This window comes from Phyllobates terribilis, unplaced genomic scaffold, assembly GCF_046119375.1.
Source record: "Phyllobates terribilis strain yellow unplaced genomic scaffold, ASM4611937v1 Scaffold_57__1_contigs__length_8443340, whole genome shotgun sequence".
NCBI classification, from domain to species: Eukaryota; Metazoa; Chordata; class Amphibia; order Anura; family Dendrobatidae; genus Phyllobates; species Phyllobates terribilis.
The window spans coordinates 6,113,903-6,185,991 of NW_027362817.1; positions in this window are offsets into that span (position 1 = coordinate 6,113,903).

Sequence of the window (72,089 nt, forward strand, 5' to 3'; positions counted from 1 at the left end):
TCCTGCAGACGGGCCCTGTGTCTCTGTGGAGAGAGCTAAAGGGGGCTGTGGCCGTGCAGAAAGTGCATTTGGCCCTGTGGAGGGGAGCTATGGCTCTGTAAAGAGAGCTTGTTGTCCTGTGGAGAAGAGTTGGAGGGGATTGTGGCCCTGTGGAAATGCTTGTGGCCCGGCAGAAGGAGCCAGTGGTCCTGTGGAGAGAGCTGAAGGGGTTGAGGCCCTGTGGAAAGGCCTGTGACCCTGTATAGGGGTCTGTGGCCCCGCAGAGGGGCATGTGGCGATATAAAGAGAGCTGGAGGGAGTTGTGGCCTGCGGAAAAGGCCATGTGGAGTGGGCTGGAGGGGCCTGTGGAAGGGTCTGAAGTAAGATTTGGGCCTATGAAGTCCTTTTTTCGGTAAACAACATGCAACATGATTGCCTGTGGAGAGAGCTAGAGGGACTTGTAGCACTGTGTAAAAGCCTGTGGCCGGGTAGGAGCCTGTGGTCCTGTGGAGAGAGCTGAAGGTGTTGTGGCCCTGTGGAAAGGCCTGTGACCCTGTATAGCGGTTCGTTGCCCTGTGGAGAGAGCTGGAGGGGCTCGTACCCTATGGAAATGACTATGGCCATGCAGAAAGGCCTTTTGGCTTTGAAGAGGGGGCTTGTGCCCTGCAGACGGGCCCTGTGACTCTGTGGAGAGGGCTGTTGGGAGTTGTGGCCGTGTGGAAAGTGCATTTGGCCCTGTGGAGGTGAGCTATGGCCCTGTAAAGAGAGCTTCTTGTCCTGTGGAGAGAGCTGGAGGGTGTTGTGGCCATGTGGAAAGGTCTGTGGCCCTATGGATAGGCCCTTTGGCCTTGTGGAAGGGGCTGTGGCCCTGTGGTGAGAGGTGGAAGGAGTTGTGGGCTGTGGAAAAGCCTGTGGTCCTGTGGAGACAGCTGAAGGGGTTGAGGCCCTGTGGAAAGGCCTGTGACCCCGTATAGGGGTCTGTGGCCCCGCAGAGGGGCATGTGGCGATGTAAAGAGAGCTGGAGGGAGTTGTGGCCTGAGGAAAAGGCCATGTGGAGCGGGCTGGAAAGGCCTGTGGAAGGCTGTGGAGTAAGATTTGGGCCTATGAAGTCCTTTGCAGTAAACAACATGCAACATGATTGCCTGTGGAGAGAGCTGGAGGGGCTTGTGGCACTGTGGAAAGGCCTGTGGCCCAGTAGGGGCCTGTGGTCCTGTGGAGAGAGCTGAAGGTGTTGTGGCCCTGTGGAAAAGCCTGTGACCCTGTATAGGGGTCCGTTGCCCTGTGGAGAGAGCTGGAGGGGCTTGTGCCCTATGGAAATGACTATGGCCATGTAGAAAGGCCTTTTGGCCTTGAAGAGGGGGCTTGTGCCCTGCAGACGTGCCTTGTGTCTCTGTGGAGAGAGCTAAAGGGGGCTGTGGCCATGCAGAAAGTGCATTTGGCCCTGTGGAGGGGAGCTATGGCCCGGTAAAGAGAGCTTGTTGTCGTGTGGAGAAGTGTTGGAGGGGATTGTGGCCCTGTGGAAAGGCCTGTGACCCTGTTTAGGGGTCCGTTGCCCTGTGGAGAGAGCTGGAGCGGCTCGTGCCCTATGGAAATGACTATGGCCATGTAGAAAGGCCTTTTGGCCTTGAAGAGGGGGCTTGAGCCCTGCAGACGGGCCTTGTGTCTCTGTGGAGAGAGCTAAAGGGGGCTGTGTCCATGCAGAAAGTGCATTTGGACCTGTGGAGGGGAGCTATGGCCTGGTAAAGAGAGCTTTTTGTCCTGCGGAGAAGAGTTGGAGGGGTTTGTGGCCCTGTGGAAAGGCTTGTAGCCCGGCAGAAGGAGGCAGTGGTCCTGTGGAGAGAGCTGAAGGGGTTGAGGCCCTGTGGAAAGGCATGTGACGCTGTATAGGGGTCTGTGGCCCCGCAGAGGGGCATGTGGCGATGTAAAGAGAGCTGGAGGGAGTTGTGGCCTGAGGAAAAGGCCATGTGGAGTGGGCTGGAGGGGCCTGTGGAAGGCTCTGGAGTAAGATTTGGGCCTATGAAGTCCTCTGCAGTAAACAACATGCAACATGATTGCCTGTGGAGAGAGCCTAAGGTTTTGTGGCCCTGTGGAAAGGCCTGTGACCCTGTATAGGGGTCCGTTGCCCTGTGGAGAGAGCTGGAGGGGCTCGTGCCCTATGGAAATGACTATGGCCATGTAGAAAGGCCTTTTGGCCTTGAAGAGGGGGCTTGTGCTCTGCAGACGGGCCTTGTGTCTCTGTGGAGAGAGCTAAATGGGGCTGTGTCCATGCAGAAAGTGCATTTGGCCCTGTGGAGGGGAGCTATGGCCCTGTAATGAGAGCTTGTTGTCCTGTGGAGAAGAGTTGGAGGGTATTGTGGCCCTGTGGAAATGCTTGTGGCCCGGCAGAAGGAGCCTATGGTACTGTGGAGAGAGTTGAAGGGGTTGTTTGCCCACAGAGGGGCATGTAGTGATGTAAAGAGAGCTGGAGGGAGTTTTGCTCTGCTAAAAAAGGCCATGTGGAGTGGGCTGGAGGGGCCTGTGGAAGGCTCTGGAGTAAGATTGGGGCCTATGAAGTCTTTTGCAGTAAACAACATGCAACATGATTGCCTGTGGAAAGAGCTGGAGGGGCTTGTGGCACTGTGTAAAGGCCTGTGGCCCGGTAGGAGCCTGTGGTCCTGTGGAGAGAGCTGAAGGGGCTTGTGGCCCTGTGGAAAGGCCTGTGACCCTGTATAGTGGTCTGTTGCCCTGTGGAGAGAGCTGGAGGGGCTTGTGGCCCTGAGGAAAGGGCCTATGGCCCTGTGGAGAGAGCTGAAGGTGGGTGCGGCCCTGTGGAAAGGCCTGTGACCCTGAAGAGGGATCTGTGGCCCTTCAAATGGGCCTGTTGCCCTGTGGAGAGAGCTGGAGTGGGTTATGGCCCTGTGGAAATGCCTATGGCACTGCGGAAAGGGACCTCTGGCCCTTTGCAAAGGGTCATTGGCCTTGTGGAGTGGGCTATTGCCCTGCTGACGGGCCTGTGGCCCTGTGTGATTGTTGATAGCCTGACAAATCATCCCATAAAAACTTGCATATTTTTCAAGGATCCTGTAGCTTAAAGATGTTTCCTGACAATTCACTTTAATGTTCAGGAAGCATCCTACAGCAACAAGATTCTTAAAAAATACACAAGTGTTGAACACTGTGTAGCTTTGTGGTTACTTACCAATTAATCTTCTCTGCTGCAACTTGAGTAGTGCTTCTTACCTTTGACCTACAGGAAGAGGTGTGCATGAGAGAGAGTCATTGAGAGGCACATAGAGGCAAAGAAGGGAGCAAAGGGGCAAAGGTAGGCACATAGAGGGATGCAAAAGGTAAATAGAAGCACAGGGAGGGACAGAGAGGCACAGAGAACGATAGAGAGCCACAGATGGGCAAAGACAGAGATTGAGAGGCTCGTGAAGGCACAGAGACAAAAAAAGGCACTTTGGATGGAAAGAGAGCACCAGAGAGAGAGCATGCGAGAGAGTGGTGCAATGGGGAGAGATCAAAAGCGAGTGCCAGTGATGCACTGGAGACTGAGAGAGCACAAAAGAGAGCAGTGAACTATAAAGACAGAGGAGTGCCAGAGAGCGGTGCAGTAGGGAGAAAGAGAACACATCAGAGAGTGGTGCACTGGAAAGAGAGTGAAAGAGCACCAGAGAGCATTGCACTGCGGAGAGAGAAAGAGAGAAAGAGACAGAAAGCAGTGTGCCAGTGTAAAAGGGCACCAGAGAGTGATGCACTGACTGGACAAATGGTCATTTTTATAGGCAGTTCTACATGTCGGGTTGCTGGACAGCTGGGGGTCATGCTTACCGTTGTTAGGGATGGTAATATATTCTGCTTCCCTAGGCCTGATTTCCAGGGACTGCACTGCTCTGACTGGCAGGAGCACTTTTATGGCTACCTGACCTTTAAATTATTATGGATTCTAGTAATACTGACAAAGCATTAGACTAAACGGCTCAGAAACCTGACGGTAGTAAATGATTGTGCCATTTGAACAGTTGTCAGAATTGTTTCATCATAGCCATAGGACTTCTACTTTATATTTATCTTTAAAATAGTTATTAAAAGGACTCTGTCACCAGGTTTTTGACATCCCATCGGACAGCAGCATAATGTAGAGATAGAAATCCTGATCCAGCAATGTTTCACTTACTGAGCTCCTTGCTGTCATTTTGATAAAATTACTGTTTTCTCTGTTGCAGATTTGGCAGCTCCCAAGTATGACTTGACTACTGGAGTAGTGCTCTAATGATAATCTCCAGATGATTTAACAGTGTTTTAATGCAAACTACACTGAGCAGCCTAGTAAGTGATACATCACTGGAATAAAGATGTCTGTGTCCACATTATGGTGCGCTCAGATGAGATGGCTAAAACCTGGTGACATAATCCCTTTAACACTAATACAAACAGTACAAATGTTTATAATAAAGAAAATCTTCTCCCATTGCTTCGAGGGCCCCGTTCACCTGGAATTGTAGAACAACCTAGAATAGAAAAGAAACAAATAAAACATGAATTCAGAAACTTTAACAAGACCGGAACTTTAGTCTCCGAAACGCCTCATTCTTTCTTGGGAGCTGATCACTGCCGTCTTCTTAATCTCTTTAAAGGAAAGAAGGGGAATACATATGTTAAAACCGAAATGTTTATTGTTCAAGGACAATGTGAATGAGTATATTGACCAATTACCCTGGGTGTTTCCTTTTCCTCAACTGCATCCCTGTCTTCATGGACCTTGTTGTGACCCTAGGTTCGATTGGTGCTCTCTGCCTGATATAAATAATAACATTACATTTTCTGGGCACTTAGAGTGGTATAAGGATATCTTCTATCAATCCTAAAAGTTTAGGCATCGAGGTTTGTTCTGCGATGGAGATATCATCAATAAACGCCTGTAATATACCCTTCCGCATACTGTCTACAAGTGGCCGCTACTGAGAGCACTTTGCCTGGGTATAGGTGCTGAGGATGCTCGGAAGAACAAGTCATTGTCCATAACATCACAAGCTATGTACAGTTTGCCAACTCCTACTAGCTTGCTTGATTTAATAATATACCCACCTTTGAGTCTTAGTATTTAAATTTGACACACCGAGGTCCTCTGTTTCACCCTGGGCACTGTAGTCTTCAGCTTGCTGGACCATTTGCTCCTCTTCTCCATTGCTCCCTTCTGCTTCTCTTTAGGGGAGATAGAAAACAGAATATTACATTTTATCAACAATTTGGTGAAATAGATCATAACTGCTTTGCAATAAATTACCTTGAGCTGCTGGGTTGAGGTTGATTTTCCGATGATTTCCCTGCTGCCAAGACCAGTCTGTATGCTTGGCAGAGTTCTCCTAACGTTTTTTCTCTGTAATTCCTCTCTGCTGTCATGTTGGAATGACTGAGATATTTGGAGAAAAGATACCTCTGTGTCTCTGTTAAATGTGACACGGTCCATGTTTCACAAGTTTTTCTTGCCACCTGACTAGAGATGGATTTAAGTTTGTACCTAGATAGCAATAGAGTAGATCATAAATACATGGCACAACATCTAATATGTAGGATTTTTAACTTTTAAGACTTGCTTCTTCTGGTAGCGATGAAGGTCGGTGGATACATTATATATCTGTCTTCCTGTAGTCGATAAGAAGAATTTATCTGAACTGTCTTTTTTGGCCAGCACCCGTCTCACTTTTTTAAAGTAGATGTTAAACCACTGTAAATAAACAAAACAAAAAACAGTAAACCACTTAATAAAAATTGAGTTGGGCCCTTCAATATTAAGATAAGAAAATTTGAAATAGACTAAATTAATTACTGGAGTCAATGACGGCACCAACGTGAGGGAGGGATGTGCCTGACCAGGAGAGCGAAACCTACAGACTAAAAGGGCGGTATCTCTCCTCCGCCTCAGTTGGATTTCAGAGCATGATAGGTAGTGTTGAGCCACCCCCGTAGTGTTCGAGTTCGGTTCGGTTCGTCGAACACCCGTGTGTTCGCCGAACTGTTCGTCGAACTGTTCGTCGAACACCTTCGAACACCGTTAAAACCAATGGCAGGCAAACAAAACACATAGAAACACATAGAAAACACCTTCAAAGGTGTCCAAAAGCTGACAAACTGCTCAGAAGACATAACTAACACATGGAAAAGTGACAAGTACATATAGTCATGCGAAAATAAAAGAGGTGGAGGAGTAAAAGGAGGGGGAGACACAGATATAGGCATGTCATGCCCTTCTAAAATCCAAAAAGTGAGAAGCCGACACGGCCAGTCCGCTCCTGCCCGTGCCACCTCCGTGTCGCCGGGTTTGTGCCAGAGCCGCGGTGAACCCTGACGGCCAGCCCCCCTCTCCCAATACTGGTGCCTGTCCGCTGGTGGGTCGAGCGAGCCCCCCTGTGGTGGAGGCAGCTCTAAGCTTTTTAATTTAAATTGTCTCTCTAATTTGAATGAATACACTTTAAATCCATTTACAAGGATCTATTGGAGGGCAAGTCTCATGCCAGCAGCCGCGGTAATTCCAGCTCCAGTAGCGTCCACTAAAGCTGCTGCAGTTAAAAAGCTTTTATAAGGATCGAGCTCGGCTGTCCACCGCAAGGCATCCTACTGCCAGTCCCAGCCCCTATGCCTTGGGGTGCCTCCTGATGCTCTTCACTAAGTATCCCATGGTCCCGAAGCATTTCCTTTGAAAAAATTAAGTGTCTAAACTACAGGTGGTGTAGCTTGCTTAACAGCCGGGATAATCCGCTGACTAGCAGACACTGCTACTAGGCACAAAGTATTTCCTGGGCTAGATGCAGTTAAAAATTTGTAATTAGATACTCTCGTTGGATGCTGAGAAAGCATTCCATAGAGTCTCCTGGCACGCCATATATGATTCTCTTAAAAAGCTTGGGGTAGGGGTCTAGGGGACCCTTTTATAGCCAAAATCACGGCCCTGTATCGCAATACGTCACCTAGGCTGAAGATAAATGGAACTGTAGCACCCTGAGGGCTCGGTTGCTACAGACGTATTGCACCTCACCCAGAGGTGTGATATCTCACTCTCAGGTAAGGATGGAGTGTGGATCAGGACCCGACACCTGCATGCATTACACCACATTGCCGTGGGGCAGGGCGACCAATATGCCCCTGAGATGGGGACGACAGTCCCTGTCCCTGGCTGGAGTGGGGGGAGGGAACACTGAGGAAGGGGAACCCTGTAGTGCAGGAGCAGGGAGGAAGCAGTTCCTGGGTGCATTGAGAAGGGAGTATAAAAGGTGGGCACCATCTTAGTTCAGTGCAGAGAAGTCTGAGCAGAAGTGGCAGGGAGCAGGGGCTCTGCATGAGCTCTGCTCCGGAGGCGGGCCTAGTAACAGAGGCCCAGGCCTGGAAGAGGGAGAAGGAAGGAAGAGGAGCGGAGAAGGCTCCAGGAACGAGGAATGAAGGGGTCCCAGGGGTGCGGACGGGCGAGTCGCCACCGCACGCCCGAATCCACCTGCGTGGAGGGGTCAGGCAAAGGGGGAGACCGGTCCCCGAACTAGTGGAGGCAGGAAACGACCCTCAGCTAGAAACCGGAGGCTCTGACATTTTATGTGGCGCAGCCCCTCGCTACACCCGCTAGGAAGGCACCACATAGGGTCAGGGAAACTGGCGCCAAGTTTACCAAGAGGAGGCCCGAGGCAGCCGGACAGAAGTGTTGGTAAGAAAGGCCAGACAAAGGACACACAAAGGGGGTCCTGTGAAGTGCTCCAAAGTTATCTGGGAGTTGTCTGAGCCCCTCACCTGGTGAGCACAGTACGACGTGGGCAGCCGTTACCTGCAGACATGGTCTGGATAATAAGAACTGTGAGTAAAGGCCCTGGACTGCATCACTGACTCCGTGTCATTACTGCTGCTGCCCTGCACCATCACCCCCATCCTCTGCATACACTGCCCTGAGGCTATACTCCTCCCGTGGGGAGTTATGCTACGCTCTGCTGCACCCACAACACCAGCCTCAGCGGTCTGCCCTGTAGCGGCGGTTCACTCTGACCGCAATCCACGGGTGGCGTAGTCGGACATTTAAACATCAAAACCACATAAATAGTTCCGCCACTGGTTTGACCGCCCTGAGCCACGGAACCGGGTCGCCGCCACGAAGACTACAACCACCAGCATCCACCAAAAAGGGTCCGGCACCGGGTGTCCCAAGGCCCAGGGGGTGCGTCAGAACATTTTCATCACCTTTCACAATCACCAATGGGACAAGGCAGGGATGTCCTCTGTCCCCTCTCTTATACATCCTAGTGATGGAGCACCTGCTCTCATCAATTCGCCATAACCCCAATATTAGGTGGATTGAGGTGGGAGGCACCGAGTACAAGTGCTCTCTATTTGCTGATGATGTCCTAGTATATATCACTCAATCACATATATCCATCCCTGCTGTTATGGCTGAAATAGATCACTTTGTTACATGGTAAAATTTTAAAATCAATGCAGCGAAGTCTGAGGCCCTCGATGTCTCCCTCCCCAAATCCATATAGGATTCCATCCAGTCCAACTTTCCCTTTGCCTGGCCCTCACAGGGTATCAAATACTTAGGAATTCCTATTCATAGAGACCTCTCCCATCTATGTTATCTTAATTTTGGGCCCTTTATTGAACAATTCCATACAGACCACGGTTGGCAAGTTAGAACTGTAAGATTCACTACGTGAACCACTGGTGTTTTGTGGAAAAGCACATGTACACTGCGTTCCAAATTATTATGCAAAAAGTGTTTAGGAGTGATAAGGGAAGAATTTGTTTGTTTGTCAGTTAAACTCATTGATGGTGATGTGTGTCAGGGCTCTTTATATCACTGTAAGCAATTGCAGACACCTGTGCTAATTAGTTTGGCAGGTGTGTCCAATGAAAGGCAAGACTACTTAAGAAGGCTCTCTCACATTATTAAGCAGCCTACATTTTCTGCCAAAATGGGAAAGAAAAAGGATGTGTCGGCTGCTGAGAAGCAACAAATTGTGGAGTGTTTAGGTGAAGGCATGACTACAATCAACATTGTGCGATGATCAGGATGAAGTGTCTTGGCAATCAAGAAGTATGTAGCTGATTCACAGTACACACGTGTGCTGTGAATGATAAGGGCAAATTGAGGACTCTTTCCTACAGGCAATTACGTCAGGTTAAAAGAGCAGCGGCAAGAAAGCCTTGTCATAGCAGCAGACAAGTTTTTGAAGCTGCTGGTGCCTCCAACGTCCCCCGAACAACAAGATGCAGGGTCCTTCAGAGGTTTGCAGCTGTGCATACGCCATCCTGTCGACATCCTCTATCCACTTCACACAAGCAGAAACGGCTCCAGTGGGCCAAACATTACATGAAGACTGATTTCAAAACTGTTTTGTTCACGGATGAGTGCCGTGCAGCGCTCGATGGTCCAGATGGATGGAGTGGAGGATGGCTGGTTGATGGACACCCCACGCAAACACGGCTACAGCGCCAACAAGGAGGAGGTGGAGTAATGTTTTGGGCTGGAATCATGGGGAGAGAGATTGTCGGCCCCTTTAGGATCCCTAAAGGCGCTAAAGATGAACTCCATAATGTATGTGGATTTTCTCAAACAGCACTTCCTGCCATGGTTCAAGAAGAAGAACCGTGTATTTCACAGCAAGATCATTTTTCTGCATGATAATGCACCATCTCATGCTGCACATAAAACATCTGCATCTCTGGCTGATATGGGCATAAAAGGGTACAAACTTATGGTGTGACCCCCATGCTCCCCTGACCTCTACCCCATTCAGAACCTTTGGAGCATCATTAAAAGGAGTGTCTATGATGGCGGGAGGCAGTTCACATCTAAGCAACAGCTCTGGGAAGGTATTCTGTCCTCATGCAAAACAATTGAAGCAGAAACCATCCAAAACCTGACAAATTCAATGGACGAGAGAGTTCAGAAGCTCCTTTCGAACAAGGGGTCCTATGTGAAAATGTAACATCACCTAGAATAAAGTTTTGAGTTGAAAACTGTTTGATTTCAGTTTCTAATAACCTGCTAATGCTTATAATTTCAAAAATGACCATTTTTTTGGTCTTTATTAAAATGAAAAGGTTGATCGAAAAGTTTGGGGGATCTAAGAGTGTGGCAACCCAGTAGTCATGATATGAGGGTCATGCTGCAGGTAGTGCAGCAAGAAGGCACTTATGTGTCTTGCGCATCTCGGAGCCCCAAAATTATTTTCCGGGCTAGATGCAGCTAAAAATTATTTTTAATTTTAAATCTGGTGGAGCTTATTATAGATGGCCTAATAGGATCAGTGCTGCACACTGCTACAAAGCCCAAATTATTTTCCAGTCAAGATACAGATAAACATGATTAGTAATTTGAAAGCTTAAAACGGTTGGTAGGGTGATTTTAACCAATCATCAAGCTTTTACTCTCCCCAGGATGACACAGGGGTAGAAAAGTCATTTCGGATCCATGATTTGTTCATCTTTATGAACGTGAGTCTGTCTACATTATCAGTGGAGAGCCACGTGCGCTTATCTGTCAGCACACCACCAGCAGCGCTGAACACACGTTCAGACAGAACGCTGACTGCGGGGCATGACAAGATCTCCAAGGCGTAAGTGGCTAGCTCCGGCCATTTATCCAGATTGGAAGCCCAAAAAGAGCAAGGGTCCAGTGACACAGTCGTGGTTTCAATGTTTACTTGGAGATACTCTTGTACCATCGTCTCTAGGCGTTGACTATGTGTCAGACTTCTTGTCTCATGTGGCCTTGCAAAGGATGGGCTAAAAAAGTGGTGAAATGATTCCGCAAAATTGATGTTACCAGCAGATACTGTGGTTCTGTTACGGTTTGAGTGCTGAACACTTGACGGTCCCATGGTTGGCAAGTTGGAACTGTGAGATTCACTACGTGCACCACTGGTATTTTGTGGAAAAGCACATGTAAGATTCTGCAACAGTCTCTGCTGATACTCCTGCATGTGTGCATCCCTTTCTATGGCAGGAATAATTTCTGCAAATTTACTTTTGTACCGGGGATCTAACAGTGTGGCAACCCAGTAGTCAGGATTATTTCTAATTCTCACAATTCGAGGGTCATGTTGCAGGTAGTGCAGCAAGAAGGCACTCGTGTGTGTTGCGCATCCAGGAGCACCAAGTCCCTGTTGTGTTGGTGGCGAGGTAACAATCATACTTCCTTCCTCTGTCCTCTCCCCCCAACCTCGCACAACAGAAATGTGATCAAGGTCTCCCTCATCTGATGAGTCTTCCATCAGTTCGTCCTCCACTTCTTCCTGGGCTCCTGCACCTTCCTCACTAGTTTGGCTGCTACCATGCGCCCTGGTAAAACCATCTCCCCCACCCTCACATGCCTGCCGCCTTGGTGCTGCCGACCGTCTGGACCTTGCAGATGTTAGCCCTTCCGCATACAACTCCTCCTCCTCTACTTCCTCCACCTCCTCTTGTGCCACCACCTGACTCCGAATTCTGTTTAACATGTGCTCCAGCATGTAAATCACCGGAATAGTCATGCTGATAATGGCATCGTCAGCACTAAACATCTTCGTCGCCATTTCAAAACTGTGCAGAAGGGTGCATAGGTCCCTGATCTGAGACCACTCCTCCAGCGTGATTTGCCCCACCTCTGAATCTCGTTGGCCCAGGCTATATGTCAGAACGTATTGCACCAGGGCTTGTCGGTGCTGCCACAGTCGCTGCAACATGTGCAGAGTTGAATTCCACCGGGTAGGCACATCGCATTTTAGCCGGTGAAGTGGCAGGCCCAACGACTTCTGTAGAGATGTAAGTCGCTGAGCTGCGGGATGCGAACGGCGGAAGTGAGCACACAGCGACCGTGCCCTCTGCAGAAGGCCATCTAGTCTGGGATAGTGGGCTAAAAATTGCTGGACAACCAGGTTCAACACGTGAGCCATACAAGGCACGTGTGTGACATTGCCCCGGCGAAGGGCCGCACCCAGGTTTGCAGCATTGTCGCACACGGCCTTCCCTGGTTTCAGGTCCAGTGGAGACAACGATTCATGAAATTGGTTCTCCAGAGCTGACCACAACTCCTCAGCTGTGTGACTCACATTTCCCAGACATTTCAATGTAAAAACCGCCTGATGACGTTGAGCCCTACTGCCAGCATAGTAAGGAGGTGTGCAGGATCCCTTCTGCGCAGTTAGAAAGCTTGTGGCATGACCAGACAGGCTTTGGGTGCAGGTGGAAGACCGAGAGGAGGTTGAGGAGGCAGAAGCAGTGGAGGAACTTTGACATAAAGAGGATTGACGCACAACTCGTGGGGACGGCAAGACTTGGACAGCAGCCCCTTTTCCTGCTGTCACCATAGTTACCCAGTGCCCAGTCAGCGACATGTAACGCCCCTGTCCATGCCTACTCGTCCAAGTGTCTGTGGTGAAATGCACCCTGTCACACACAGAGTTTCTCAAAGAAGCGGTGATGTTGTGTGCGACATGCTGGTGGAGCGCAGGCACACCTTTCTTTGAGAAGTAGTGCCGACTGGGCATCTGGTACTGGGGCACTGCGACGGACATAAGGTCTCGAAAATCCTCTGTGTCCACCAGGCAGAAAGGCAGCATTTCTGTAGCCAAGAGCTTGCAGATGGTGAAATTCAACCTCTTAGCTTTCTCATGGCTAGGAGGAAATGGTCTTTTACTTGTCCACATCTGAGGGACCGAGGGCTGGCTATTGTGCTTAGACGGGGTTGATAAGGGTGTCCCCGGCAAACTGCCGGTCTGTGAGGAAGATGCAGGCGGACATGTTAGGTTGCCTTGATCCAAAGGTGGTGCTATCGATGTCGGACAGCGCTCAACACCAGCTGGTGTTACCACCTCCAAAGAAAATGATGACCTGCCAATCACGCTGGCTGTTGCGGGTAAAGAGGTGGCAGGTCTGCGCCCCAAAACAGGTGTGACTGCTGTCCCCCCAGTCACAGAGGATGAAGAGGCCACGGATGCACAAGATATGGCAGACGGTGGTTGGCCCGGCCGGCTAGGCTGCATTGTAGCACACTGAGCTTCCCACTGCAACTTATGCTTCATGTCCATGTGCCGGTTCATGCATGAAGTACTCAAACTATGTATTTTTTGGCCTCTACTTAGCTTTTGCTGACAAATGTTACAGATAACACGAGTTGGGTCATCTTTATCGATCTGAAAAAATGCCCAGGCTATGCAAGGCTTAGCACCCATGCAACCTGAAGAGCCACCACGACTTGTGGTGAGAGGCAGAGTTGTGTTTGAGGATGCAGTTGTTGACGTGCTTCCAGTACTACGTCTCTGTCCAGGAAGGCGCAACCTGACCTCGTCGTCACTAGCATCTTCCTCCACCTCCTCTGCTGACCTCATCTCTTGGCTGACTGTGGGTTGACAGTAAGTGGGATCTCCAACCTCATCATCATCACCCTGTGTGTTATCACACCCGTCGTCCTCAGAGCCAACCTGTTCCTGCCCTGACAAAAAACTAAAGTTGTTGCTCCAATCAGGTATTTGAGTCTTATCATCGTCTTCCTCATTGTCTCCACCAACAGGAGTTACAGTTTGGGAATGAGGGTTTACATTATGGTCAGAACCTTCTGCGTCTGGTCCTGGATCCGACTCAAAGATTCTGGGCATCAGTGCAGATCATTTCCTTGTCTGGATTCACAGAAGCGCTGGAGTCGACCTCTGATTCCCAGGCTATAGTATGAGTAAACAACGCTGCAGACTCAACCATCTGTGTTACCCCATACTCAGACGGGCAGCTGGAGATTTGGGAGCTGTGAGGAAGCAAGTGCGATTTGGGTGACACCTTTGAGGACTGGAGTATTTGTGATGTTGAAGTTGATGTGGAGGAGAGCCCACTTAAAGGAGCACTTGATATCCGTTGAAGCACCTGCTGTTTTTGTGCCTCATCTGGAATTTGTAGTGATTGGCGTGGCCGTAAGAAAGGGATCTTATCACATTGTCCGCTAAAAGAAGTAGACATTTTAGTTTGGCTGGAAGATGGTCTTTCTTCTGCAGATGTTACTGTTGCTTTAACACCTACCCCACGGACACAACCTTTTTTCCCCTTCCCAACACGCCTATTCCCCTTTCCACCAGCAGCAGGCCTTTTTCCACTCATTTTGGTGGTTAACTAATTCACAACTCTGGAGTTGTTTGCACAAAAAAACAATGGATGGTAACCGAGCAGAGCTGAGTGGCCAAACTGTGGTATTAGGCCAAAACTATTGGCTGGGTTAGATGCAGAAAAAAATTATATTCAATTTGCAACCTGATGGAGGTCAGTATAGATGGACTAATACAACAAGTCCCACACACAGCTAGAAGCCCAATATTTTTTCAGAGGTAGATGCAGAAAAAAATATATTCAGTTTGCAACCTGATGGAGGTCAGTATAGATGGACTAATACAACAAGTCCCGCACACAGCTAGAAGCCCAAATATTTTTTCAGAGGTACTGTAGATGCAGATAAAAATTATTTTTAATTTGCAACCTGATGGAGGTCAGTATAGATGGACTAATAGAGAAAGTCCGACACACTGCTAGAAGGCCAAATATTTTTTCAGAGCTAGATGCAGAAAAAAATTAGATTCAGTTTGCAACCTGATGGAGGTCTGTATAGATGGATTAATAGAACAAGACCCACACACAGCTAGAAGCCCAATATTTTTTCAGAGGTAGATGCAGAAAAAAATATATTCAGTTTGCAACCTGATGGAGGTCAGTATAGATGGACTAATACAACAAGTCCCACACACAGCTAGAAGCCCAATATTTTTTCAGAGGTAGATGCAGAAAAAAATATATTCAGTTTGCAACTTGATGGAGGTCAGTATAGATGGACTAATACAACAAGTCCCACACACAGCTAGAAGGCCAAATATTTTTTCAGAGCTAGATGCATACAAAAAATTATTTTGAATTTGCAACCTGATGGAGGTCAGTATAGGTGGACTAATAGAGAAAGTCCGACACACTGCTAGAAGGCCAAATATTTTTTCAGAGCTAGATGCAGAAAAAAATTAGATTCAGTTTGCAACCTGATGGATATATAGATGTATAGATGGACTAATAGAATGATGCTATGCCCAAAAGATTTTACTTCACTAGGTGCAGTAAAAAAATTGGTATTCTATACACAGGTGGTATATCTTGCAACACAGATAGGCTACTCCACTGACTAACACACTCTGCAATAGGCCAAAAAGGATTAGCTTTGCTAGATTCAGCCAAATGCTGTGAAAAAAACTTGCACAGCACTGGCACAGACCTGCCTGGCAAAAACTGATAGGAACTAATGTAACCTAGTCCTGAAAATGACTCCAATTACAATTAGTCTTTACTCCCACAACCTATCTATTTAAGAGCACAGACCTGCCTGATAAAAGTCGTAGGAAATGCTGTAACCTAGTCCTTAAAAGGACTGCAATCACAACTATTCCCTACTCCCAAGCTATCTGTATATTTGTGCGAAAATTGGCTTGAAATTAACAAGGTATAGCGCACACAGCAACAGCGGTGCCGTCTAACACGCAGCTGCAGCAGTGAGAAAATGGTGGCGACGGGGAAAATGGCTTGGTCTTATAGGGCAAGGACATGTGACATACACTGCCAATGACACATGCCCTTGCTTGTGTGAAAAAAAGCACTTCGCTCCGTGTGTGCGCTGTTGATAAGCTGACAGATTGCACCTCCCCACTGTAAATGCGGGAAAGAGAAAAAAAAATGGAGATCTTCATTGTTCCTGCAGAGATCCATCCCCTGCCCCTCCCCCCACCCCGCTGTACACTCAAACTGCGTATTAACATTAATTTTCATCATTACTGAGAAAAAATCCAGTTATGATTTTGATGCACAAACAGTTATCGAACATAACCTCGAACAGCCGAATTTTTCTCAAATTGTTCGTGTTCGCCGAACGGCTCGAACACCGCCCAAAACAGCTCGAATTTGAGATTGGCGAACAGTTCGAGTAGAACAACGCTCATCTGTAATGATAGGAACCACACAATCTAAATATATAGAAAAGTCACCTCACACCAAACATATGTCAGACTATAAACTGCCCACCATTCATTTAAAGTGCAGAACATCTGTGATAAGGGAGAGCATATCTGTTCCTACTGATAATGCATTCTGGATGCTGCTGCAACAAGCATTATTGTTAAGAAAATGCACTATTCTGGACACCGATACTATGGTTTAGCATCCTGGATACTGCAGGGAAATAAGGGAAAGACTCCCAACACACCTGCATGAGGATGTAGCACCAAGTTGTCCTGTAAAATCTGGTTAAAGGGAGGATCTACTAAAAGGGACAGAATGCCACTAATCCTACGGGTTGAAGTCATGACAACTAACAGATCCCTCTCTAATGTGGGTGCCGTCGTAGTGACAGGAACATCTTACCTTTTCTTCTTCAGTAAGCACAAAACAGGCTACTTGGTGGGCAGCAGTCTTATGGCATTTAACTCCGACAATTATTAGCTGTTCATTTTGATAGATGTGACGCATCCTCTCTGTCCACTCAGAAACCTGTGAGTCAAGACATGGGAAAGTTAGATAGACATGTGGCTTTAAATCAGGATAATGAGTAGGTTGTTACTTACCGTCATGTTTCTGACAACTCCTGGTCTTTGTAAGTGTTTTAGTATGATTAAGGCCTCAAGGTAATAGAGAATCTCCAACTGATGCACTTCATTTCGGGATCCTCCTTGGACATCCTCGATGGCTTGCAGGAAAGCTGGCTTTGCAACGGTCAGGATCTCCTGGCATTGCTGAGGTGTTTTGTCCAATTTATGCAACTCCAGGTACCTAAGAGAAAGATTAATAAATGTGACTGATAGGTGAGGCCTATTTTTAAGTCATGTATGAAAAATCCTGGCGGGAGAGAGAAAAGAGAAAAAATAATAATTGTGCATACATCTGAAAGGATAAAAATTAGCTGACATACCTTTTGCTGACAACTTCTTTTGCAACTCCCTTGGAAAATTTCTTCTGAATATCCGCAGTCACATACTGGAAATACTTCATTGCCTTGAAGAGTTTTTCATTTTTATCGCGTAAATTGGTTGCAAATAGTTGATAATGTACAAATTTCCGGACATTCTTAATGTAGTTGGTGACAGTTTGGTTGCACAGACCGAGATCTTGAAGGTTTTTGAAAAATAAATGGGCGTTTTCAATCTTTGTCGCAAAGTTGAGGCTCACACGGCATTTGTTCATAAAGTATAAAAACCTTGACACATTTTCAACAATTTGTTTGTATCTTTCCAGCTTGCAATGGTTCTGCAAATAAGAGGAAAAACCTTTTAATATTGGATGAGACAGAGAATGGCGATCATAATAACCTGCATCTTTCATTTTGATCCTCTTGTCAACAGTCCATTTCTGGCTTGTCATCCTACAAATTTGGAAGAAAGAACAACAGGTCAGAGTAGAAACAAATTACAACTTTGAGAAAAATACTGTGTAAGCATATACAGCATATATATAGTGACGTCCTGCCAATGGCAGTAGACTATGCAGCCGCTATGGGGCCTGTGAGTCCAGGGTTCCCTGTAACGACGCATTCATGGGGCCCTCACCCAGTGGAAGAATCTGGGGAAATGTCGGGGACCTTGACAGCTGGGGGTTCCACTCACCGTTGTCAGGGGTGGTAAACATTTCTGTGTCCCCAGGCCCGATTTCTGTGGACCCCAGTGCTCTGACTGGCAGCAGCACTTTGCTGGCTGCCTGCCCTTTATACGCAGCATCCACTGCTGAACACTGCGTGTTCTGAAGTTCATCTGTGGGTAAAGCTAGTACATCATCCTCTACTGGCCCACAGATGAAAATCGTAATGGCAGTGCATTTTAGTATGCCCCGCCAAAGCTGTGTGCCCCACAGAGCTGTCTGTGTGTAGGGCACTTTTTTGGCATCCTGTTTTATGGCTGCAATGGAAGGGAAATCTATTGCCTAAAATAGGAGAAAAAATTACTTTGTAAGGGCTGTAAAGTTGTGGGATATGCTATTAATTGTCCCAGTTAAACATTATTTGTATTGTTTTTTTGCTCAATATATAGATAGATAGATAGATATATATATAAAAGCATGATGAGTGAGAATGTTACACACACTAACTGACCTCGGCCTGTCTTCATCTGTTTGGCTGGTATTTTCCTCTCTTTCTCTGGTCTCTGGTTGTTGATTGGCTTCACTGTCGGATGTTTCAGAGGATGTATAGTCTTCTGCAGCTGAAAAATGCACCAATTCAGGATTTGATATGGCTCGGCGTGCCGATGTGCCAGTTGATGTAGATGGCTCCTCATCTTCAACAGTCCTGTAAATTATAAAAATCCTTAGTAATAACGTGAAGTACAATCTTGAGTAGGCCAGCAGTGTTGACAATTTTTTAAAGTGGCCTAAAAGCCAGGATGTGCTGAGGCCAAGGCAATGTTTGAGCAAGGGATTAAAGTAAATTCCTTGTATAAATTTACACTGACCTGTAGACATCATAATCCTCTGTGACAGGCGGCTCTTCCACTGTGACGGGCGGCTCTTCCTCTGTGACGGGCGGCTCTTCCTCTGGGACGGGCGGCTCTTCCTCTGGGACGGGCGGCTCTTCCTCTGGGACGGGCGGCTCCTCCTCGATGACTGTAGACATTTCCTCCTCAACAGACATCACTTCCTCCTCATTAGGCAGCTCTTGCTCACTGGTTGTCAGCTCATCCTGCACAGGTGATGCCCCCTCATCTTCAACAATCCTGTAAATATAAAATACACGTGATTATTTGGCATAGTTCAGAACATATATGCAAATCTATAAAGCTTACACAAGTATGAACATCAGTATTCAAAGAATAAGATGCTAGTGGGGCATACCTGGCCATAGTTGGTTTCTCGGGTACTATAAACCCTCTGTCCTCCAGGAAGGAGATAAGATCGTCCTTTGTAGTGATCTCTGGAATCTTGTCATAAGGGATATATGTTCCTTTTGTTGCAATTGCTATCAGTGAGTTTCTAGATTCTTTCACTAGCGCATCCTTCTCCTCTTCTGTACAGTATCTAAGGCATTGTCGTGTAAGGTGCTGTGGCAGTTGAGTAAATGTTTTGTAACATAGTGGACATGTCTTCAGCATCCTGAAGCCGCTGTAAAAAAGAAAAATGTAAGATCAGGAACAATATCAGTGAGAATCTAGCTTTTCCACCCACTAATATCAACCAGCATTTTTTATGTTTCAGCAGGATAACTGGATTTCAAAAATCTGATTTTTTTTTTACAACAAATACACAGCTCATGAGAAAAGGCACGTCTCATCATTGCCATAGATTTTTTTTAAAAAGATGAGGGCTGGCTCTAGAGTGTATTTTGACCACCAATAGCCAGCCCTCATTTTTGGTCACAAAAACGGACAAACGTACACAATTTTTTAAGGAGCAATTGTTTAGCACAAGTTAATGCACTTTTATAGCATACTACACAAATTGTGACAATATTGTGCACATAACACATGCGGTTTTTTATCATATGCATGTTCCTAGATCTTGCGCAAATCTGAGGTTTTGCAAGAATTATTTAGATTGACAAAGATACCGTGCAAAAAAATAATGTGGTATTGACTATGCAAATGCTTATACAGTTTTGCACATGACCGGCACTCATTTATCAGTCAAAAAGGAGAAAAAACGAGTGAGCGAGCAAGTACATATACAGTTTAAAGCCTTTTCACACTGCAAACTTTGAAAGATACAGAAAGACCGCGCCAAAAACATAAACCCTTTCTGTGACTGAGCCTGAACAATTGCAAGCCTTAACATGATGTTATAATACACTTTCACACCACAATCCTTCCCCCTCCCCCCACCACAGTAATACAACCAAGCTAAAAAGTTTGCAGAGGTCACAGAGAGGACATCAGATTAGGCACCTGATTCCAGTACAAACTATATGAGTACAAGCATACTTATACACCTGATTCCAGTACAAGCTATATGAGTACAAGTATACTTATACACCTGATTCCAGTACAAGCTATATGAGTACAAGTATACTTATACACCTGATTCCAGTACAAGCTATATGAGTACAAGTATACTTATACACCTGATTCCAGTACAAGCTCAGATGATGCTGCAGTATAGTTAGGCACCTGATCCCAATACATGCTGTATGTTAACCTCTTCTGCAAATACTCCCATGGTCTCAGTGTACCCCAGAATGCATGCTGCAATGGTGTCCAGAAAGAGTATTTCTAGAAGCAACACATACCTCTGCAGATTCATATTTCCCTCCCACTCACTATCCCACCAGGTGTACTTACCTTCTTTTGGGCGGCATGGTTGTAATTGGCTAAGGTCACAACTTCTCTTGTGCACTAATCACCCTTGTTGCTCCTGAGCACTGGATCAAATTAAACTTCCCTCCAAAACTCCTTTTCCTTTTCCTAAAATGATGCACTTGTCAGTGATTGGTTTATTTGAATGTAAATCATGAATCTGCTCCGATTGGTTAATGCAACTTAGTAGGCGTAGCTTTTTCTTGATGAGAGCTGGCTACAGGTACTTCCAGGACGACCCGTAGCCAGCCCTCACCCTTGGAATAACTCAATGAGGATGAGAGCTGGCTACAGGTACTTCCAGGATGACCCGTAGCCAGCCCTCACCCTTGGAATCGTTCAATGAGGATGAGAGCTGGCTACAGGTACTTCCAGGATGACCCGTAGCCAGCCCTCACCCTTGGAATAGCTCAATGAGGATGAGAGCTGGCTACAGGTACTTCCAGGACGACCCGTAGCCAGCCCTCACCCTTGGAATAGCTCAATGAGGATGAGAGCTGGCTACAGGTACTTCCAGGATGACCCGTAGCCAGCCCTCACCCTTGGAATCGTTCAATGAAGGTGAGGGCTGGCTACTGGTTTGATGATACCAAAAGCACTTAAAATTCAATCTGCAACAAAAAAGTCGCTCTGACGCCGCCGTTCAGGGCTGCGTCCGTTATCACGCTCATCTGATGAATTACGGAAAAAAAACGTAAACTTTATAGTTTTTTTGGCGCTCTTATTTCACCGCCCGTTCCTACGTGCCGCCATTCAGCGCAGCTTCCGTTATCACGCTCATCTAATGAATTATGGAAAAAAAAGTAAACTTTACAATTTTTTTGCCGCGCTTATTTCACCGCCCTTTCCCACGCGCCGCGGTACAGCGCACCTTCCGTTATCACGCTCATCTTATGAATTACGGAAAAAAACGTAAACTTTATAGTTTTTCTGGCGCGCTTATTTCACCGCCCGTTCCTACGCGCCGCCGTTCAGCGCAGCGTCCGTTATCACGCTCATCTGATGAATTACGGAAAAAAAAACGTAAAACTTATATTTTTTTGGGCGCGCTTATTTCACCGCCCGTTCCTACGCGCCGCCGTTCAACGCAGCGTCCGTTATCACGCCCATCTAATGAATTATGGAAAAAAAACGTAAACTTTATAGTTTTTTTGGCGCGCTTATTTCACAGCCCGTTTCTACGCGCCGCCGTTCAGCGCACCTTCCGTTATCACGCTCATCTGATGAATTACGGAAAAAAAATGTAAACTTTATAGTTTTTTTGGTGCGCTTATTTCACTGCCCATTCCTATGCGCCGCCGTTCAGCGCAGCTTCCGTTATCACGCTCATCTAATGAATTATGGAAAAAAAAGTACACTTTATAGTTTTTTTGGCGCGCTTATTTCACCGCCCGTTCCTACGCGCCGCCGTTCAGCGCAGCTTCCGTTATCACGCTCATCTGATGAATTACGGAAAAAAAACGTAAATTTTATAGTTTTTTTGGCGCGCTTATTTCACCGCCCGATCCTACGCGCCGCCGTTCAGCGCAGCTTCCGTTATCACGCTCATCTGATGAATTACGGAAAAAAACATAAACTTTATAGTTTTTTTGGCGCGCTTATTTCACCGCCCGTTCCTATGCGCCGCCGTTCAGCGCAGCGTCCGTTATCACGCTCAATGAGGATGAGAGCTGGCTACAGGTACTTCCAGGACGACCCGTAGCCAGCCCTCACCCTTGGAATAGCTCAATGAGGATGAGAGCTGGCTACAGGTGCCTCCAGGGCGACCCCTAGCCAGCCCTCACCCTTGGAGCAGCTCAATGAGGATGAGAGCTGGCTACAGGTGCCTCCAGGGCGACCCCTACCAACCCTCACCCTTGGAGCAGCTCAATGAGGATGAGAGCTGGCTACAGGTGCCTCCAGGGAGACCCCTAGCCAGCCCTCACCCTTGGAGCAGCTCAATGAGGATGAGAGCCGGCTACAGGTGCCTCCAGGGCGACCCCTAGCCAGCCCTCACCCTTGGAGCAGCTCAATGAGGATGAGAGCCGGCTACAGGTGCCTCCAGGGCGACCCCTAGCCAGCCCTCACCCTTGGAGCAGCTCAATGAGGATGAGAGCTGGCTACAGGTGCCTCCAGGGCGACCCCTAGCCAGCCCTCACCCTTGGAGCAGCTCAATGAGGATGAGAGCTGGCTACAGGTGCCTCCAGGGCGACCCCTAGCCAGCCCTCACCCTTGGAGCAGCTCAATGAGGATGAGAGCTGGCTACAGGTGCCTCCAGGGCGACCCCTAGCCAGCCCTCACCCTTGGAGCAGCTCAATGAGGATGAGAGCTGGCTACAGGTGCCTCCAGGGCGACCCCTAGCCAGCCCTCACCCTTGGAGCAGCTCAATGAGGATGAGAGCTGGCTACAGGTGCCTCCAGGGCGACCCCTAGCCAGCCCTCACCCTTGGAGCAGCTCAATGAGGATGAGAGCTGGCTACAGGTGCCTCCAGGGCGACCCCTAGCCAGCCCTCACCCTTGGAGCAGCTCAATGAGGATGAGAGCTGGCTACAGGTTTGATGATACCAAAAGCACTTCAAACTCAATCTGCAACAAAAAAAAGTCGCTCTGACGCCGCCGTTAAGGGCTGCGTCCGTTATCACGCTCATCTGATAAATTAAAGAAAAAAAACGTAAACTTTATCGTTTTTTTGGCGCACTTATTTCACCGCCCGTTCCTACGTGCCGCCGTTCAGCACAGCATCCGTTATCACACTCATCTGATGAATTACGGAAAAAAAACGTAAACTTTTTAGTTTTTTTGGCGCGCTTATTTCACCGCCCGTTCCTACTCGCCGCCATTCAGCGCAGCGTCCGTTATCACGCTCATCTGATGAATTACGGAAAAAAAACGTAAACTTTATAGTTTTTTTGGCGCGCTTATTTCACCGCCCGTTCCTACGCGCCGCCGTTCAACGCAGCTTCCGTTATCAAGCTCATCTAATGAATTATGGAAAAAAAACGTACACTTTATAGCTTTTTTGGCACGCTTATTTCACCGCCCGTTCCTACGCGCCGCCGTTCAGCGCAGCTTCCGTTATCACGCTCATCTGATGAATTACGGAAAAAAAACGTAAATTTTATAGTTTTTTTGGCGCGCTTATTTCACCGCCCGTTCCTACGCGCCGCCGTTCAGCGCAGCGTCCGTTATCACCCTCATCTGATGAATTACGGAAAAAAAACGTAAACTTTATAGTTTTTTTGGCGCGCTTATTTCACCGCCCGTTCCTACGCGCCGCCGTTCAGCGCAGCGTCCGTTATCACCCTCATCTGATGAATTACGGAAAAAAAACGTAAACTTTATAGTTTTTTTGGCGCGCTTATTTCACCGCCCGTTCCTATGCGCCGCCGTTCAGCGCAGCGTCCGTTATCACGCTCAATGAGGATGAGAGCTGGCTACAGGTGCCTCCAGGGGAACACGTAGCCAGCCCTCACCCTTGGAATAGCTCAATGAGGATGAGAGCTGGCTACAGGTGCCTCCAGGGCGACCCCTAGCCAGCCCTCACTCTTGGAATAGCTCAATGAAGATGAGAGCTGGCTACAGGTGCCTCCAGGGCATACCCCTAGCCAGCCCTCACCCTTGGAATAGCTCAATGAGGATGAGAGCTGGCTACAGGTGCCTCCAGGGCGACCCCTAGCCAGACCTCACCCTTGGAGCAGCTCAATGAGGATGAGAGCTGGCTACAGGTGCCTCCAGGGCGACCCCTAGCCAGCCCTCACCCTTGGAGCAGCTCAATGAGGATGAGAGCTGGCTACAGGTGCCTCCAGGGTGACCCCTAGCCAGCCCTCACCCTTGGAGCAGCTCAATGAAGTTGAGAGCTGGCTACAGGTGCCTCCAGGGCGACCCCTAGCCAGCCCTCACCCTTGGAGCAGCTCAATGAGGATGAGAGCTGGCTACAGGTGCCTCCAGGGCGACATCTAGCCAGCCCTCACCCTTGGAGCAGCTCAATGAGGATGAGAGCTGGATACAGGTGCCTCCAGGGCGACCCCTAGCCAGCCCTCACCCTTGGAGCAGCTCAATGAGGATGAGAGCTGGCTACAGGTGCCTCCAGGGCGACCCCTAGCCAGCCCTCACCCTTGGAGCAGCTCAATGAGGATGAGAGCTGGCTACAGGTGCCTCCAGGGCCACCCCTAGCCAGCCCTCACCCTTGGAGCAGCTCAATGAGGATGAGAGCTGGCTACAGGTGCCTCCAGGGCGACCCCTAGCCTGGCCCTCACCCTTGGAGCAGCTCAATGAGGATGAGAGCTGGCTACAGGTGCCTCCAGGGCGACCCCTAGCCAGCCCTCACCCTTGGAGCAGCTCAATGAGGATGAGAGCTGGCTACAGGTGCCTCCAGGGCGACCCCTAGCCAGCCCTCACCCTTGGAGCAGCTCAATGAGGATGAGAGCTGGCTACAGGTGCCTCCAGGGCGACCCCTAGCCAGCCCTCACCCTTGGAGCAGCTCAATAAGGATGAGAGCTGGCTACAGGTGCCTCCAGGGCGACCCCTAGCCAACCCTCACCCTTGGAGCAGCTCAATGAGGATGAGAGCTGGCTACAGGTGCCTCCAGGGCGACCCTTAGCCAGCCCTCACCCTTGGAAAAGCTCAATGAGGATGAGAGCTGGCTACAGGTTTGATGATACCAAAAGCACTTAAAATTCAATCTGCAACAAAAAAAAGTCGCTCTGACGCCGCCGTTAAGGGCTGCGTCCGTTGTCACGCTCATCTAATAAGTTACAGAAAAAAAACGTAAACTTTATCGTTTTTTTGGCGCACTTATTTCACCGCCCGTTCCTACGTGCCGCCGTTCAGCACAGCATCCGTTATCACGCTCATCTGATCAATTACGGAAAAAAAACGTAAACTTTATAGTTTTGTTGGCGCGCTTATTTCACCGCCCGTTCCTACGCGCCGCCATTCAGCGCAGCGTCCGTTATCACGCTCATCTGATGAATTACGGAAAAAAAACGTAAACTTTATAGTTTTTTTGGCGCGCTTATTTCACCGCCCGTTCCTACGCGCCGCAGTTCAACGCAGCTTCCGTTATCACGCTCATCTAATGAATTATGGAAAAAAAACGTACACTTTATAGCTTTTTTGGCGCGCTTATTTCACCGCCCGTTCCTACGCGCCGCCGTTCAGCGCAGCTTCCGTTATCACGCTCATCTGATGAATTACGGAAAAAAAACGTAAACTTTATAGTTTTTTTGGCGCGCTTATTTCACCGCCCGATCCTATGCGCCGCCGTTCAGCGCAGCGTCCGTTATCACGCTCAATGAGGATGAGAGCTGGCTACAGGTGCCTCCAGGGCGACACGTAGCCAGCCCTCACCCTTGGAATAGCTCAATGAGGATGAGAGCTGGCTACAGGTGCCTCCAGGGCGACCCCTAGCCAGCCCTCACCCTTGGAATAGCTCAATGAGGATGAGAGCTGGCTACAGGTGCCTCCAGGGCATACCCGTAGCCAGCCCTCACCCTTGGAATAGCTCAATGAGGATGAGAGCTGGCTACAGGTGCCTCCAGGGCGACCCCTAGCCTGCCCTCACCCTTGGAGCAGCTCAATGAGGATGAGAGCTGGCTACAGGTGCCTCCAGGGCGACCCCTAGCCAGCCCTCACCCTTGGAGCAGCTCAATGAGGATGAGAGCTGGCTACAGGTGCCTCCAGGACGACCCCTAGCCAGCCCTCACCCTTGGAGCAGCTCAATGAGGATGAGAGCTGGCTACAGGTGCCTCCAGGGCGACCCCTAGCCAGCCCTCACCCTTGGAGCAGCTCAATGAGGATGAGAGCTGGCTACAGGTGCCTCCAGGGCGACCCCTAGCCAGCCCTCACCCTTGGAGCAGCTCAATGAGGATGAGAGCTGGCTACAGGTGCCTCCAGGGCGACCCCTAGCCAGCCCTCACCCTTGGAGCAGCTCAATGAGGATGAGAGCTGGCTACAGGTGCCTCCAGGGCGACCCCTAGCCAGCCCTCACCCTTGGAGCAGCTCAATGAGGATGAGAGCTGGCTACAGGTGCCTCCAGGGCGACCCCTAGCCAGCCCTCACCCTTGGAGCAGCTCAATGAGGATGAGAGCTGGCTACAGGTGCCTCCAGGGCGACCCCTAGCCAGCCCTCACCCTTGGAGCAGCTCAATGAGGATGAGAGCTGGCTACAGGTGCCTCCAGGGCGACCCCTAGCCAGCCCTCACCCTTGGAGCAGCTCAATGAGGATGAGAGCTGGCTACAGGTGCCTCCAGGGCGACCCTTAGCCAGCCCTCACCCTTGGAGCAGCTCAATGAGGATGAGAGCTGGCTACAGGTTTGATGATACCAAAAGCACTTAAAATTCAATCTGCAACAAAAAAAAGTCGCTCTGACGCCGCCGTTAAGGGCTGCGTCCGTTATCACGCTCATCTGATAAATTAAAGAAAAAAAACTTAAACTTTATCGTTTTTTTGGCGCACTTATTTCACCGCCTGTTCCTACGTGCCGCCGTTCAGCACAGCGTCCGTTATCACGCTCATCTGATGAATTCCGGAAAAAAAACTTAAACTTTATAGTTTTTTTGGCGCGCTTATTTCACCGCCCGTTCCTACGCGCCGCCGTTCAACGCAGCTTCCGTTATCACGCTCATCTAATGAATTATTGAAAAAAAACGTACACTTTATAGCTTTTTTGGCGCGCTTATTTCACCGCCCGTTCCTACGCGCCGCCGTTCAGCGCAGCTTCCGTTATCACGCTCATCTGATGAATTACGGAAAAAAAACGTAAATTTTATAGTTTTTTTGGCGCGCTTATTTCACCGCCCGTTCCTACGCGCCGCCGTTCAGCGCAGCGTCCGTTATCACCCTCATCTGATGAATTACGGAAAAAAAACGTAAACTTTATAGTTTTTTTGGCGCGCTTATTACACCGCCCGTTGCTATGCGCCGCCGTTCAGCGCAGCGTCCGTTATCACGCTCAATGAGGATGAGAGCTGGCTACAGGTGCCTCCAGGGCGACACGTAGCCAGCCCTCACCCTTGGAATAGCTCAATGAGGATGAGAGCTGGCTACAGGTGCCTCCAGGGCGACCCCTAGCCAGCCCTCACCCATGGAATAGCTCAATGAGGATGAGAGCTGGCTACAGGTGCCTCCAGGGCATACCCGTAGCCAGCCCTCACCCTTGGAATAGCTCAATGAGGATGAGAGCTGGCTACAGGTGCCTCCAGGGCGACCCCTAGCCTGCCCTCACCCTTGGAGCAGCTCAATGAGGATGAGAGCTGGCTACAGGTGCCTCCAGGGCGACCCCTAGCCAGCCCTCACCCTTGGAGCAGCTCAATGAGGATGAGAGCTGGCTACAGGTGCCTCCAGGGCGACCCCTAGCCAGCCCTCACCCTTGGAGCAGCTCAATGAGGATGAGAGCTGGCTACAGGTGCCTCCAGGGCGACCCCTAGCCAGCCCTCACCCTTGGAGCAGCTCAATGAGGATGAGAGCTGGCTACAGGTGCCTCCAGGGCGACCCCTAGCCAGCCCTCACCCTTGGAGCAGCTCAATGAGGATGAGAGCTGGCTACAGGTGCCTCCAGGGCGACCCCTAGCCAGCCCTCACCCTTGGAGCAGCTCAATGAGGATGAGAGCTGGCTACAGGTGCCTCCAGGGCGACCCCTAGCCAGCCCTCACCCTTGGAGCAGCTCAATGAGGATGAGAGCTGGCTACAGGTGCCTCCAGGGCGACCCCTAGCCAGCCCTCACCCTTGGAGCAGCTCAATGAGGATGAGAGCTGGCTACAGGTGCCTCCAGGGCGACCCCTAGCCAGCCCTCACCCTTGGAGCAGCTCAATGAGGATGAGAGCTGGCTACAGGTGCCTCCAGGGCGACCCCTAGCCAGCCCTCACCCTTGGAGCAGCTCAATGAGGATGAGAGCTGGCTACAGGTGCCTCCAGGGCGACCCTTAGCCAGCCCTCACCCTTGGAAGAGCTCAATGAGGATGAGAGCTGGCTACAGGTTTGATGATACCAAAAGCACTTAAAATTCAATCTGCAACAAAAAAAAGTCGCTCTGACGCCGCCGTTAAGGGCTGCGTCCGTTATCACGCTCATCTGATAAATTACAGAAAAAAAACGTAAACTTTATCGTTTTTTTGGCGCACTTATTTCACCGCCCCTTACTACGCGCCGCCGTTCAGCGCAGTTTCCGTTATCACGCTCATCTAATGAATTATGGAAAAAAAACGTACACTTTATAGCTTTTTTGGCGCGCTTATTTCAGCGCCCCTTACTACGCGCCGCCGTTCAGCGCAGCTTCCGTTATCACGCTCATCTGATGTATTACGGAAAAAAAACGTAAATTTTATTGTTTTTTTGGCGCGCTTATTTCACCGCCCGTTCCTACGCGCCGCCGTTCAGCGCAGTGTCCGTTATCACCCTCATCTGATGAATTACGGAAAAAAAACATAAACTTTATAGTTTTTTTGGCGCGCTTATTTCACCGCCCGTTCCTATGCGCCGCCGTTCAGCGCAGAGTCCGTTATCACGCTCAATGAGGATGAGAGCTGGCTACAGGTGCCTCCAGGGCGACACCTAGCCAGCCCTCACCCTTGGAATAGCTCAATGAGGATGAGAGCTGGCTACAGGTGCCTCCAGGGCGACCCCTAGCCAGCCCTCACCCTTGGAGCTGCTCAATGAGGATGAGAGCTGGCTACAGGTGCCTCCAGGGCGACCCCTAGCCAGCCCTCACCCTTGGAGCAGCTCAATGAGGATGAGAGCTGGCTACAGGTGCCTCCAGGGCGACCCCTAGCCAGCCCTCACCCTTGGAGCGGCTCAATGAGGATGGTTGCTGGCTACAGGTGCCTCCAGGGCGACCCCTAGCCAGCCCTCACCCTTGGAGCGGCTCATTGAGGATGAGAGCTGGCTACAGGTGCCTCCAGGGCGACCCCTAGCCAGCCCTCACCCTTGGAGCGGCTCAATGAGGATGAGAGCTGGCTACAGGTGCCTCCAGGGTGACCCCTAGCCAGCCCTCACCCTTGGAGCGGCTCAATGAGGATGAGAGCTGGCTACAGGTGCCTCCAGGGCGACCCCTAGCCAGCCCTCACCTTTGGAGCGGCTCAATGAGGATGAGAGCTGGCTACAGGTGCCTCCAGGGCGACCCCTAGCCAGCCCTCACCCTTGGAGCGGCTCAATGAGGATGAGAGCTGGCTACAGGTGCCTCCACGGCGACCCCTAGCCAGCCCTCACCCTTGGAGCAGCTCAATGAGGATGAGAGCTGGCTACAGGTGCCTCCAGGGCGACCCATAGCCAGCCCTCACCCTTGGAGCAGCTCAATGAGGATGAGAGCTGGCTACAGGTGCCTCCAGGGCGACCCCTAGCCAGCCCTCACCCTTGGAGCAGCTCAATGAGGATGAGAGCAGGCTACAGGTGCCTCCAGGGCGACCCCTAGCCAGCCCTCACCCTTGGAGCAGCTCAATGAGGATGAGAGCTGGCTACAGGTGCCTCCAGGGCGACCCCTAGCCAGCCCTCACCCTTGGAGCAGCTCAATGAGGATGAGAGCTGGCTACAGGTTTGATGATACCAAAAGCACTTAAAATTCAATCTGCAACAAAAAAAAGTCGCTCTGACGCCGCCGGTAAGGGCTGCGTCCGTTATCACTAGAGATGAGCGGTGTTCGACTAGAACTGTTCGCCAATCTCAAATTCGAGCTGTTTTGGGCGGTGTTCGAGTTGTTCGACGAACCCGAACGATTTGCAAAAAATTCGGCTGTTCGAGGTTATGTTCGATAACTGTTCGTGCACCAAAAGCGTGTCCTGCATGTCTGGCGCTATTTAGAGCACCAATCATGCAGGGATTGTCTGCCACTCACTGTAATGCCACAGCCATGGTGGTTGTGGCATTACAGTGATTGCCCAAATCGATGGGAACAGTGCCAACAGTGAAACATGAAAAGCCGGCAATTCAGCAGCGGCATACACCTGTACCCGAAAATTTAGAACCGAAAGAATAGAGCTTCACACATAGATTAGATAGATATAAACATGTCAGCCACATATATACGAAGTACAGTGAAAGTGCTGCTTACTGTACTTGTCATTTAGCGTAAAGGATTTATCAAAAAAAATAATAGTGTTTTCATGCACCGTCTCTTTAAAAAAGCCGGCCGGCAATTCAGCAGCGGTACCCGACAATTTAGAATAGAAAGAATAGAGAATCACACATAGATTAGATAGATAGAAACATGTCAGTCACATATATATGAAGTACAGTGACAGTGCTGCTTACTGTACTTGTCATTTAGCGTAAAGGATTTATCAAAAAAAATAATAGTGTTTTCATGCACCGTCTCTTTAAAAAAGCCGGCCGGCAATTCAGCAGCGGTACCCGACAATTTATAACAGACAGAATAGAGCTTCACACATAGATTAGATAGATAGAAACATGTCAGTCACATATATATGAAGTACAGTGATAGTGTTGGTTACTGTACTTGTCATTTAGTATTAAAATAAAGGATTTATTATTAAAAAAATTGGCGTGGGGTTCCCCTTAATTTTAGGCTCTAGCGGAGGTTAAGCAGACGGCTGGGGCAGATGTTTGAAGCCTGGGAAGGGGGTAATACCCACGGAGCTTCCCAGGCTACTAATATCAGCCCTCAGCTGAATACATAGCCTTTACTAGCTATTAAAATGGGGGACCCCCCAAAAAAAATGACGTGGGGTCCCCCCTAATTTAATAGCTAGCAAAGGCTAGGCAGACAGCTGGGGGCTGATATTAATAGCCCAGGAAGGGAGCCATGAATATTGGCCCCCTCCCAGGCTAGAAACACCAGCCGTCAGCCGCCCCAGAAATGGCGCATTCATAGGATGCGCCAATTCTGGCACTTAGCCTCGCTCTTCCACGCTGCCCTGGTGCGGTGGCAGGGGGTAATAGGGTTGGGGTTGATGTCAGCTTATAATGCCAGCTGACATCAAGCCCAGGTTAGTAATGGAGAGGCGTCTATAAGACACCCCCATTACTAACCCCATAGTCAAAGTTAAAAAAAACACAAACACCCAGAATAAAGTCCTTTAATTGAAATAAAGACACAATCCTTTATTGTTCTAAATTAAACCATACTTACCATCACGCCCATTCCAGCTGAAGCCAACGATCTCCTGCAATAAAAGAAAAATAATAAAGCAACCTCATCCTTACCTTTCCATGGTTCCCACGACAGCTTCAGCTCTGCTACATCGAGATGACAGGCTGGACCGCAGCAGAACGCTGCCATCCAGCCTCTCATCCCGCAGACACTGAGAAGCGCAGGCTTGCTTGCGCTGCTCAGCGTCTCTCTGTGACGACATCCAGATGAGCCGAGTTCATGTCCAATGAACTCGGCTCACCTCATGCACGTCACTGACAGCGTGGGAAAATTCTCACGCTGAAGCGGTGAGTGCAGGAGAATTCTCCCACGCTGTCAGTGACGTGCATAAGGTGAGCTCATGTCCAATGAACTCAGCTCACCTCCTGCACGTCACTGACAGCGTGGGAGAATTCTCCTGCACTCAGCGCTTCAGCGTGAGAATTCTCCCACGCTGAAGCGCTAAGTGCAGGAGAATTTTCCCACGCTGTCAGTGACGTGCATAAGGTGAGCTCATGTCCAATGAACTCAGCTCACCTCCTGCACGTCACTGACAGCGTGGGAGAATTCTCCTGCACTCAGCGCTTCAGTGTGAGAATTCTCCCACGCTGAAGCGCTGAGTGCAGGAGAATTTTCCCACGCTGTCAGTGACGTGCATGAGGTGAGCCCAGTTCATTGGACAATAACTCGGCTCATCTGGATGCCCTCACAGAGAGACACTGTGGAGCGCAAGCAAGCCTGCGCTTCTCAGTGTCTGCGGGATGACAGGCTGGATGGCAGCGTTCTGCTGCGGTCCAGCCTGTCATCTCGATGTAGCAGAGCTGAAGCTGTCATGGGAACCATGGAAAGGTAAGGATGATGTTGCTTTATTATTTTTCTTTTATTTCAGGAGATCGTTGGCTTCAGCTTGAATGGGCGTGATGGTAAGTATGGTTTAATTTAGAACAATAAAGAATTGTGTGTTTATTTCAATTAAAGGACTTTTTTCTGGGTGTTGTGTTTTTTTTAAATACTTTACTAGAAATTCATGGTGGTCATGTCTAATATTGGCGTGACCCCATGAATTTCGGGCTTAGGGCCAGCTGATAATGCCAAGCTGGCCCTAACCCCTTTATTACCCAGTGAGCCACCGCATCAGGGCCCTGGATGAGTTGGGTACAGCGCCAGAAGATGGCGCTTCTATGAACGCGCCATTTTCCGGGGTGGCTGCGGACTGCAATTTGCAGCGGGGGTGGCCCAGAAAGCTTGGGCCTCCCTGCGCTGCGGATTCCAGCCCCCAGCTGCCTAGTTGTACCTGGCTGGACACAAAAACAGGGCGAAGCCCCACGTCAACTTTCTTTAAATTATTTCATGAAATAATTAAGAAAAAAAGGGCTTCCCTATATTGTTGTGTCCGGCCAGGTACAAATAGGCAGCTGGTGGTTGGGGGCAGCCCGTTCCTGCCTGCTGTACCTGGCTGGACACAAATATAGTGCGAAGCCCCACGTCAATTTTTTTTAAATTATTTCATGAATTTCCTGAAATAATTTAAAAAAATTGAAGTGGGGCTTCGCACTATATTAGTGTCCAGCCAGGTACAGCAGGCAGGAACGGGCTGCCCCCATCCACCAGCTGCCTATTTGTACCTGGCCGGACACAACAATATAGGGAAGCCCTTTTTTTCTTAATTATTTCATGAATTTCATGAAATAATTAAAAAAAATTGAAGTGGGGCTTCGCACTATATTAGTGTCCAGCCAGGTACAGCAGGCAGGAACGGGCTGCCCCCATCCACCAGCTGCCTATTTGTACCTGGCCGGACACAACAATATAGGGAAGCCCTTTTTTTCTTAATTATTTCATGAATTTCATGAAATAATTAAAAAAAATTGAAGTGGGGCTTCGCACTATATTTGTGTCCAGCCAGGTACAGCAGGCAGGAACGGGCTGCCCCCAACCACCAGCTGCCTATTTGTACCTGGCCGGACACAACAATATAGGGAAGGCCTTTTTTTCTTAATTATTTCATGAATTTCATGAAATAATTAAAAAAAAAGTACGTGGGGCTTCGCCCTATTTTTGTGTCCAGCCAGGTACAACTAGGCAGCTGGGGGCTGGAATCTGCAGCGCAGGGAGGCCCAAGCTTTCTGGGCCCCCCCCCGCTACAAATTGCAGTCCGCAGCCACCCCGGAAAATGGCGCGTTTATAGAAGCGCCATCTTCTGGCGCTGTACCCAACTCATCCAGGGCCCTGGTGCGGTGGCTCACTGGGTAATAAAGGGGTTAGGGCCAGCTTGGTATTATCAGCTGGCCCCAAGCCCAAAATTCATGGGGTCACGCCAGTATTAGACATGACCGCCATGAATTTCTAGTAAAGTATTTAAAAAAAACACAACACCCAGAATAAAGTCCTTTAATTGAAATAAAGACACAATTCTTTATTGTTCTAAATTAAACCATACTTACCATCACACCCATTCCAGCTGAAGCCAACGATCTGCAATAAAAGAAAAATAATAAACCAACCTCATCCTTACCTTTCCATGGTTCCCACGACAGCTTCAGCTCTGCTACATCGAGATGACTGGCTGGACCGCAGCAGAACGCTGCCATCCAGTCTGTCATCCCGCAGACACTGAGAAGCGCAGGCATGCTTGCGCTCCTCACTGTCTCGCTGTGATGGCATCCAGATGAGCCGAGGTCATGTCCAATGAACTCGGCTCACCTCATGCACGTCACTGACAGCGTGGGAAAATTCTCACGCTGAAGTGCTGAGTGCAGGAGAATTCTCCCACGCTGTCAGTGATGTGCATGAGGTGAGCTCATGTCCAATGAACTCAGCTCACCTCCTGCACGTCACTGACAGCGTGGGAAAATTCTCCTGCACTCAGCGCTTCAGCGTGGGAGAATTCTCACGCTGAAGCGCTGAGTGCAGGAGAATTCTCCCACGCTGTCAGTGACGTGCAGGAGGTGAGCTGAGTTCATTGGACATGAGCTCACCTTATGCACGTCACTGACAGCGTGGGAGAATTCTCCTGCACTCACCGCTTCAGCGTGAGAATTTTCCCACGCTGTCAGTGACGTGCATGAGGTGAGCCGAGTTCATTGGACATGAACTCGGCTCATCTGGATGTCGTCACAGAGAGACGCTGAGCAGCGCAAGCAAGCCTGCGCTTCTCAGTGTCTGCGGGATGAGAGGCTGGATGGCAGCGTTCTGCTGCGGTCCAGCCTGTCATCTCGATGTAGCAGAGCTGAAGCTGTCGTGGGAACCATGGAAAGGTAAGGATGAGGTTGCTTTATTATTTTTCTTTTATTGCAGGAGATCGTTGGCTTCAGCTGGAATGGGCGTGATGGTAAGTATGGTTTAATTTAGAACAATAAAGGATTGTGTCTTTATTTCAATTAAAGGACTTTATTCTGGGTGTTTGTGTTTTTTTTAACTTTGACTATGGGGTTAGTAATGGGGGTGTCTTATAGACGCCTCTCCATTACTAACCTGGGCTTGATGTCAGCTGGCATTATAAGCTGACATCAACCCCAACCCTATTACCCCCTGCCACCGCACCAGGGCAGCGTGGAAGAGCGAGGCTAAGTGCCAGAATTGGCGCATCCTATGAATGCGCCATTTCTGGGGCGGCTGACGGCTGGTGTTTCTAGCCTGGGAGGGGGCCAATATTCATGGTTCCCTTCCTGGGCTATTAATATCAGCCCCCAGCTGTCTGCCTAGCCTTTGCTAGCTATTAAATTAGGGGGGACCCCACGTCATTTTTTTTGGGGGGTCCCCCATTTTAATAGCTAGTAAAGGCTATGTATTCAGCTGAGGGCTGATATTAGTAGCCTGGGAAGCTCCGTGGGTATTACCCCCTTCCCAGGCTTCAAACATCTGCCCCAGCCGTCTGCTTAACCTCCGCTAGAGCCTAAAATTAAGGGGAACCCCACGCCAATTTTTTTTAATAATAAATCCTTTATTTTAATACTAAATGACAAGTACAGTAACCAACACTATCACTGTACTTCATATATATGTGACTGACATGTTTCTATCTATCTAATCTATGTGTGAAGCTCTATTCTGTCTGTTATAAATTGTCAGGTACCGCTGCTGAATTGCCGGCCGGCTTTTTTAAAGAGACAGTGCATGAAAACACTATTATTTTTTTAAATAAATCCTTTACACTAAATGACAAGTACAGTAAGCAACACTATCACTGTACTTATTATATATGTGACTGACATGTTTCTATCTATCTAATCTATGTGTGAAGCTCTATTCTTTCTGATCTAAATTGTCGGGTACAGATGCTGAATTGCCGGCCGGCTTTTTTAAAGAGACGGTGCATGAAAACGCTAATATTTTTTTTAATAAATCCTTTACACTAAATGACAAGTGCAGTAACCAACACTGTCACTGTGCTTCTTATATGTGTGACTGACATGTTTCTATCTAATCTATGTGTGATGCTCTATTCCTTCTTGTCTAAATTGTCGGGTACCGGTGTATGCCGCTGCTGAATTTGCCGGCCGGCTTTTTTAAAGAGAGTGTCTTCTGAGCAGTTTGTCAGCTTTTGGACACCTTTGCAGGTGTTTTCTATGTGTTTCTATGTGTTTTTGTTTGCCTGCCATTGGTTTTAACGGTGTTCGACGGTGTTCTAAGGTGTTCGACGAACAGTTCGACGAACAGTTCCTCGAACATCCCGGTGTTCGACGAACCGAACCGAACCCGAACACTACGGGGGTGGCTCAACACTAGTTATCACGCTCATCTGATAAAGTTTACGTTTTTTTTCTGTAATTCATCAGATGAGCGTGATAACGGAAGCTGCGCTGAACGGCTGCGCGTAGGAACGGGCGGTGAAATAAGCGCGCCAAAAAAGCTATAAAGTGTACGTTTTTTTCCCATAATTCATTAGATGAGCGTGATAACGGAAGCTGCGTTGAACGGCGGCGCGTAGGAACGGGCGGTGAAATAAGCGCGCCAAAAAAACTATAAAGTTAACGTTTTTTTTCCGTAATTCATCAGATGAGCGTGATAACGGACGCTGCGCTGAATGGCTACGCGTAGGAACGGGCGGTGAAATAAGCGCGCCAAAAAAACTATAAAGTTTACGTTTTTTTTCCGTAATTCATCAGATGAGCGTGATAACGGATGCTGTGCTGAACGGCGGCACGTAGGAACGGGCGGTGAAATAAGTGCGACAAAAAAACGATAAAGTTTACGTTTTTTTTCTGTAATTTATCGTTTTTTTGTCGCACTTATTTCACCGCCCGTTCCTACGTGCCGCCGTTCAGCACAGCATCCGTTATCACGCTCATCTGATGAATTACGGAAAAAAAACGTAAACTTTATAGTTTTTTTGGCGCGCTTATTTCACCGCCCGTTCCTACGCGCAGCCATTCAGCGCAGCGTCCGTTATCACGCTCATCTGATGAATTACGGAAAAAAAACGTTAACTTTATAGTTTTTTTGGCGCGCTTATTTCACCGCCCGTTCCTACGCGCCGCCGTTCAACGCAGCTTCCGTTATCACGCTCATCTAATGAATTATGGAAAAAAAACGTACACTTTATAGCTTTTTTGGCGCGCTTATTTCACCGCCCGTTCCTACGCGCAGCTGTTCAGCGCAGCTTCCGTTATCACGCTCATCTGATGAATTACGGAAAAAAAACGTAAATTTTATAGTTTTTTTGGCGCGCTTATTTCACCGCCCGTTCCTACGCGCCGCCGTTCAGCGCAGCGTCCGTTATCACCCTCATCTGATGAATTACGGAAAAAAAACGTAAACTTTATAGTTTTTTTGGCGCGCTTATTTCACCGCCCGTTCCTATGCGCCGCCGTTCAGCGCAGCGTCCGTTATCACGCTCAATGAGGATGAGAGCTGGCTACAGGTGCCTCCAGGGCGACACGTAGCCAGCCCTCACCCTTGGAATAGCTCAATGAGGATGAGAGCTGGCTACAGTTGCCTCCAGGGCGACCCCTAGCCAGCCCTCACCCTTGGAATAGCTCAATGAGGATGAGAGCTGGCTACAGGTGCCTCCAGGGCGACCCGTAGCCAGCCCTCACCCTTGGAATAGCTCAATGAGGATGAGAGCTGGCTACAGGTGCCTCCAGGGCGACCCGTAGCCAGCCCTCACCCTTGGAATAGCTCAATGAGGATGAGAGCTGGCTACAGGTGCCTCCAGGGCGACCCGTAGCCAGCCCTCACCCTTGGAATAGCTCAATGAGGATGAGAGCTGGCTACAGGTGCCTCCAGGGCGACCCCTAGCCAGCCCTCACCCTTGGAATAGCTCAATGAGGATGAGAGCTGGCTACAGGTGCCTCCAGGGCGACCCCTAACCAGCCCTCACCCTTGGAATAGCTCAATGAGGATGAGAGCTGGCTACAGGTGCCTCCAGGGCGACCCCTAGCCAGCTAACCCTCGGAATAGCTCAATGAGGATGAGAGCTGGCTACAGGTGCCTCCAGGGCGACCCCTAGCCAGCCCTCACCCTCGGAGTAGGTCAATGAGGATGAGAGCTGGCTACAGGTGCCTCCAGGGCGACCCGTAGCCAGCCCTCACCCTCGGAATAGCTCATTGAGGATGAGAGCTGGCTATAGGTTTGATTATACCAAAAGCACTTAAAATTCAATCTGCAACAAAAAAAAGTCGCTCTGACGCCGCCGTTAAGGGCGGCGTCCGTTATCACGCTCATCTAATAATTTACGGAAAAAAAACGTAAACTTTATAGTTTTTTTGGCGCGCTTATTTCACTGCCTTTTCCTACGCGCCGCCGTTCAGCGCAGCTTCCGTTATCACGCTCATCTGATGAATTACGGAAAAAAAACGTAAACTTTATAGTTTTTTTGGCGCGCTTATTTCACCGCCCGTTCCTACGCGCCGCGGTTCAGCGCCCCTTCCGTTATCACGCTCATCTGATGAATTACGGAAAAAAACGTAAACTTTATAGTTTTTTTGGCGCGCTTATTTCACCGCCCGTTCCTACGCGCCGCCGTTCAGCGCAGCTTCCGTTATCACGCTCATCTAATGAATTATGGAAAAAAAGTAAACTTTATAGTTTTTTGGCGCGCTTATTTCACCGCCTGTTACTACGCGCCACCGTTCAGCGCAGCTTCCGTTATCACGCTCATCTGATGAATTACGGAAAAAAAAACGTAAACTTTAGTTTTTTGGCGCGCTTATTTCACCGCCCGTTCCTACGCTTCGCCGTTCAGCGCAGCGTCCGTTATCACGCTCATCTGATGAATTACAGAAAAAAAACGTAAACTTTATCGTTTTTTTGGCGCACTTATTTCACCGCCCGTTCCTACGTGCCGCCGTTCAGCACAGCATCCGTTATCACGCTCATCTGATGAATTACGGAAAAAAAACGTAAACTTTATAGTTTTTTTGGCGCGCTTATTTCACCGCTCGTTCCTACGCGCCGCCATTCAGCGCAGCGTCTGTTATCACGCTCATCTGATGGATTACGGAAAAAAAACGTAAACTTTATAGTTGTTTTGGCGCGCTTATTTCATCCCCCGTTCCTACGTGCCGCCATTCAGCGCAGCGTCCGTTATCACGCTCATCTGATGAATTATGGAAAAAAAGCGTAAACTTTATAGTTTTTTTGGCGCGCTTATTTCACCGCCCGTTCCTACGCGCCGCCGTTCAGCGCAGCGTCCGTTATCACGCTCATCTGATGAATTACAGAAATAAAACGTAAACTTTATAGTTTTTTTGGCGCACTTATTTCACCGCCCATTCCTACGTGCCGCCGTTCAGCACAGCAACCGTTATCACGCTCATCTGATGGATTACGGAAAAAAACCGTAAACTTTATAGTTGTTTAGGCGCGCTTATTTCACCGCCAGTTCCTACGCGCCGCCATTCAGCGCAGCGTCCGTTATCACGCTCATCTGATGAATTACGGAAAAAAAACGTAAACTTTATAGTTTTTTTGGCGCGCTTATTTCACCGCCCGTTCCTACGCGCCGCCGTTCAACGCAGCTTCCGTTATCACGCTCATCTAATGAATTATGGAAAAAAAACGTACACTTTATAGCTTTTTTGGCGCGCTTATTTCACCGCCCGCTCCTACGCGCCGCCGTTCAGCGCAGCTTCCGTTATCACGCTAATCTGATGAATTACGGAAAAAAAACGTAAATTTTATAGTTTTTTTGGCGCGCTTATTTCACCGCCCGTTCCTATGCGCCGCCGTTCAGCGCAGCGTCCGTTATCACGCTCAATGAGGATGAGAGCTGGCTACAGGTGCCTCCAGGGCGACACGTAGCCAGCCCTCACCCTTGGAATAGCTCAATGAGGATGAGAGCTGGCTACAGGTGCCTCCAGGGCGACCCCTAGCCAGCCCTCACCCTTGGAATAGCTCAATGAGGATGAGAGCTGGCTACAGGTTTGATGATACCAAAAGCACTTAAAATTCAATCTGCAACAAAAAAAAGTCGCTCTGACGCCGCCGGTAAGGGCTGAGTCCGTTATCACGCTCATCTGATAAATTACAGAAAAAAAACGTAAACTTTATCATTTTTTTGGCGCACTTATTTCGCCGCCCATTCCTACGTGCCGCCGTTCAGCACAGCATCCGTTATCATGCTCATCTGATGAATTACGGAAAAAAAACGTAAACTTTATAGTTTTTTTGGCGCGCTTATTTCAACGCCCGTTCCTACGCGCCGCCGTTCAACGCAGCTTCCGTTATCACGCTCATCTAATGAATTACGGAAAAAAAACGTAAACTTTATAGTTTTTTTGGCGCGCTTATTTCACCGCCCGTTCCTATGCGCCGCCGTTCAGCGCAGCATGCGTTATCACGCTCAATGAGGATGAGAGCTGGCTACAGGTGCCTCCAGGGCGACACGTAGCCAGCCCTCACCCTTGGAATAGCTCAATGAGGATGAGAGCTGGCTACAGGTGCCTCCAGGGTGACCCCTAGCCAGCCCTCACCCTTGGAATAGCTCAATGAGGATGAGAGCTGGCTACAGGTGCCTCCAGGGCGACCCCTAGCCAGCCCTCACCCTTGGAGCAGCTCAATGAGGATGAGAGCTGGCTACAAGTGCCTCCAGGGCGACCCCTAGCCAGCCCTCACCCTTGGAGCAGCTCAATGAGGATGAGAGCTGGCTATAGGTGCCTCCAGGGCGACCCCTAGCCAGCCCTCACCCTTGGAGCAGCTCAATGAGGATGAGAGCTGGCTACAGGTGCCTCCAGGGCGACCCCTAGCCAGCCCTCACCCTTGGAGCAGCTCAATGAGGATGAGAGCTGGCTACAGGTGCCTCCAGGGCGACCCCTAGCCAGCCCTCACCCTTGCAGCAGCTCAATGAGGATGAGAGCTGGCTACAGGTGCCTCCAGGGCGACCCCTAGCCAGCCCTCACCCTTGGAGCAGCTCAATGAGGATGAGAGCTACCTACAGGTGCCTCCAGGGCGACCCCTAGCCAGCCCTCACCCTTGGAGCAGCTCAATGAGGATGAGAGCTGGCTACAGGTGCCTCCAGGGCGACCCCTAGCCAGCCCTCACCCTTGGAGCAGCTCAATGAGGATGAGAGCTGGCTACAGGTGCCTCCAGGGCGACCCGTAGCCAGCCCTCACCCTTGGAGCAGCTCAATGAGGATGTGAGCTGGCTACAGGTGCCTCCAGGGCGACCCCTAGCCAGCCCTCACCCTTGGAGCAGCTCAATGAGGATGAGAGCTGGCTACAGGTGCCTCCAGGGCGACCCCTAGCCAGCCCTCACCCTTGGAATAGCTCAATGAGGATGAGAGCTGGCTACAGGTTTGATGATACCAAAAGCACTTAAAATTCAATCTGCAACAAAAAAAAGTCGCTCTGACGCCGCCGTTAAGGGCTGCGTCCGTTATCACGCTCATCTGATAAATTACAGAAAAAAAACGTAAACTTTATCGTTTTTTTGGCGCACTTATTTCACCGCCCGTTCCTACGTGCCGCCGTTCAGCACAGCATCCGTTATCACGCTCATCTGATGAATTATGGAAAAAAACCGTACACTTTATAGCTTTTTTGGCGCGCTTATTTCACCGCCCGTTACTACGCGCCGCCGTTCAGCGCAGCTTCCATTATCACGCTCATCTGATGAATTACGGAAAAAAAACGTAAATTTTATTGTTTTTTTGGCGCGCTTATTTCACCGCCCGTTCCTACGCGCCGCCGTTCAGCGTAGTGTCCGTTATCACCCTCATCTGATGAATTACGGAAAAAAAACATAAACTTTATAGTTTTTTTGGCGCGCTTATTTCACCGCCCGTTCCTATGCGCCGCCGTTCAGCGCAGAGTCCGTTATCACGCTCAATGAGGATGAGAGCTGGCTACAGGTTCCTCCAGGGCGACACCTAGCCAGCCCTCACCCTTGGAATAGCTCAATGAGGATGAGAGCTGGCTACAGGTGCCTCCAGGGCGACCCCTAGCCAGCCCTCACCCTTGGAGCTGCTCAATGAGGATGAGAGCTGGCTACAGGTGCCTCCAGGGAGACCCCTAGCCAGCCCTCACCCTTGGAGCGGCTCAATGAGGATGAGAGCTGGCTACAGGTGCCTCCAGGGCGACCCCTAGCCAGCCCTCACCCTTGGAGCGGCTCAATGAGGATGGTTGCTGGCTACAGGTGCCTCCAGGGCGACTCCTAGCCAGCCCTCACCCTTGGAGCGGCTCAATGAGGATGAGAGCTGGCTACAGGTGCCTCCAGGGCGACCCCTAGCCAGCCCTCACCCTTGGAGCTGCTCAATGAGGATGAGAGCTGGCTACAGGTGCCTCCAGGGCGACCCCTAGCCAGCCCTCACCCTTGGAGCGGCTCAATGAGGATGAGAGCTGGCTACAGGTGCCTCCAGGGCGACCCCTAGCCAGCCCTCACCTTTGGAGCGGCTCAATGAGGATGAGAGCTGGCTACAGGTGCCTCCAGGGCGACCCCTAGCCAGCCCTCACCCTTGGAGCGGCTCAATGAGGATGAGAGCTGGCTACAGGTGCCTCCACGGCGACCCCTAGCCAGCCCTCACCCTTGGAGCAGCTCAATGAGGATGAGAGCTGGCTACAGGTGCCTCCAGGGCGACCCATAGCCAGCCCTCACCCTTGGAGCAGCTCAATGAGGATGAGAGCTGGCTACAGGTGCCTCCAGGGCGACCCCTAGCCAGCCCTCACCCTTGGAGCAGCTCAATGAGGATGAGAGCTGGCTACAGGTGCCTCCAGGGCGACCCCTAGCCAGCCCTCACCCTTGGAGCAGCTCAATGAGGATGAGAGCTGGCTACAGGTTTGATGATACCAAAAGCACTTAAAATTCAATCTGCAACAAAAAAAAGTCGCTCCGACGCCGCCGGTAAGGGCTGCGTCCGTTATCACGCTCATCTGATAAATTACAGAAAAAAAACGTAAACTTTATCGTTTTTTTGGCGCACTTATTTCACCGCCCGTTCCTACGTGCCGCCGTTCAGCGCAGCTTCCGTTATCACGCTCATCTGATGAATTACGGAAAAAAACCATAAACTTCATAGTTCTTTTGGCGCGCTTATTTCACCGCCCATTCCTACGCGCCGCCGTTCAACGCAGCTTCCGTTATCACGCTCATCTAATGAATTATGGAAAAAAAACGTACACTTTATAGCTTTTTTGGCGCGCTTATTTCACCGCCCGTTCCTACGCGCAGCCGTTCAGCGCAGCTTCCGTTATCACGCTCATCTGATGAATTACGGAAAAAAAACGTAAATTTTATAGTTTTTTTGGCGCGCTTATTTCACCGCCCGTTCCTACGCGCCGCCGTTCAGCGCAGCGTCCGTTATCACCCTCATCTGATGAATTACGGAAAAAAAACGTAAACTTTATAGTTTTTTTGGCGCGCTTATTTCACCGCCCGTTCCTATGCGCCGCCGTTCAGCGCAGCATCCGTTATCACGCTCAATGAGGATGAGAGCTGGCTACAGGTGCCTCCAGGGCGACACGTAGCCAGCCCTCACCCTTGGAATAGCTCAATGAGGATGAGAGCTGGCTACAGTTGCCTCCAGGGCGACCCCTAGCCAGCCCTCACCCTTGGAATAGCTCAATGAGGATGAGAGCTGGCTACAGGTGCCTCCAGGGCGACCCGTAGCCAGCCCTCACCCTTGGAATAGCTCAATGAGGATGAGAGCTGGCTACAGGTGCCTACAGGGCGACCCCTAGCCAGCCCTCACCCTTGGAATAGCTCAATGAGGATGAGAGCTGGCTACAGGTGCCTCCAGGGCGACCCCTAGCCAGCCCTCACCCTTGGAATAGCTCAATGAGGATGAGAGCTGGCTACAGGTGCCTCCAGTGCGACCCCTAGCCAGCCCTCACCCTTGGAATAGCTCAATGAGGATGAGAGCTGGCTACAGGTGCCTCCAGGGCGACCCCTAGCCAGCCCTCACCCTTGGAATAGCTCAATGAGGATGAGAGCTGGCTACAGGTGCCTCCAGGGCGACCCCTAGCCAGCTAACCCTCGGAATAGCTCAATGAGGATGAGAGCTGGCTACAGGTGCCTCCAGGGCGACCCCTAGCCAGCCCTCACCCTCGGAATAGGTCAATGAGGATGAGAGCTGGCTACAGGTGCCTCCAGGGCGACCCCTAGCCAGCCCTCACCCTCGGAATAGCTCAATGAGGATGAGAGCTGGCTACAGGTGCCTCCAGGGCGACCCGTAGCCAGCCCTCACCCTCGGAATAGCTTAATGAGGATGAGAGCTGGCTATAGGTTTGATGATACCAAAAGCACTTAAAATTCAATCTGCAACAAAAAAAAGTCGCTCTGACGCCGCCGTTAAGGGCGGCGTCCGTTATCACGCTTATCTGATAAATTACGGAAAAAAAACGTAAACTTTATAGTTTTTTTGGCGCGCTTATTTCACTGCCTTTTCCTACGCGCCGCCGTTCAGCGCAGCTTCCGTTATCACGCTCATCTAATGAATTATGGAAAAAAACGTAAACTTTATAGTTTTTTTGGCGCGCTTATTTCACCGCCCGTTCCTACGTGCCGCGGTTCAGCGCACCTTCCGTTATCACGCTCATCTGATGAATTACGGAAAAAAAACGTAAACTTTATAGTTTTTTTGGCGCGCTTATTTCACCGCCCGTTCCTACGCGCCGCCGTTCAGCGCAGCTTCCGTTATCACGCTCATCTAATGAATTATGGAAAAAAAGTAAACTTTATAGTTTTTTGGCGCGCTTATTTCACCGCCTGTTACTACGCGCCACCGTTCAGCGCAGCTTCCGTTATCACGCTCATCTGATGAATTACGGAAAAAAAAACGTAAACTTTATAGTTTTTTTGGCGCGCTTATTTCACCGCCCGTTCCTACGCGCCGCCATTCAGCGCAGCGTCCGTTATCACGCTCATCTGATGGATTACGGAAAAAAAACGTAAACTTTATAGTTGTTTTGGCGCGCTTATTTCATCCCCCGTTCCTACGTGCCGCCATTCAGCGCAGCGTCCGTTATCACGCTCATCTGATGAATTATGGAAAAAAAGCGTAAACTTTATAGTTTTTTGGCGCGCTTATTTCACCGCCCGTTCCTACGCGCCGCCGTTCAGCGCAGCGTCCGTTATCACGCTCATCTGATGAATTACAGAAATAAAACGTAAACTTTATAGTTTTTTTGGCGCACTTATTTCACCGCCCATTCCTACGTGCCGCCGTTCAGCACAGCAACCGTTATCACGCTCATCTGATGGATTACGGAAAAAAAACGTAAACTTTATAGTTGTTTAGGCGCGCTTATTTCACCGCCCGTTCCTACGCGCCGCCATTCAGCGCAGCGTCCGTTATTACGCTCAGCTGATGAATTACGGAAAAAAAACTTAAACTTTATAGTTTTTTTGGCGCGCTTATTTCACCGCCCGTTCCTACGCCACGGTTTTTACACAACTTTAAGTGTTTTACAACATGGTCACATGCTCTATTTACTTTTACCTATTTTTGATATGAAATATGGGCTCCATCTATGGATGTGATTATTGGCCTCAATACCAGTGATTATTGCTGCCATTTTTGTGTCTTTTTAAATAATGATGTAATAAAATTGCAACTTTTTAAATGCCTTTAATTAAACTCCTTATTCTCATTTGATTGTATGGTCACAATCTGTGTTAAAAGAGTTAATGTTTTACAAGGTCAGGCAGCAGCACATTGAAAGTCCTAATCTCAGTGAAACAACAGAGACAAAAATGCTACATCATCATCCCCTCCCCCCATCACAGCCATTCCACCGAAGGATAAGTGAAAAATCTCCTTATTGTGTGTTTCCTGTGAGGGTCTATCATGAACGAGTGAATGGCTTTTAAAGCACAGCTGCCATCCAGTGTTCAATTTCCAGAAATGCAGCTGAATTCTGTCTGACAAGTAATGAATGATATTTAAAGCACAGATGCCATCTGGTGGTCATTTCCAAGTGATGAAATGTTGTGAGGGCTGGCTAAATGGCTTGTTTTTCGGACCTGGCACAGACGAGGTTTTTGCAAGCCTTTTTTCGGAGCCTTAATGGCGTCGGATCGACCCGGGGCGGCGTGCAGAGCATCACCCGGGCTGGATCTGTAAAATGGCGAGCGTTGCGTCGTCCAGCGGCGAAGTTTTTTCGTGAGGGCTGGCTATTGTAGGTGAGAGCTGGCTATTAAAGAAGATGGCAGAGAGGATTTCTTTGGAAAAATGTTTTCATCTCGAAACGTTACGAAAAAAGTACAGCGCGTCCGGCATGTGATAAGAGTGCGGCACGCCGAATAGCGGCGTCCAGCTCCAAACCGCGTGCGTTCCAGAGCCAGAAAACTGTAGCGCGGACGCCGAGGCTTAATCGCAAATTCCGGAGATGCTCGTCCCCTCGGGACGAGTGTGGGAGCGCCTGACGCGAATCTGGTCAAAAAACGCAAACATTTCCAAAATCCAAAGGTCCAGCTGTTGAGCTTGACAATCTCCTTAACAAACGCCTTAGCGAGTGTCTTGGCGCAGGGCAACTTAATGAATGGAACCAAATGACACATCTTACTAAAACGGTCCACGACCACCCAGATGACAGTAAAACCCTCGAACACAGGAAGATCAGTAATAAAATCCATAGTGAGATGCGTCCAAGGCGCACTAGGAACCTCCAGAGGGCAAAGCAACCCCGCAGCAGGAGTATGTGAAGGCTTTGACCTAGCACACACAGTACACTGACGCACCCACTTGATGACTTCCTTCTGCCATCCAGGCCACCAAAAACTGCGACTGATAAGTCTCTTAGTCTCCGAAACTCCTGGATGACCTGCCAACCGAGACTCATGACACTCCACAAACAAATCTCTTCTAAAGGCGCTAGGCACGAACAACCTCCCATGGGGAGTGTTAGATGGAGCATCATCTTGAGCATTCAGAATCCCATTCTCCAAAACGGAGTCCAAAGCCGCCACAACTCCTTTCTGCAAAATGCTCTCCTCCTCCTCGTCACCGACCGTAGGATAGAAGCTGCGAGATCAAGCATCGGCTTTAGCATTCTTAGTACCAGGGATATTGGTAACAGAAAAATGAAACCGAGAAAAAAAAAATACCCACCTAGTTTGACGGGCATTCAAGCGCTTGGCAGCTTCCAGATAGATCAAATTCTTATGATCTGTGAAAACCTGAATAGGAAATCTAGCGCCTTCCAAAAAACGACGCCAGTGTTCAAACGCAAGTTTAATAGCCAGCAACTCCAAATTTCCAACATCATAATTCAGTTCGGTTTCTGAAATTTTTTTCGAAAAGAAGGCATAAGGATGTACTCCACCCTTGTTCTCCTGAGACAAAACTGCTCTGACCCCCACTGATGAAGCATCAACCTCGACCAAAAAAGGCTTGGTCTCATCAGGCTGCATAAGGATAGGGGCAGAACTGAACCTCTCTTTGAGATACTTAAACGCTTCAATGGCCTCAGTAGTCCACTGGGCCGTATTCGCACCTTTCCTGGTGAGATCGGTTTGAGGTTTAACAATTACAGAAAAATTCTTAATGAATTTCCTGTAATAATTGGCAAAACCCCAAAATCTCTGTATAGATTTCAAACCAATAGTTCTAGGCCATTCCTGCACAGACTGAACCTTCACAGGGTCCATCTCAAAGCCCTCGCTGGAGACAATATAGCCCAAAAAACTAATTTTCTGCACAGCGAACTCACATTTCTCCAGCTTAGCAAAGAGTGAATTATCACTCAATAACTGCAAAACTTCACGTACACTCTGCCAATGGGACTCCAGATCTGGCAAATAAATCAAAATGTCATCCAAATACACAACCACATTCTTACCATAGGTCTCAGGATGTCATTAATAAGGTTCTGAAAAAATGCAGGTGCATTGGTAAGACCAAAAGGCATCACCAGATTCTCAAAATGACCTACCGGAGTGTTAAAAGCAGTTTTCCATTCATCGCCCTCCTTCACACATAACAAATTGTATGCCCCCCGGAGATCAATCTTGGAGAACCACTTGGCTACCACTAACTGGTTAAACAAGTCAGGAATTAACAGCAATGGGTAGGAATTGCGTACGGTAATCTTATTCATTTCACGAAAATCCAGACATGGACATAAACCGCTGTCCTTTTTTTTAACAAAGAAGAATCCAACTGCCACAGGTGACTTAGAAGGTCTAATGTGACCAGCAGCCAAGCTAGTCTGTATGTACTCCTCCAAGGCCTTTCTTTCAGGGATAGTCAGATTAAACAAGCGATTTTTGGGAAGAGTAGCACCCGGAACAAACTCAAGGGCGCAATCATAATCCCTATGAGGAGGTAAAACTTGCGACTCCTCCTCCGAAAAAACCCTCCAAAAATCTTGAATAGGTACCGGTAATTCCCCTTTTTCCACAGCCGCAATGCGACCATTACAACATTTATCATAGCACTTCGGACTCCAAGACTTAATCACATTAGTAGACCAGTCCAATAAAGGATTGTGCAGTTTTAACCAAGGCAATCCTAGAACAACTGGAGAGGGCAAATTATCCAAAACAACCAAGTCCAAAATTTCTTGTTGACCTCCATTGATAGTGAGAGGAAATGCAGCAGTCTTGTGAGTAATTCATTTCAAAGGAGTGTTATCAATTGCAACCACAGAAATAGGTGATGACAAAGGTTTGGATTTCAATTTAAGGTTTTCCAAAAACTCTTTATCAATCACATTAAGTGTTGAACCACAATCCACAAATACCTGAAATTCAATCAAATCTCCCTGCAGAGTAGTACTCTCAGAATGAAACACTCCTGCAGAGCGTAAACAAGCTATACGGGCGTAACTGACCTTTTTTTTTCTTTACTTAAACGACGCTCACAATACTTAATCAAATGGTCATCTTTACCACAATAAAGACACAAACCTTCGGCGAATCTCCGATCTCTTTCCTAAGAGCGGAGTGACATCACCTCAACCTCCATTGGTTCTCCGCTGTCAGAGCAGATTTTCTGGGAACTAGGACCTGACGTTACAGGAGTTTTTACATCATTAACCCTGGACCTCAGTCTCCTGTCCACAGGAACAGCTAACTGCATAGCTTCCTGCAGAGTCTCAGGTGCAGGGAATGCAATTAGCATATCCTTAACCCTTCACTCAGACCAGCAAGAAATAAACATCTCAGCGCAGAATCATTCCATTTAACTTCTGAGGCCCATCTCCTAAAGTGTGTGCAATAATTTTCAACATCATCTGACCCCTGATTCAAACGTCTAAGTTCTGATTCAGCAGATGAGATTCGATCAGGATCGTCATATAATAGCCCCAGAGCAGAAAAAAAATTGTCAACAAAACTTAAACACGGATCATTAGGTTGGAGAGAAAAGGCCCAACTCTGTGGTTCTTTGCGCAAAAGTGACATAATAAAACCAATGCGCTGTGATTCATTCCCAGAGGACCTTGGTCTCAAATGAAAATATAACAAGCATTTTTAAAGGAAAAAAAATCTTGCTGTTTACCATAAAAAACATCAGGCAGTCCTACCTTGGGTTTGACAAAATGAGCTCCAGGATAGCTACTCACGTGTTGCTGAAGCTCGGCCACCTCCAGAGACAATCCCTGCAGGCGTTGAACCAACTCCTGGACGGAAACCATACTGATACCCGAATTTCTTTCCTTTTAGTTTTTTTTTTTTTGGCTGGACTTACTGTTATGAGCTGCAACATAAACTAAGGAAATATAGGGGAAAGCTGTCCCTACAGTAAGCTGAATCCCTACGATGTAGCGGGCTGCCTGTTCCTTGTGAACAGACCCGCCTTAGTCCTCGGCTAGTCTGAACGAATACCTATAGAGTTAAGGGAGGGGTCCCTAAAAAAACTAAGGACTGGGACAAAAATTGGACACCTCCTAAACAGAAGTTGTTGCAGAGCACAAAACTCAAACTGACAAAAAGTACTAGAGGTCCCAGAGGACCAAGCGAACTAGACAGAGATAGACACCGAAGCACCTGGCTAGAGAGACAGTCAAACAACACTGCAGTCCAGCAAAGTCAGAAGGGCGGAGCTGGACTATATAGGCAGATGGTCATGTGACCGCAAAACACAAGGTAGCAAAAACTAACAGGAGGGTTCTAACAGTTATAGGGTATGCAGTGAGTCCAACGGATGACCAATTTTAGGAAAAACCCCACTAAGAATTTAAAGACATATAGAGCAGGGCCACAGTAACGACAAATTCCCATTAGATAGGAAAGAGTCTGCTATACAGTTATAGGGCATGCAGTGAGTCCAATGGCTGACCAAGTTTAGGAAAAAAACGCACTAAGAATTTAAAGACACATAGAGCAGGGCCACAGTAACAAGTACGACATGTTCCCATTAGAAAGGAGAGGGTCTGCTATACAGTTATAGGGTATGCAGTGAGTCCCATGGATGACCAATTTTAGGAAAAAACCCACTACATATTTAAAGACACATAGAGCAGGGCCACAGTAACAACAAATTCCCATTAGAAAGGAGAGAGTCTGCTATAGAGTTATAGGGTATGCAGTGAGTCCAACAGATAACCAATCTTAGGAAAAAACCCACTAAGAATTTAAAAACACATAGAGAATGGTCACAGTAACAAGTACGACATGTTCCATTAGAAAGGAGAGGGTCTGCTATACAGTTACAGGGTATGCAGTGAGTCCAACGGCTGACCAATTTTAGGAAAAACCCCACTAAAAATTTAAAGACACAGTAACGACAAATTCCCATTAGAAAGGAGAGAGTCTGCTGTACAGTTAGTCTATGCAGTGAGTCCAATGGCTGACCAATTTTAGGAAAAACCCCATTAAGAATTTAAAGACACATAGAGCAGGGCCACAGTAACAAGTACAACATGCTCACATTAGAAAGGAGAGAGTCTTCTATACAGTTATAGGGTATGCAGTGAGTCCAACGGCTGACCAAACTTTTGAAAAACTCCACTAAGAATTTAAAGACACATAGAGCAGGGCCAGAGTAACAAGTATGACATATTCCCATTAGAATGGAGAGGGTCTGCTATACAGTTAGAGCATATGCAGTGAGTCCAACGGCTGACCAAATTTAAGAAAAACTCCACTAAGAATTTAAAGACACTTAGAGCAGGGCCACAGTAACAAGTGCGACATGTTCCCATTAGAAAAGATAGGGTCTGCTATACAGATATAGGGTATGCAGTGAATCCAACGGCTTGTTATGTTCTGCTACCAGAGCTAAGGAAAGAGAGGAGATCTGTCCCTACGATAGAACTCAGCTGAATCCCTACGATGTAACAGGGAACCTGATCCTGCGATCAGACCTGCTAAAGTCCTAAGCTAGTCTGTACGAAGACCTATAGATGTGGGGGAGGAATCCCTACAAGTACTAAGGACTGGGAGGAATATGGGACACCTCCTAACAGAAATAGTAGCAGACAGACGAACAAACAAAATATCAAGAACATAGAGGTCAGTAAACCAAGCAAACTAACAGAGCAAGACACAGAGCACAGGCTAGCTAGAAAGTAGATATACAATGAAGTCCAGCAAAGGCAGAAGGGCGGAGCAGGATTAAATAGGCCAACAAGGTCATGTGACCAGCAAAGGAAAAAACCTAAGAGCAAGGTTCTAACAGTACCCCCCCTTCTAAGAGGATCCTCCGGATCCCCTAGGACCAGGCTTATCAGGAAATCTCCTGTGAAACGCTCTGATAAGTCTGGACGCGGAAACATCATCTGACCTCACCCAAGAGTTATCCTCGGGTCCGAAACCTTTCCAGGCCACAAGATACTGCAAACTACCTCTATACCGTCTAGAGTCAAGGATGCGAGAAATTTCATATTCCCCGTCCTCCACCACCGGAGGAACAGAGGCAGAGGCGTCACCATCCGACACAACAGCTTTTTTTAACAGAGAGACATGAAAGACCGGATTAATTCTCCAGGAGGTAGGAACCTCCAACCTAACAGCAGATTGGTTGACAACCTGAAGCACCTTAAAGGGCCCTACAAACTTGGGACCCAATTTCTTAGAAGGAATCCTCAACCGCAGATTCCTAGAGGACAACCAAACCATGTCACCAACAGCGAACAAAACCTCCTGTCGTTTCCTATCAAAGTAGTCTTTAGATTTTCTGTTGGCCTCCTGAAGATTACCACGCACATCCGTCCAAACTCTTTCCAAATCACCGGAAAAATTCTCCTCCTCAGGCACGGCAGATCCAAACTTGGAGAACGACCCAAACGACGGATGTCTCCCAGAACAACAAAAAAAAGGCGAACAACCAGCAGAAGAAGATGTATGATTGTTCAGAGCAAATTCGGCAAGTGGCAGAAACTCAGACCACCCCTCTTGATTGTCTGCCACAAAACAACGCAAGAACTGCTCAACATCCTGGTTTTTCCTTTCTGTCTGGCCATTAGATTCAGGATGATATCCGGACGAAAACGACAAATGAATTCCCAACCTGTCACAAAAGGCACGCCAAAAACGAGCCACGAACTGAGGACCCCTATCAGAAACAATGTCAGTAGGAACGCCATGAAGTCTGACAATTTCCTTGACAAAGGCCTTAGCGAGAGTTTTAGCGCAGGGCAGTTTGATGAAGGGAACCAAGTGACACATCTTACTAAAACGGTCCACGACCACCCAGATGACAGTAAAACCCTCAGAGGGGGGAAGGTCAGTTATAAAGTCCATAGCCAAATGTGTCCAAGGAGCACTGGGGACCTCCAAAGGACAAAGCAACCCCGCAGCAGGAGTATGTGAGGACTTAGATCTAGCACATACAGTACATTGGCGTACCCACTTAATGACTTCCTTCTGCCATCCAGGCCACCAAAAACTGCGACCCACCAGTCTCTTGGTCTCAGAGATTCCGGGATGACCTGCCAACCGAGATTCGTGACACTCAACAAACAAATCTCTCCTAAAGGTCCCAGGCACAAACAACCTCCCATGAGGAGTGTTAGATGGGGCATTCTCCTGAGCTTTAAGAATCTCATCTTCCAAAACGGAGTCTAAAGCAGCTATCACAACACCTTCTTGTAAAATGTTTTCCTCTTTCTCAGCACCGACTATGGGAGAAAAACTGCGAGACAAGGCATCCGCCTTAACATTCTTAGTACCAGGGATGTAAGTAACGGAGAAATTAAACCGCGAGAAAAACAGTGCCCACCTAGCCTGACGGGCATTCAGGCGCTTGGCAGCGTCAAGATATATCAGATTTTTATGATCCGTAAGAACCTGAACGGGAAATTCCGCACCTTCCAAGAAGTGGCGCCAGTGTTCAAATGCGAGTTTAATAGCCAATAATTCCCGATTACCAATATCGTAATTCAATTCAGTCTCCGAAAATTTTTTTGAAAAAAAGGCACAGGGATGTAATCCATCCCCGTTATCCTGAGACAATACTGCGCCAACCCCCACAGAGGAAGCATCAACCTCAACCAAAAACGGCCTAGTAACATCAGGCTGCATAAGGATGGGAGCAGAGGTGAACCTCTCCTTGAGATACACAAAAGCTTCAATGGCCTCAGAAGACCACTGAACCGCATCAGCACCTTTCCTGGTGAGATCAGTCAGAGGTTTGACAATACTAGAAAAATTTTTTATGAATTTTCTATAGTAATTGGCGAAACCCAAAAACCTCTGTATCGATTTCAAACCAATAGGCCTAGGCCATTCCTGCACAGCCTGAACCTTAACCGGATCCATCTCAAAACCTTTGCTGGAGATAATGTAGCCCAAAAAACTAATTCTCTGTACAGCGAACTCACATTTCTCCAGCTTAGCAAAAAGCGAATTGTCCATTAATAACTGTAATACCTCACGCACGCTCCGCCAATGAGACTCCAGATCTGGCGAATAAATCAAAATGTCATCCAAATACACAACCACATTTTTACCGATCAAAGGTCTAAGGATGTCATTAATCAGATTCTGAAAAAATGCAGGAGCATTAGTAAGACCAAAAGGCATAACCAGATTCTCAAAATGACCCACAGGAGTGTAAAAAGCAGTCTTCCATTCATCACCCTCCTTCATGTGCAACAGATTGTATGCCCCCTTAAGGTCAATTTTAGAGAACCACTTGGCCCCCAATAACTGGTTAAACAGATCAGGAATCAATGGCAGTGGGTAAGGATTGCGTACCGTAATTTTGTTAATCTCACGAAAATCCAGACAAGGACGTAAACCGCCGTCCTTTTTTTTTACAAAAAAAAATCCAACCGCCACAGGAGACTTAGAGGGCCTAATGTGACCGGCGGCCAAACTTGTCTGTATGTATTCCTCCAAAGCCTTCCTCTCAGGAATAGTAAGGTTAAATAAACGACTTTTAGGAAGAGTCGCTCCAGGGACAAATTCAATAGAACAATCATAGTCTCTATGGGGAGGCAAAACCTGCGATTCCTTCTCAGAAAAAACTCTCCAAAAATCCTGAATAGGAACAGGCAATTCTCCCCTATCCAAAGCTGCAATACGCCCGTTACAACACTTGTCATAACATTTATGGCTCCAGGATTTAATTTCACTGGTAGACCAATCCAGTACAGGATTGTGACATTTTAACCAGGGCAATCCCAAAATTACTGGAGAAGGCAAGTTATTCAACACTACCAAATCCAATTTCTCATGGTGAACACCATTAATAGTGAGAGGAAATTCACAGACCTTTGAGAGTAATATTCTTCAAAGGGGAGCCATCCACAGAAACCACAGCAATGGGGGATGATAAAGGTTCAGGTTTTAAATTGAGTTTTTCCACGAATCCCCCATCAATTACATTCAGTGTAGACCCGCAATCAACAAACACCCGAAATTCCATTAATTTTTCCTGAGCAATCGTGGAAGCAGCTAAAAATACACCCTTGGAATTTAAACAGGCAATACGGGCATGACTGACCATTTTTTTTTCTTTCTTCATACGAAGCTCACAGCCTTTAATCAAATGACCAGATTTTCCGCAATAGAAACACAAGCCTTTCGAAAAACGACGGTCTTTTTCTTGAGAGCGAGGTGCCACCGATCCAATCTCCATCGGTTCACCACTGTTAGTACACACATTATCATAACCAGAAACTGACATAGCAGAGGATTTGCTCTCATTAACCCTAGCACGCAGTCTTCTATCCACCCGTATAGCTAATTGCATAGCCTGTTGCAAATCCTCAGGTGTAGGATAAGCAATTAGCAGGTCTTTAACCCTTTCACTGAGCCCAGCAAGAAATAGACTTTTCAGAGCAGAATCGTTCCACCCTGTTTGAGTGGACCAACGACGAAAATGTGTACAATATTTTTCGACATTACCTGATCCTTGTTTTAAACGTCTCAACTCAGTTTCAGCTGATGCGACACGGTCAGGATCATCATATAATAGTCCTAAAGCAGAAAAAAAACTATCCACTGATCTGAAGCATGTATCACTAGGTTGCAAAGAAAAGGCCCACTCCTGAGGCTCTTTGCGCAAAAGTGACATTATGAACCCTACGCGCTGGGATTCATCCCCAGAGGACTTGGGTCTCAAACGAAAATACAATAAGCAAGCATTTTTAAATGAAAAAAATTCTCGATGTTCACCAAAAAATAAATCCGGCAAACATACCTTAGGCTCCAAGAAATGTGCTCCAGAACAGTTACTCACGTGCTGACGGAGCTCGGCCACTTCCAGAGAGAGTCCCTGCAGGCGATGAGCCAAATCCTGAACCGACACCATGATGGAACAGAAAAATCTTTCCTTAGAGAATTTGCTGGCTGGACTTACTGTTATGTTCTGCTACCAAAGCTAAGGAAAGAGAGGAGATCTGTCCCTACGATAGAACTCAGCTGAATCCCTACGATGTAACAGGGAACCTGATCCTGCGATCAGACCTGCTAAAGTCCTAAGCTAGTCTGTACGAAGACCTATAGATGTGGGGGAGGAATCCCTACAAGTACTAAGGACTGGGAGGAATATGGGACACCTCCTAACAGAAATAGTAGCAGACAGACGAACAAACAAAATATCAAGAACATAGAGGTCAGTAAACCAAGCAAACTAACAGAGCAAGACACAGAGCACAGGCTAGCTAGAAAGTAGATATACAATGAAGTCCAGCAAAGCCAGAAGGGCGGAGCAGGATTAAATAGGCCAACAAGGTCATGTGACCAGCAAAGGAAAAAACCTAAGAGCAAGGTTCTAACACGGCTGACCAATTTTAGGAAAAACCCCACTAAGAATTAAAAGACACAAAGAGCAGGGCCACAGTAACGACAAATTCCCATTAGAAAGGAAAGAGTCTGCTATACAGTTATAGGGTATGCAGTGAGTCCAACGGCTGACCAATTTTAGGAAAAACCCCACTAAGAATTTAAAGACACATAGAGCAGGGCCACAGTAACGACAAATTTCCATTAGAAAGGAAAGAGCCTGCTATACAGTTATAGGGTATGCAGTAAGTACAGTGGCTGACCATGTTTAGGAAAAACTCCACTAAGAATTTAACCCCTTTACAACCCAAGGTGGTTTGCACGTTAATGACTAGGCCAATTTTTACAATTCTGACCACTGTCACTTTATGAGGTATTTACTCTGGAATGCTTCAACGGATCCCCCTGATTCTGAGAATGTTTTTTCAAGACATATTGTTCTTCATGATTGTGGTAAAATTTCTTCGATATCACTTGCGTTTATTTGTGAAAAAAATGGAAATTTGACGAAAATTTTGAAAATTTTGCAATTTTCAAAATTTGAATTTTTATGCCCTTAAATCAGAGAGATATGTCACACAAAATAGTTAATACATAACATTTCCCACATGTTTACTTTACAGCAGCACAATTTTGGAACCAAAATTTTTTTTGTTATGGGGCTATAAGGGTTAAAAGTTGACCAGCGATTTCTCATTTTTCCAACAAAATTTACAAAGCCATTTTTCTTGGGACCACATCACATTTGAAGTCACTTTGAGAGGTCTTTATGACAGAAAATACCCAAAAGTGACACCATTCTTAAAACTGAACCCCTCAAGGTGCTCAAAACCACATTCAAGAACTTTATTAACCCTTCAGGTGCTTCACAGGAAATTTTGGAATGTGGAAGAAAAAAATGAACATTTAACTTTTTTCACAAAAATGTTATTTAGACCAAATTTTTTTTTTATTTTCGCAGGGGTAACAGGAAAAAATGGACCCCAAAATTAGTTGTGCAATTTCCCCTGGGCACGCAGATACCCCATATGTGGGGAAAAACCACTGTTTGGGCGCATGGCAGGGCTCGGAAGGGAAGGAGCGCCATTTGAATTTTCGATTGTAAAATTTGCTTGAATAATTAGCGGACGCCATTTTGCGTTTGGAGAGCCCCTGATGTGCCTAAACAGTGGAAACCCCCCATAAGTGACCCCATTTTGGAAACTAGACCCCCCTGGGAACTTATCTAGATGGATGGTGAGCATTTTGAACCCCCAGGTGCTTCACAAATTAATCCGTAAAAATGAAAAAGTATTTTTTTTCCAGTTTTTCATTTTTACGAATCAATTTGTGAAGCACCTGGGGGTTCCAAGTGCTCACTATGCATCTAGATAGGTGCCTTTGGGGGCCTAGTTTCCAAAATGTGGTCACTTGTGGGGGAGCTCCAATGTTTAGGCACACAGGGGCTCTCCAAAAGCGATCTGGTGTCCGCTAACAATTGAATGGAAAATTGTTAGCGGACACCATGTTGCGTTTGGAGAGCCCCTATGTGCCTTAACATTGGAGCTCCCCCACAAGTGACCCCATTTTGGAAACTAGACCCCCCCAAGGCACCTATCTAGATGCAAAGTGAGCACTTGGAACCGCCAGGTGCTAAACAAATTAATCCGTAAAGATAAAAAAGTGGCTTTTTTTTCCACTTTTTCATTTTTACGAATCAATTTGTGAAGCACCTGGGGGTTCAAAGTTTCACTATGCATCTAGATAGGTGCCTTTGGGGGTCTAGTTTCCAAAATGGGGTCACTTGTGGGGGAGCTCCAATGTTTAGGCACACAGGGGCTCTCCAAACGTGACATGGTATCCGCTAACATATTGGAACCATGTCGTGTTTGGAGAGCCCCTGTGTGTCTAAACATTAGATCTCCCCCATAAGTGACTCCATTTTGGAAACTAAACCCCCCAAGGCAATTGATTTGTAAAAATTAAAAAAGTATTTTTTTTCCACTTTTTCATTTTTACGAATCAATTTGTGAAGCACCTGGGGGTTCCAAGTGCTCACTATGCATCTATATAGGTGCCTTGGGGGGTCTAGTTTCCAAAATTGGGTCACTTGTGGGGGAGCTCCAATGTTTAGGCACACAGGGGCTCTCCAAACGCAACATGGTGTCCGCTAACAATTTGAGCCGATTTTCCATTCAATCTGTTAGCGGACACCATGTCGTGTTTGGAGAGCCCCTGTGTGCCTAAGCAGTGCAAACCCCCCACAAGTGACCCCATTTTGGAAACTAGACCCCTCAAGGTTTTTATCAAGGGGTATAGTGAATATTTTGAACCCACAGAATTTGATAACATTAGGTCATCATATTGAATAAGTTGTCATTAGTCTTGAGTGCAAGTGCTCGCTACTTGAGTTTGCATCGCGTACTCAGATATGCACCATGTACTGCGTGTTCTCGAGTGACATGCTCGAGTCCCTGCCCTGCATGTTTCACGGTTATTAGACACCAAAAAAAAAAACATGCGGGGATCGCTCGTGCATGGCAGGCAATCCCCGCAAAGTTTTTTTGGCCGCGAAGCATATGGGGCGGAGACTCGAGCATGTCACTCAAATACCCACGATACTCAATGCATACCAGAGCACCCGATGCAAACTCAAGTAGCGAGCACTTGCGCTCAACACTAGTCGCCATATCGTCATCTTTTTTTCTTACTTTTGAAAAAAATCCCAGCCCTAACCCTAGCCCAGCCCTAACCCTAGCCCAACCCTAACCCTAGCACAACCCTAACCCTAGCACAACCCTAACCCGAGAGTTTATTTTTGACGCCGTTCCTCATGTGGTATAAGTGATGAGATTACTTTATTCTTCGGGTCAGTACGATTACAGTGATACCAGAATCATATGGGGTTTTTATGATTGACAGCTGTCACACACTAAAAGACGCATTTTTTGTAAAATCTAGTTTTTGCATCGCCATATTTTGAGAGCTATAATTTTTTCATATTTTGGCAGACAGAGTCATGTGATGGCTTGTTTTTTGCGGGATGAGTTGACGTTTTTATTGGTGCCACTTTCAGGCATGTGACATTTTTTGATCGCTTTCTATTCCAATTTTTGGGAGGCAGAATAAACAAAAACCAACAATTCAGGAATTGTTTTTTTTTTTTTTTTTTATTCTGTTCCACGTGTGGTAAAATTGATAAGGCAGCTTTATTCTTTGGGTCAGTACATTTACATTTATATTGTTTTTCTATGTTTTGGCGCTTTTACATAATAAAAGCAATTTTGTAGAAAAAATTATTTTTTAACATCGCTTTATTCTGAGAGCTATAACTTTTTGATTTTTCGGATGATTTAGTTGTATGGCAGCTTGTTTTTTGCGGGACAAGATGAAGTTTTCAGCAGTACCATTTTTATTTATATTTGTGTTTTTGATCGCGTGTTATTACATTTTTTGTTTGGCGGTATGATGATAAAGCATTGTTTTTTGATTCGTTTTTTAATTATTTATTTTACCGTGTTCACTGAAGGGGTTAACTAGTGCAACAGTTTTATAGGTCAGGTCGTTCCGGATGCGGTGATACCAAATATGTGTACTTTTATTGTTTGTTTGCTTTTTTTCATAATAATATTTATTGATGGGTACATTATATTTTTATTTTTGGTGGATTATTTTTTTTAAATATTTTTACAATTTTTTTTTTATTTTTTTTCTCTTTCTGAGAGTTTTTACACTTTTTTAGTTTGTCCCACTCTGGGACATTCACTTTTTTTATTCTGATCGCCTGCACAGCATAGGAATGGAGCACCATCCCTGTGCCATGCAGGCAGTCAGCGCTGCACAGTGAGAACATTGTTTGATCGTGCACTGTGCATGACCAAACAATGTTCCTGCTGCCTGGTGACCCGGATGTTGTCATGACGACATCAAGTCGTCATGGCAACACCCGGGAAGCCGCGGAAGACAGCGCTGGAGGCAGGAAGAGGAGGTGAGTATACCGATCACATCCCCTTGCCACCGCAATGCTGCGATCGACTTTGATCGCAGCATTGCGGGGGTTATGTGCCGGGAGCGGTGCGGGACCGATACCTGCACATTGTCACAGCTGACACCCGGCGGCGATCGCGCCCGCACAGCCTGTGTGCGCACGCGTGCGATCGCGATGACGTACTAATACGGGTCAGGCTCTTAAAGCCCAGGGCACAGATACGTATTAGTACATCATGGGCTGTAAAGGGTTTAAAGACACATAGAGCAGGGACAGAGTAACAAGAATGACATGTTCCCATTAGAAAGGAGAGAATCTGCAATACAGTTATAGGGTATGCAGTGAGTCCAACGGCTTAGCAATTTTAGGAAAAACTCCATTAAGAATTTAAAGACACATAGAGAAGGTCCACAGTAATGACTAAATTCAAGATAGAAAAGAGAAAGTCTGCTATACAGTTATAGGGTATGCAGTAAGTCCAACGGCTGAGCAATTTTAGGAAAAACCCCAGTAATAATTTAAAGACACATAAAGTAGGGCCACAGCAACAAGTTCGACATGTTCCCATTAGTATGGAGAGGGTCTGCTATACAGTTATAGGGTAGGCAGTGAGTCCAACGGCTGACCAAGTTTAGGAAAAACTCCACTAAGAATTTAAAGACACATAGAGCAGGGCCACAGTAACAAGTAAGACATCTTCCCTTTAGAAAGGAGAGAGTCTGCCATACAGTTATAGCGCATGCAGTGAGTCCAACAGATGACCAATTTTAGGAAAAACCACACTAAAAATTTAAAGACACATAGAACAGGGCCACAGTAACGACAAATTCCCATTAGAAAGGAGAGAGTCTGCTATATAGTTATGGGGTATGCAGTGAGTCCAACGGCTGACCAATTTTAGGAAAAACCGCACTAAGAATTTAAAGACACATAAAGCAGGACCACAGTAACAAGTATGATATGTTCCCATTTGAAACGACAGGGTCTGCTATACAGTTATAGCGTGTGCAGTGAGTCCAATGGCTGACCAATTTTAGGAAAAACTCCACAAAGAATTTAAAGACACATAGAGCAGGGACACAGTAACGACAAATTCCTATTAGAAAGGAAAGAGTCTGCAATACAATTATAGGGTATGCAGTAAGTCCAACGGCTGACCAATTTTAGGAAAAACCCCACTAAGAATTTAAAGACACATAGAGCAGGGGCACAGTAACAAGTACGATATGTTCCCATTAGAAAGGAGAGGGTCTGCTACACAGTTATAGGGTATTCAGTGAGTCCAACGGCTGACCAATTTTAGGAAATACCATACTAAGAATTTAAAGACACAGTAACAACAAATTCCCATTAGAAAGGAGAGAGTCTGCTGTACAGTTAGTCTATGCAGTGAGTCCAACGGCTAACCAATTTTAGGAAAAACCCCACTAAGAATTTAAAGACACATAGAGCAGGTCCACCGTAACGACAAATTCCCATTAGAAATGAGAAGGTCTACTATACAGTTATAGGGTATGCAGTTGACTCACCCCCTGGGCCAGTGCTGTAGTGCGGCGCGCGGGCACGCGGGGGATACCCGGAGCCGGATCCGATGGGGATAGTAGTCTTCGTGTGGCAGTGACCCGGTCCGCGCCCAGGGTGGTCAAACTAAGTGGCGGTTATTGGTATGATGGTATTAGTGTCCGACTACGCTACCCGTTGAATGCGGTTATGAAACCGCCGCTGCAGGGCAGACTGCTGAGGCCGGTGGTATAGGTGTGCAGCAATGTTGATATAACCCCCAACGGGAGAGGTATGGCCTCAGGGCAGCGGATGTGGATGATGTTGGGAGTGATGGTGTGGATGTCCCAGCACTAACGGTGCGACAAGGAAGCACGGAAACGCGAGGGTACAGTTCAGGGCCTTTACTGATGGTACAAGGCAAATTCCCCCGGGAGTACTGGCTAGTAGTTGGGGCCTGGTTAGTCTGCGAGTAAGCCGGAGTTCCCCTGGCCAGGTGGAGTTGTAGGCCTTCCCGTTAGTCTGTACCCTTCCTGGCTACCCTGCTTTCGGCGGTTACAAGTAGCCCACGTCCCTGGGTATACCGTGTGGTGCTCACCCGTATGGCTGGTGACCTGGGGCCTCCTGTTAGCCTCCGCTCTGGGATGGCGGTGCTGGTCCCTTCGTTGTGACTGAGCCTCCGGGCTTTTATGGCCAGAGGACCTGGAATCCCCTGCCGGATGGATTCTGCTGCTGGGTATATCTTAGTCCCCACAGCCTCGGACTCCTGTGTCCGGTTTTAGTACCTTCTCCCAGGGCGAGCTCTGCACAGCTCCAGCCCCTGGCGCTTCTCCTTGGCTCCTACAGAGCTCCTGATGTCTATCTGTCCCTGTTTCTGCGTGTCCAGACCAGACTCCGTCTCTGTCTGGAACTCCTCTCTCTAACCCTGCCTCAGCCCCAGTTTATATAGGGGAAGTTCTTCCCCTCCCAGGACTGGGCAGGAGGTGTGGCATGCTTAGGATTCCTGCCCAGGAGACCTCCCACCTGCTCACAGACGTAATACTGCTATTACTGTGGAAACCAGACCCCTGGGGTGCCACATTCCCCCCTAGTGAAATTTAGTACTCCCGGACTAAACATAAAAGGGTATAAACAATAACAATTAAATACATGAGATGGTTACGGCGTGTCCGTAACCGGGAAGCAATAAGGGTGTCCATTTCACCAAAGAACAGGGAGCCGTAACCAGGTAGGGGTCTGTCCTGCCCCGAGTCTTTAACAGTCTGTAGTCCATTCCTGGGTTACGCTCCAAACATATTTACAACAGAGTTCCGGTTACTCACTGTCCATAACCTGTCAGTCCATATAAAGAAACCTGTAACTGAAAAACATAATTAGCAACGGCTACAACAAAACAGGTAAACATAAAATAGTTAAAGCAACTAGCCAACTTAGATTCTCCAACGTACGGGCATCTGGCCTCTGGTAACCCTAGTGGACCTACGGAGCTCACTAACTGGTCCTGAACTACAGGGTGTAGGAGGTGTTATGGGCAGGCTGGGCAGCTTTCTGCGCACTCTTTGGCTCACTAGGGGCACGGCAGGCTCACTACTAGCAGAGGGTTGATCCTCCTGTACTGCTGGTGTGGACTCTTCTGCCTCTTGGGCCGGCTGCTCTTCCAGCTCTACTGGTTCTTCTGTAGGCACTTGCGGGGCTGGCTGGAGAAAGGTGAGGACGGGTACCACGACAGCACCGTTTACTTGTGTCCAAGACCGGGGGAAGTCTCCGAGTACAGTCCTGATCATTTCTTCCCTTTCCTCTGCGGGTTGAGGGTTTTCTTGATCTTCTTCAGGGCTTTGCAGCTGCTCGGGACACTTCTTCAGGTGATCTCTGGAGACAACGGCTGTGGAGCCGTCTTTTCCTCTTCAAGACCTGCTCTCCAGGTACCAGGGGAACAGCGGGAGCATACTGATTATAAGCCCTCTCTTGCCTTTCTCTAGCTTGAGACAGACTTCGCTCCACGCTCTCCTGCACTTTCCGATACTGCTGCTGCCGCCCTGTATCCCAGTCTGCCTCTGGCGAGGTGTCCTCGGGCGTCAGGACTCCCATATCCAGGTCGATAGGCAGCTTACCAGGTCTCGCTCTCATTAGGTAAGCCGGGGTACAGTTGGTAGAACCTACAGGGATGTGGTTGTATAGGTCCACCAGATCAGGCAGCTTCTCAGGCCACATACTGCGTTCTTCCAGGGGCAATGTTTTCAGGAGGTCTATCACCACCTGGTTCATCTTCTCGCAGAGTCCATTAGTTTGTGGGTGATAGGGCGTTGTTCTTATCTTCGTGCAGCCATACAGGTTGCAGAACTCCTGGAAGACTTCCGCTTCGAAGGCTGGCCCTTGGTCTGTCAGCACTTGGTCCGGGTACCCGTGTGGACGGCAGAAGTGCTGCTGGAAGGCTCTAGCTGCTGTTTGAGCCGTTAAGTCCTTGACCGGGACCACCACCAGGAACCGGGAGTAATGATCTACGATTGTGAGGGCGTAGACATACCCAGATCTGCTTGGAGCCAGTTTCACATGGTCCAGGGCTACCAGTTCCAGTGGCTGTCGGGTGATGATGGGCTGCAAGGGAGTCTTCTGGCTGGCACGGTCCTTCCTTCTTAGGTGGCACGGTCCACAGTCTCTGCACCACCTCTCGATGGCTCCTCTCATGCCTACCCAGTAGAACCGCTCACGCAATAAGAACTCCAGCTTCTTCCACCCGAAATGTCCTGCTCCGTTGTGGTACGCCTCCAGAATCATAGCCGCGTCTCGTCTGGGGACCACTACCTGCCAGGTCAACTCATGTGTTCGAGAGTTAACCATTCTCCGGCACAACTTCTCCCTGTAGAGGAACAGCCTACTTTTCTCCTTCCACAGTTGCTTAGTCTCCTCTGGGGCATCTGGGTCCAGACTGGCATCGGCTTGGGTCAGCATTTCCTTCACCAGACGGACTGCAGGATCACTGTCTTGCGTCTCCGCCCAGTTGTAGTGGGGCAAGGGATTGAACGTCGCGGAGCGCCTGTCCTTCACACGGTGGGAATACAGGGTAATCCCATGACGGTGGAACGCAGGGAGCTCAACTTCTTCCAGATCTTCTGGATCTTCCCCTACGTCCGGTAAGTTCGGCATTCTAGACAGGGCATCCGCGTTGGCATTTGAGCGTCCTGCCCAGTATTTGATGGTGAATTCAAAGTTGGACAGGCGAGCCATCCATCTCTGTTCCAGAGCACCGAGCCTTGCAGTGTCCAGGTGTGTCAACGGGTTGTTATCCGTGTACACGATGAATTTGGAGGAGGCAAGGTAATGCTTGAAACGTTCGGTCACTGCCCACACTACTGCCAGGAACTCCAGCTTGAATGAGCTATAATTCTCAGGGTTCCTCTCGGTGGGTCGTATCTTTCGGCTAGCGTAAGCGATTACCCGTTCTTTTCCTTGCTGGATCTGGGACAGCACGGCTCCTAGCCCGATGTTACTTGCGTCCGTGTGGAGGATAAAGGGCTGGCTGTAGTCTGGATATGCCAGGATTTCTTCCCCCGTGAGGGCCATCTTCAGCTGGCAAAAGGACTCCTCTTCCAGCTTTTCCCACCTGAAGGGCGGCTTCTGGTTTTTGGCTTTTCGAGATTGACCTATCAGGAGGTCCTGCATAGGGGCTGCCATTTTGGTGAAACCGGGAATGAATCTTCGGTAGTAGCCTACCAACCCGAGGAACTGCCGCACTTCCTTTATGCTGGAGGGTCTTGGCCAGTCCTTAATCACGGTGATCTTATCAGGGTCAGGAGCCACTCCGTCAGCACTCACCACGTGTCCCAGGTATTGCACCTTTGGTTTCAGGAGGTGACACTTGGAGGGTTTCACCTTTAGGCCGTAGTTTGCCAGAGCTTCGAACACTTCTGCCAGGTGTTTCAGGTGGTCCTCGTAGGTCTTGGAATAGACGATGACATCGTCCAGGTATAACAGGACCGTCTCGAAGTTCCGGTGTCCCAGACAGCATTCCATCAACCGTTGGAAGGTTCCTGGTGCGTTGCAGAGCCCGAACGGCATGCAGTTAAATTCGCTGAGACCCATCGGGGTGGTGAATGCGGTCTTCTCCCGGTCTGCCTCTGCTACAGGAACCTGCCAGTACCCGCTAGTGAGATCCAAAGTAGAGAAGAAGTTAGCAGATTTTAATGCAGCTAAGGACTCTTCTATCCTTGGTAACGGGTACGCATCTTTGTGTGTGATACGGCTGACCTTCCTGTAGTCTACACACATTCTCATAGTGTTGTCCTTCTTTTTCACTAAGACTAGTGGAGCTGCCCAGGGGCTACAGCTGTCCCTGATTACCCCAGCCTCCTTCATGTCTCTAAGCATCCCCTTGGCGTGTTGGTAGTGTGCAGGGGGTACGGGTCGGTATCTCTCCTTTATGGGAGGATGGTCTCCCGTGGGGATGTGGTGTTCTACCCCCTTTACTCGCCCGAAGTCTAACGGGTGTTTACTAAACACTCTCTCGTACTCCTGAACCACCCGGTAGACTCCCTGTTTCTGGTGTGAGGGAGTGGAGTCAGTACTCAGATGTAGTTGCTGACACCAGTCCTCCACTGGTTTCTTAGAGCCGTTACCTTCCTCTGGTTGAGATGGAGGCAAGGGTTCCACGGCCTGTACAGAATTCTGGTTTATGGTGAACAATTTAGCTAGCGTGGCATACCGGGGCAGGTATACTTCTCTCTCACCGATATTTATGATGCGAACGGGCACCCTCCCATGGCGTACATCGACCACCCCCCGTGCTGTCAAAATGGTGGGCCTACTGTCTGAGTAGACGGGTTCTACCATTGCTTGGTAGTCTCTACCTCTTAGACCAATAGCTGCCCGGCACCAAATCATCATCTCACTTTTTGGGGGCATGGCAATAGGGAACGGGTCACACATTCTCACGCTACCTATCTCACCACCAGATAGTTCCACCTGTTGCCGCTTCATCAGTGCCCGGATCTCTTTTTGGAGCACACGCTGCTGGCCGGAACTGGCGTTCTTGGCAACCTGCTGTAAAATGAGAATCACCTCTGCAAGACAATTTTCAATTACATTGGTTCCCAGGGTGATTCTAGGGTGACTCTCATGACGGTCTATGTCCACTATAATCAGTCCTTGTGCCGCCAGTTCGACAAAAAACGATTTTAATGGTCACCTCCTTGAATCCCACCTGCGGCACGGGCTGACCATTGCTGGCGATGATACTCAGGTCGTCGTCTGGCTAGCGGGTTATGTCCGAATCATTCCAGTACTGCTTGAAGAGCACGTACGGGATGGTGGTGACCTGTGACCCAGTGTCTAGTAGGGCACTCATAGGAATGCCATCCAGTACCACAGGCAAGATTGGACGTCCCCCTACGTATTTATCACGCCAGTTTGATGGGCCTGATGGTCTTATGCCTGGGGGTTGGCCCTCTACCCCAGGTTGTGCCCGTTTAAATGACAGTACCTTGCCACATGTCCGGGTTGATTGCAGCGGCGGCAAATAGGTCGTCCGTCCTCGTTGTATCGATCGCTGGGTCTTCCTCTGGCCGGTGGGGTCCTCCTTGGTCAGCGCCACCGGATGTCCTCCGGTCCGGATGCCAGCTCGATCTTCCCTGCAGTAGAAACCTGTAAAGACTGCACAGTTCTGGTTAGCGCGGCAATGCTTTTAGTTAGCTCTTGGACCTGATGGTGCAGGTCTGTAGCCGGGTCACTGTTTAAAGCCTGCGCATCAGCTCCCACAGGCCCTGCAGACAAGGGCGCCGTCTCCTGGTGATAAGTGATAGCAGGGCGCCTGTGGGTCACAGCGCCACCTGGTGCCGGTTCTCGGAGCACCCGGATGGCTCTGTCCTTGAACTGTGCAAAGTCCAGGTCAGGGTCCTGTAAGGCCATTGCCCGCAACTGGGTTCGGTGGGCATTGCACAGTAGACCCTCAATAAATTGTTCAGTCAACAGCTTATCTTCATTTCCCACGCTGTCAGGGTCTGCCTGCTTAATGGCTCTCAGGGCCTCTTGTAGGTTTAGAGCATAGTCTCTTATACTCTCATGTGCCCGTTGTTTGCACCCATAAAATCTTAGTTTTATTTCGGCTGAGGTGCGGGTGTCAAATGTGTCTTTCAGCCGGGTTAGTATGTCTCTGACAGTCCTCTTCCTCCCAGGTGGCCAGGACTTTACCTCCCTTTGGGCTGCCCCGATTAATTGGGCCACCAGGATGCTCACTTTTTGCGCCTCCGTGAGGGGATACACCTGGAAGAGGCTATCCAGCCTTTCTCTGAAGTCATTTAGGGTATGTGACTCCCCTGAGTACTGGGGTAGCCAGGCTGCCCCCGGGATATAGGGCATGGTGAAAGGCATGACCGCAGCAGCGGTGGCGCTGGCGGCGGCTGTGGCGGTGAAGCTCTCCTCCGTATCCGACATTCTCCTCCCCCCTAGTGGACCGTGGCCTACCTTGCGATGATCCTCTTCCGTAGGCCGCGGCTCCGCAGTGGATCGTCAGGGTTGAGGACCTTCCGTCGCGCTCCTGTGACGTCGGCGTCTGCTGGGCTCCTTCCAGGACCTTACGCAACGTCCGGACGTGAGGCGGGGCTTCAGTTCTCGCGGGCTTTCGGAGTCCACGCCCCTCTTCTTCCCGCGCGGCGCCCTCAAGATGGCGTCCAATGGCGGGAAAACTCCACGGATGGCGGGAAGAAGGCAGAAGATGGCGTCGGATGGCGGGAATCAGCTCCAGATGGCGGGAAACGACTCCGGACGGCGGGAAACTTCACCACAGGTAAGAATAAAAGTCTCTTTTTTCAGGCACGCAATACCCGGTGGTTGCGGGCACGTAATCGTGCCGACTACGCCAAAATTGACTCACCCCCTGGGCCAGTGCTGTAGTGCGGCGCACGGGCGCGCGGGGGATACCCGGAGCCGGATCCGATGGGGATAGTAGTCTTCGTGTGGCGGTGACCCGGTCCGCGCCCAGGGTGGTCAAACTAAGTGGCGGTTATTGGTATGATGGTATTAGTGTCCGACTACGCTACCCGTTGAATGCGGTTATGAAACCGCCGCTGCAGGGCAGACCGCTGAGGCCGGTGGTATAGGTGTGCAGCAATGTTGATATAACCCCCAACGGGAGAGGTATGGCCTCAGGGCAGCGGATGTGGATGATGTTGGGAGTGATGGTGTGGATGTCCCAGCACTAACGGTGCGACAAGGAAGCACGGAAATGCGAGGGTACAGTTCAGGGCCTTTACTGATGGTACAAGGTAAATTCCCCCGGGAGTACTGGCTAGTAGTTGGGGCCTGGTTAGTCTGCGAGTAAGCCGGAGTTCCCCTGGCCAGGTGGAGTTGTAGGCCTTCCCGTTAGTCTGTACCCTTCCTGGCTACCCTGCTTTCGGCGGTTACAGGTAGCCCACGTCCCTGGGTATAACGTGTGGTGCTCACCCGTATGGCTGGTGACCTGGGGCCTCCTGTTAGCCTCCGCTCTGGGATGGCGGTGCTGGTCCCTTCGTTGTGACTGAGCCTCCGGGCTTTTATGGCCAGAGGACCTGGAATCCCCTGCCGGATGGATTCTGCTGCTGGGTATATCTTAGTCCCCACAGCCTCGGACTCCTGTGTCCGGTTTTAGTACCTTCTCCCAGGGCGAGCTCTGCACAGCTCCAGCCCCTGGCGCTTCTCCTTGGCTCCTACAGAGCTCCTGATGTCTATCTGTCCCTGTTTCTGCGTGTCCAGACCAGACTCCGTCTCTGTCTGGAACTCCTCTCTCTAACCCTGCCTCAGCCCCAGTTTATATAGGGGAAGTTCTTCCCCTCCCAGGACTGGGCAGGAGGTGTGGCATGCTTAGGATTCCTGCCCAGGAGACCTCCCACCTGCTCACAGACGTAATACTGCTATTACTGTGGAAACCAGACCCCTGGGGTGCCACACAGTGAGTCCAATGGCTAACCAATTTTAGGAAAAACCCCACGAAGAATTTAAAGACACATAGAGCAGGCCCACAGTAACAAGTACGACATGTTCCCATTAGAAATGAGAGCGTCTGCTTTACAGTTATAGGGTATGCAGTGAGTCTAATGGCTGACAAAATTTATGAAAAACTCCACTAAGTATTTAAAGACACATAGAGGAGGGCCACAGTAACAAGTACGACATATTCCCATTAGAATGGAGAGGTTCTGATATACAGTTATAGGGTATGCACTGAGTTCAACGGCTGACCAAATTTAGGAAGAACTCCAATAAGATTTTAAAGACACATAGAGGAGGGCCACAGTAACAAGTACGACATGTTCCCATTAGAAAGGATGGGGTCTGCTATGCAGATAAAGGGTATGCAGTGAGTCTAACGGCTGACCAATTTTAGGAACCCCCCCCCCCCTAAGAATTTAAAGAACCACAGAGCAGGGCCACAGTAACCACAAATTCCCATTAGAACGGAGAGAGTCTGCTATACAGTTATAGGGTACGCAGTTAGTCCAACGGATGACCAATTTTAGAAAAAGCCCCACTAAGAATTTAAAGACACATAGAGTAGGGCCACAGTAATGACAAATTCCAATTAGAAAGGAGAGAGTCTGCTATACAGTTACAGGGTATGCAGTGAATCCAACGGCAGACCAATTTTAGGAAAGACCCCACTAAGAATTTAAAGACACATCGAGCAGGGCCACAGTAACAAGTACAACATATTCCCATTAGAAAGGAGAGAGTCTGCTATACAGTTACAGGGTATGCAGTGAATCCAATGGCTGAAAAATTTTACGAAAAACCCCACTAAGAATTTAAAGACACATAGAGCAGGGCCAGAGCAACGAAGGATTCCCATTTGAAAGGAGAGAGTCTGCTATACAGGTATAGGGTATGCAGTGAGTCCAACTAGTGACCAAATTTAGGAAAAACTTCACTAAGAATTTAAAGACACATAGAGCAGGGCCACAGTAACAAGTTTGACATGTTCCGATTAGAATGGAGAGGGTCTGCTATACAGTTATAGGGTATGCAGTGAGTCCAAAGGATGACCAAATTAAGGAATAACTCCACTAAGTATTTAAAGACACATAGAGCAGGGCCACAGTAACAAGCACGACATGTTCCATTAGAAAGGAGAGGGTCTGCTATACAGTTATAGGGCATGCAGTGAGTCCAACGGATGACCAATTTTAGGAAAAACCCCACTAAAAATTAAAAGACACATGCAGCACGGCCACAGTAACAAGTACGACATGTTCCCATTAGAAAGGAGAGAGTCTGCTATACAGTTATAGGGTATGCAGTGAGTCCAACGGATGACCAATTTTAGGAAAAACCACACTAAAAATTTAAAGACACATAGAACAGGGCCACAGTAACGACAAATTCCCATTAGAAAGGAGAGAGTCTGCTATATAGTTATGGGGTATGCAGTGAGTCCAACGGCTGACCAATTTTAGGAAAAACCGCACTAAGAATTTAAAGACACATAAAGCAGGACCACAGTAACAAGTATGATATGTTCCCATTAGAAACGACAGGGTCTGCTATACAGTTATAGGGTATGCAGTGAGTCCAATGGCTGACCAATTTTAGGAAAAACTCCACAAAGAATTTAAAGACACATAGAGCAGGGACACAGTAACGACAAATTCCTATTAGAAAGGAAAGAGTCTGCAATACAATTATAGGGTATGCAGTAAGTCCAACGGCTGACCAATTTTAGGAAAAACCCCACTAAGAATTTAAAGACACATAGAGCAGGGGCACAGTAACAAGTACGATATGTTCCCATTAGAAAGGAGAGGGTCTGCTACACAGTTATAGGGTATTCAGTGAGTCCAACGGCTGACCAATTTTAGGAAATACCATACTAAGAATTTAAACACACTGTAACGACAAATTCCCATTAGAAAGGAGAGAGTCTGCTGTACAGTTAGTCTATGCAGTGAGTCCAACGGCTAACCAGTTTTAGGAAAAACCCCACTAAGAATTTAAAGACACATAGAGCAGGCCCACAGTAACAAGTACGACATGTTCCCATTAGAAATGAGAGCGTCTGCTTTACAGTTATAGGGTATGCAGTGAGTCTAATAGCTGACAAAATGTATGAAAAACTCCACTAAGTATTTAAAGACACATAGAGGAGGGCCACAGTAACAAGTACGACATATTCCCATTAGAATGGAGAGGTTCTGATATACAGTTATAGGGTATGCACTGAGTTCAACGGCTGACCAAATTTAGGAAGAACTCCAATAAGATTTTAAAGACACATAGAGCAGGGCCACAGTAACAAGTACGACATGTTCCCATTAGAAAGGATGGGGTCTGCTATGCAGATAAAGGGTATGCAGTGAGTCTAACGGCTGACCAATTTTAGGAACCCCCCCCCCCTAAGAATTTAAAGAACCACAGAGCAGGGCCACAGTAACCACAAATTCCCATTAGAACGGAGAGAGTCTGCTATACAGGTATAGGGTACGCAGTTAGTCCAACGGATGACCAATTTTAGGAAAAGCCCCACTAAGAATTTAAAGACACATAGAGTAGGGCCACAGTAATGACAAATTCCAACTAGAAAGGAGAGAGTCTGCTATACAGTTACAGGGTATGCAGTGAATCCAACGGCAGACCAATTTTAGGAAAGACCCCACTAAGAATTTAAAGACACATCGAGCAGGGCCACAGTAACAAGTACAACATATTCCCATTAGAAAGGAGAGAGTCTGCTATACAGTTACAGGGTATGCAGTGAATCCAATGGCTGAAAAATTTTACGAAAAACCCCACT